General features: G+C 35.9%; 1 protein-coding gene across 1 annotated transcript; it reads left to right on the top strand.

Annotated features, from left to right (window-relative positions):
* The first annotated feature begins 16,644 nt into the window (after positions 1-16,644).
* Positions 16,645-46,756, top strand: LOC149529442 (Ribosomal protein L7Ae/L30e/S12e/Gadd45 family protein). The gene is made up of 4 exons (XM_089809954.1): positions 16,645-16,879; positions 16,958-17,027; positions 45,993-46,098; positions 46,204-46,756. Exons 1-4 carry the CDS (start codon positions 16,768-16,770, stop codon positions 46,363-46,365), a joined length of 450 nt encoding a protein of 149 aa, XP_089666080.1. The 5' UTR covers positions 16,645-16,767; the 3' UTR covers positions 46,366-46,756.
* The last annotated feature ends 25,333 nt before the right edge of the window (positions 46,757-72,089 follow it).

The raw sequence follows: 72,089 nt of genomic DNA, 5'->3' as shown, positions 1-72,089 counted from the left end.
AGTGGTTCTGGTAAAAGGACTTTAGAACATTCACTTGGAATGTCACCTCGTTAAATGATTTACAAATGGCTATTAGGCCAATCTAAATCCATAGGATTTTTAGATCTAATACAATTGCTAGAGATTATTAGAAAAATCTTGACTTGATTACAACATAGAACTTATCTTGCAAATTTCAGATCACTTCTCAGCTCATATCCTTGCCTAGCCTTCTATCTCTACAACTCTTAATTGCTTGCCTTTTCTTTCAAGCTTTGTCTTTTTGAGTCTCCATACTCAATGTACCAGTGCAATCATCTCTTCATGACCACTCTTAGAAGCAGAGCCTCTATGCTCTTCCTTCTCCTAGATGTCTTCTTCTCGACACCCTTTTAATCACTTCACAGACTTTTGGCACTTCTGTAGCAACAAGATCAATAGCTCTATGCTTCTTGGTCTATGACTTCTTAAATAGAAGTCTTGGAGTTCCTTTTCCCGTTCGATTCTTCCAATTTTCAATTTCAATTCGCATGGATTAGGTAGGATACATTGTACCTATTCCATATTCTATTTTCTCTAGAAACTTCTTGAATAATCCTTTAGAATTCACCCAAAAATGGTTCATATAAGATTCTGTGCCAACAACTCGTCATCCTTATCTTCCAACTTGTTCACAAAATTCAATGCAACCACTATGTCGGCTCAAATTTGGCGAATCTTCATCATTTGAAATAATGTAGCAGCTCGACACTATTGAAATACTAGTGCTTGGTACATACTGTGTTACTCAGCATTAACTATGTTTTTCCTGATGCTTGGCACCTGAAGATTACTTGGCACATACTAAAAAAATTCTTGATGCTCGACACCTAATCTTTTAGTTGCCACTTGAAGATCACTTGGCATCAACTAAGAATTTTGTTACTCAGCTTCAACTGACTTGCTCAACACACTGATGATCAAAGTTAAAGCTTTGCAGTCAACCTTGTTATAACTTCTTCCTCCAATTTATCTAAGTGTGACCAACATTTATATCTTTGAGTTTGTCATCAATACATTACTTAACCACTATCTTAACTGATTCTTGCACTTCATTACAATATCATATCTCAACCTTTCCCTTAGGTGCTCTTATTACATCTTGTTGATCAAATCATCTTCATCAGTCAACTAAGTGATAGTGCATGAATCTTTTAAGCGAATATCATCCCTACATATAACAGGTTTGACATCAATGGCAAAACAATGATTGAAAACAATCTTTTACAACAATCTCCCTCTTTGATCTTCAACAACAATGAGCTTTTCAATTAGATTTCCAACACTCACAACAATTGCAAAAGGATCATCACCATCAAAGAGAAGATGCAAATCATCAAGGTTGTCTCCCAAATCTGTAGTGTGTGACTCCATGAACAAACCTACAATGTCTGCCAAGAAGTCATCAACTGAAGCTGGAGCTGGAATACAATGTGTACCCTACTGTAGTGGACCTATCACTATGGTAATATATGCATGTGGACTATACTGATGCCATGATCTTTCATGCATTTTCATCCTAGGTTTTGTAAGCTTAAGGGCATTCCCCTAAGTTGTGCTTAAGGGGGGTGTTGGTGTAAATATGTATTTATACCAACAATAGGTTTATGAGATATGATATTTTATAAAATATACTTTAACTAGTACTCCATCCTTATCGTCGTTCTTTGTTGAGGGCATTGTGTTGAACACTATATATTCCCTGAACTGGTCTGAAAAGGGGATTAATGCAAGAAATTATTTCAAGGCTTTGCAATAGTTTCCCTATAGGGGGTTTCAATTCCACCTTCTAGGTTGATATGTAAACTAGGATTTACAAGTTTTATAACTTTAATCCAAATACAAATGTAATCCTTAATCCAGGCAGTAATTGTGTGGTATGCACTTTAAAGCATTTAAATTATAAGAAGATTAAAGCTTAAACACTTAATTTAATAATGTGTTAAGTGTATGTAAAAGATAATGATAATAAAAGAAACTTAAATGGGTGAGAGAATAAGAAAGAGAACATAGAGACACAAACAATTTGATACGAAGTTCATCAAGGCAGGACTATGTCTCTTTGTCTACTTCTCAAATGGGGGGGCCTCTTTATTTATTCTATCGAGCAAAACATTTTGTTATAGAATCCAAGCATTGAGCCTTCACAATCTCTTTCTTCTTTTACAATTGTTGGTGTAAAATAACACCTTGCAAAATCTCTCACAAAAAATTCTCTCCAAGAAATTTTCACAAAAATTTCTCCTCCAAGACTAATTTCTTCCAAGGTCTAATTTTCTTTACAAGAGATAAATAACCCCCTTTTATACAAGCTTATTTTCCTATTACAGTGATAACCATAATATTTTACGAATCTCCCATTTTTACATTACAATCCCTTTGTTACAATAAAATCTTACAAATTAATATACTTTCCAAAGAATGAATGATCTATAACTTGATCATAAATTGCTTCTCAGAATTTATCTAAAATAATTTTAATACTATTTGGCTCTTCTTGGAAATAGCCTTAATATTTTAAGGATTTGCATCCTTAATTATAGTAAAGATATATTTCAAGAGATCTTGCTACTTTACAGGGGTTTATTCATAAGCATTTAAACTAGGGATGGAAACAACATATTTTTTTAAAATAAAATTTGTGGAGATTTGTTAGAAAATATAAACCCACAAAAATAGGGGCCCTTTAAAACAGTAGGCTCCTTTTCTTGAGGTCAAAGTATTTCTGTAATATCTTCCACATTTTATCTCAGATTTTGATGAAATGAACACTGTTGGAAAGCTCTCAAAAAACTCTTTACAATGAAACCAATATTGATCCTATTCAATGACATTTTTAAAAACCTTTTTTTGAGCCCTCTGATTTGCCAATTTCACCAAACCTTTAACTGAGATAACTTATGCATATGAGATCCTTTTGAACCCGTTCAAGTTACGTCAATTCCAATTTTCTAAGCTCTTTGGAATGATGTTGAATTTGAAAGATTTTGAACTGTAATTTTTTTAGGCCTTCTAGATCCACTTGGATCATTCCTCCCAGCTATGAAGTTGTTGGACCTCCAAAAGTCTATATTTGCATACAATAGAAGTGAGGGCACGCTTGCCTCACTTATCCAACATCACTTGTGCACCCTGTTGGGATTCATAATACTTGACTCATCACAAACATCATAAGAAATGAAATAGCATTACTGACACAATTTACCATACATGCACCACTATCCATCATTACATACAACACCCACATAGTACCAACTAGTAGAAATAGAAGCAACAACACTAAATAAACTGATGTAATGGAAAAAGTATTAACTATCTGGATCTTCTACATAGGAAGACCATTAGAAAATGAATCATTCAAATCCTTTTTTATCATCACTAGTTAAAAACTTGATTTTGCTTGCACCTGATCCTCACTAGTTGTTCCAGACATGAGAGTCAATTTATTGCTTGCATTTCCAATCATTTTTAAATGCCCCATATTTACAATTAATCCTTCATTCTTCATATAATGAGCCTTTATAATGTATTCAATTCCATCCTTAAACAAATGATACTAGAAGATAGTTTTTTTCTTCATATAAGTATGAGCTACCCAACACAATCCCATAGATGTCTAGTGGCACCACATCAAAGTCAACCTCATCTATCTATTTGGATGTTATTGCAAATCTTAACTTACATTGCCTTGTTATTCACAATCTGTTATCATTGCACACCCAACCTAAAGGATAAGGTCTCTTATGTGGCTTAGTTTCCAATCCCAATCGTTTAAAAACTTCCTTTGAAATTAAATTAACTTGGGATCTACTATCTATCAATGTGTCAATTTGAGTGTTCTTATAAATTACCCTTGTATGAAAAAGTTCACACCTTTTACTATCTTTAGAAACATCATGACTTTTGGAAGTAGAATATGAAACATCAGTGGTAGAATCAACAAAATTTTTACCCTTCAGACCTACAACTGATATTTTGTTTCATCGTTAGAATCTAATCCAAGATCCTAAACAATAGCTGTAGTCTTTTTTTTTCCTTTGTGATCCTTCTTGAACCACTTTGGTTTCAACTCAAGATGTAGTTTCCAGCACTTTGCATCTACATGCCCTTTCTTCTGACAATGTGAACAAGTAGGCTATTCACCTTCCTCTTTCCTCACAGTGGTTGCTTTATTGCCCTTCTTGTATCCTTTGAGAGGAATAAATTCCTTCTTTGAACTGAAACTTGTGTTTCCTCCACTTGCTTCAATATGGGTTGCTTGAGCATGTATTTCATCAAAGTTAGAAGGACTAAACATCAATCTTGTATGTTTCAAATAAGACTGCATTCCACCTATATACTTTAACAAAGTATCTTGCGTATAAAGAGGAATTCCAAGAGTTAAAGCCTTCTTCCTAAACATTTGTGTGTACTCTTGCATAGACTGCCCTTTACTTTGTTTCAAATTTTTCCCAACTATAAGGACTTGTCGCTTATGACCCAAAGGATAAAATTGTTTCTTCAAAGCAGAAGTAAATTCATACCAAGATGAAATGATTTTATCGTGTGTAGCAAGATCATCTTGTATCTTACTCTCCTACTAGACTGATGCAGTACTTCCCATTCAGAGAGTAGCTAGCTAGATTCTAGAAGAATCGTCCAAAATATTTTGAACTCTATAGTACACTTCAATCTGCTTAAGCCAGTTATCTAGTTTTTCTTCACCCAATTTGCCACTATATACATGCAAATAAAACTTCATGTCAAGTTTTAAGAAAGTTGTCTTCACATGTTTCTTTTTAGAAGAAGTAAACAACTTAGAAGAAGAAGAGCATGAAGAATATGAAGAAGATGGTGATGGAGACCCACAAGGGTCAAGACCACCTCCTACTCCTTTACCTTTGTTATTTTTTGATGAAGATTTAGCTTCTTCTTTCTTTGTAACCTTGTCTGTCTTTCTCAACTATCGTTCGTGCCTATCTTGAAGAAGAATGTCCACCAGAGCTTTCAATTCCATAAAAGCTCTCTAGAAGGCATCCACATCAAACTTGGAAAGATTTTGTTTAGATGCCATGACTCGTGAAAAAAGTTCTTTTTCCCAATCTCTAGATTGAACTTTGCAAGTTCACCTTCTCCTTGTTTTAACTTCAACCTGGTTAACATTCACCAGCTACAATTTCTCTGCAAAATAGGATATGATACCAAATTTGATCTGTAAACTAGGATTTACAAGTTTTATAACTTTAATCCAAATACACATTTAATCCTTAATCCATATAGTAATTGTGTCGTATGTACTTTAAACCGTTGAAATTATAAGAAGATTAAAGCTTAAACACTTAATTTAATAATATGTTAAATGTACATAAAAGAGAATAATAATAAAATAAACTTGAATGGATGAGAGAATAAGAAAGAGAATATAGAGACATAAACAATTTGATACAGAGTTCGTCTGGGCAGGACTACATCTCCAGGTCTGCTTCTCAACTGGGGGACCACTTTATTAATTCTACCAAGTGAAACACTTTGTTACAAAATCCAAACTTTGAGCCTTCACAATCTCTTTCTTCTTTTACAATTATTGGTGTAAAATAACACCTTGCAAATTCTCTCACAAAAAATTCTCTCCAAGATTTTTTCACAATAATTTATCCTCCAAGCCTAATTTCTTCCAAGGTCTAATTGCCTTTACAAGAGATAAATAGCCCCCTTTTATACAAGCTTATTTGCCTATTATAGTGAAAACCATAATATTTTACGAATCTCCCATTTTTACATAACAATCCTTACGTTACAATAAAATCTTACAAATTAAAATATACTTTCCAAAGAATGAATGATCTATAATTTGATCATAAATTCCTTCTTAGAATTTATCTAAAATAATTTTAATATTATTTGGCTCTCCTTGGAAATAACCTTAATATTTTAAGAATTTGCATCCTTAAGTATAGCAAAGATATATTTCAAGAGATCTTGCTATTTTATAGAGGTTTATTCATAAGCCATTTTATGAGAAAATATAAACCCACAAAAATAGGGGCCCATGAAAATAGTGGGCTCCTTTTTTTGAGGTCGAAGTATTTTTGTAATATCTTCCACATTTTATCTTAGATTTTGATGAAATGAACATTGTTGGAAAACTCTTAAAAAGCTCTTCATAATGAGATCAATATTGACACTATTCGGTGACTTTATTTATTTTTACTTTTTACTGAGCCCTTTGATTCACCGATTTCACCAAACCTTTAACTGAGCATAACTTTTGCATATGAGATTCTTTTGACCTTGTTCAAGTTACATTAGTTCCATTTGTCTAAGCTCTTTGGAATGATGTTGAATTCAAGAGATTTTGAGACTATACATTTTTTAGGCCTTCTAGATCCACCTAGATCATAGGTAAATGATACAATGCAAAATATAATTTAAACAAAAAATAAATGGGGTAAAATAGATATAAATTGTCTTCTTCAAGAATGAAATGGCTCCACTCTGCAAGGGGATAGACATTTTGAAAATAAAATTTGAAAAATAGTATAGTCAAATAGTTTTAACATAAATGATTGTCTACTCTTGTTTTCACTTAACACAAGAAAGTCTTACAAATGTAAAAAATGTATTTACAAAATAATGTGAGTGCCTAAGTAATCCATAAAAATGAATATACAAAAATGGGTATTCTTGGTGTTAGTGAAAATATTTCTACAGGGAGAGCTTAATAAAAGTAAAGTGCAATAACAAGGTGATACAAAGTTATTACAACTTGAAACTTCATAGTTTTATATAAATTATATTGAATAAAATTATATTAAAATTATTTTACATTTTCTCTTTTCAATTTATAATTCCATTTATTTATTAAAATTACAATTACAATTTATAGTAGGTTTTTTAAATCTCAAATTTTGTATTATAATTATATAAAATAAATTGCGATTCTGATTATATTATTGTACATTAAGTAGTTTTACACTAGAAAAAATAATACATTAACTAAAATTAAAAGTTAAAATTAAAATTATAACTCATTGATCAATTAGACAAGAGCATTACACTTATTCTAAAATACTCAAAACCTAAAATACTTCAAACTACAGATATAAAAACCTCATTTCTAATATGAACTTCTTACCCTTATTTTATCTTTGCAATTGGTGAGGAAGAGGGGATGTGCTTTGCTAGGGTTTGTACGACATTCCTCTTAAACTTTTTGTTTCCGCCACCTATCATACCACATGACATTTACTATGGGAATTAGCATTAGGTTATAATGGCCTCAACCTTCTTTAGCCCAATAGTTGATGCTAGTGTTGGAGCTATTACTGTTAGCACCACTGGCTCCTCTGAGAAAACGATCGTGCAAGTTTGTTACCAAGGTGTTCCTTGAGGTAACTCCTCTCCTGATATTGTTCTTAATGCTAACAATTTTGATTTTGCATGTGCATGGCTTGAGCAACAAATTCTAATAGGCTATTTTGTTGGTCGTACTCTTTCTAAAAGCATGCTTAGAGAGTGGGTTTCCAAGATTTGGACAACACAGGGTGCCGCCTTGAGGGTGTTCAAATCCTTACCCAGGGTTTTTTTCTATTTCATTTTTGTAACCCTAGTCAAGCTGAACATGTGTTTTCTCATGGCCCCTGGTTTGTTAGGTCTTCCCTTTTAGTTTTCCACAAATGGTCATGAGACTTTGTTATCTCTGATGATCACAAGCTTAAGTGTTAGTTTGGGTTGAGTTTCATGGGCTCACAATACCATGATGGTCATTCTTGCAACCTATTGCACAAACTAGGTGATATGCCTTGAGCTAGACAAGTTTTACAATGTTTACCCCTAGTGTAGGGTCTGTGTTGAGGTCGACTCTTCTAGGGACCTCAAGGAAACTATGGAGATTCAGATCGGTAGTACCAGCTTCACCTAGAAGGTGCTTTACCTAAATCTTTTGAACACTTGCTATCATTACCAATTTGTCAAAGACAAGATTAGGGATTGTCCCCTACTAGAGTGTAACTATTAGCCATCCCTAGAGGCTAAGCCTGCTACAACCACGAAAAAAGATGAGTGGACCACAATCGTCAAAAAGGGAAAAGGTAATGATGTTGCCAAAGAAGGTGTTTCGTTGCATGATATTGGATAACCCATCTCTAGTATGGAACTGATAATCTCTTCAATTCCTCTACTCATGCCTCCACCTCCTTCAAACCCTAGTTCTCAGGGCATAGTAGGTCCTGATGATACCAAACCTCAATCCACTTGGGTCTGAGCACTACAAGAGACCTCAATGAATTCTTCATAGTCCCTTTGCCGATCTCACAACCTAGAAGGCTGAACTAAGCTTTCTGATAGTGGGGAGAAACAAAGGGTCATGCCCATCAAAGATCCCATGTTTGATTATTCCCCTGCGCTCTTGTATAACAAGTTCTCCTCTCTTAGAGATGAGGATGACATGCAAGCTAGTTCACGATGAATTTTATCTCATGGAATGTACAGGGGCTAACATACCTCCCTCAAAAATATTATTGTAAGAATTTGCCTTAAGGTAGAATTCAACCAAGACCAAGGAACTCAAACACAAGCATAATAGGAGACCAAAGAGAGAGTGTGATTAGAATGACGACATATTCATTCAATATGCCATGTGAAATTACACTAGGAGTGCCTATATAGAAAGGCCTTTGGAAAGCTTCTAGAATTCATATAAGTCAACAACATGATAAGTCATACAACCAGGCACATGTCCACCAAATATGGGTTATCCTCCATTAAGCATAGGAGTAAGTGCGATGATGAGAGGATAAGCCTACAAAGGTGTAGCATGCAAAATAATGTTGTAGACAACATGCGCTAAAATGGGAGTGCAAATAACTGTGTTGTCTACATGACAACTCAGTGAATGATGCAAACTTCAATGTTGTAGACACCATGTGTTGAATTAGAGTTGTATGCTTCTGTATTGTCAACATGACAACTCATGAGAGTATGCAAACTCCTAAGTGTCTCACCTAAATAAATAATAAAATAATGCATTAACCTAAGTAAACTTAAGTAAAGTGTAAATAGTAAATACTTATTTACACCAATGACCCCCCTTAAGTGAAACTTAGGGGAATGCACTTAAGCTCACAAAATCTAAGATGAAATGCATGGTGGATCCTGGCTACTAGGCCATGTGAGGTACCCATGTACATAATGAAATGCAATCTCTCATAAAGTGGAAAAAAAGGGAAAACCTCATGGGAAAAACCCTCCCCCAAAAAGAGAGATGAAAAAATGAGATGCATGGATGGATGGAGTAATCAAGATCCCCCGATTATGACATACATCAAGTATATACAATAGAGAAATGTGAGAAGAACATTATCCCAAAAGATGAGAAGGTCCCCCCCCCCCCCCCCATGAGAGAGAAGAAGAAGAGAGACAAGATAGTTCCCCCCCCAAATGAAGAGTGTCGATTAGTGATAGCTGCTCTGATGTAGATGTTGATCTAGGACTGTTGAATAGTGTTCCTCCCCTTTGGAAGAAACAATACCATAGGTACAAATGAGATGCTTCCACTGTGTGTGGAAAGAATCTTGATGATTGATGATATCTTTGAAACCTGCTCAACTGTCCCTGTCAAGGATGAATGTAGAGTGTATCCCAAAGAATGTATTGTCTCCTCAACTGATAAAGAGACCTCTTGTAATTGTTGTACATAAGTATCCACAATCATATCAACTTGTGAAGATTGATCATGTAGAGAATGGACATGAGGGTTAGAGCGAGCCCTCACAACAACTAAAGAAGGATCTACTCCATCAAAGAGAAGATGTATATCATCAATGATGTCTCCTAAATCTGCTATCTATGACTCCACAAACAAACTTGAAGTATTTACTATGTACTCATCCTTTGATGCTGGAGCTGGAAGAAAAGGTGTACCTTGTTGTGTTGGACATATCACTATGGCTATACAGGCATGTGGAATGTGCTAATGTCATGACCTCTCATTGCAACTGTCGATAGAACCCCACGTATCTAAATCTATCGAAGCACTATCACTGTGTCACTATCAATTTCCACAATGTATGAAGTAGTCTCCTCAACAAAGAGAAGATGAATGGTATCGATGATGTCTCCCACATCTTCAATGTATGACTCCACAAACAGACTTGCAATATCTAGAAGGAAGTCGTCCCATGAAGTTGAAGTAGGAAGACATAGCGTTTCCTACTACACTAAAACATGAGCATCTATGGTTGGAGCTGGATCAATAGAAGCAACAGGAGCATCAAGAGGTGGGATCTCATATGGAGTGGAAGGAACCATAATAGAAGTGACTGGAGATAGAATGTCCTCAGGAAATGGAGGGACTCATGGATCTCCATATGCTTCCTAAAGAGCCATCCAAACATCATGAGGAAAACTTGCCATAAGAAGAGGAGTAAAAGATTCCTTACTCATGCTATTATACATAAAGCAAAGAAGAAGATGAAGATATTCAAATGCAAACAGTATCTTCGAGTATAGAAAAGGAAACACTTCCTTATGTTCTCTTAGACGAGCAATGACTAAGGCACTCCATTTCTAATAGTTCCTCGGTGTCAACTTCTATCTTAAACTAGACTGACATATGTGACAAGACTCCATGAGATCAATAAATATATGCACCCCCCAAAAGACAAAAATAATCAATCAACCCCCCCACCCCCAAATGTATGATTTGGCACATAGTGCGATAACCACATGCCAATTTAGGGCCTATTAATGAAAGCAATATTTCTATCCATAAAACCTATAATCTGATTGCAGATCTAGAAGGTAGACAAAAAAAATGCACTTTCAAATAAAATGAAACCTGATTGTGTGTCTAGATGAGCCCATACCAAGCATTTGAAGTGGCAAAAATTGAGATTTTCAATTTGTGAACAAATTCAAGAATAGAGATGTCAAACTTCTTATACCAATGTGTAGATCATAAAATTCTACCCCAAAACAAAAATAATTGCTTGCAAAAAGGAGTCTGTATCAAGGAGATATCACTGATTGAAAATTGTTGCTATTGTAATTTTTCCTGAATCGCTGTTGTCACACCTTCAAAAATAAAAGGCTCTAGATTTTGCCTTAGATGTTTGATTTGAATGAAACAAAACCTAATTTGGGGTTTTTTTGACCTTCGATATGTGATACAAATATTTGATTTGCACCAGCAAGCTTCAATCTTCACCTACAAAAATCTCTCCTACTGGCCTAATGGCCAATTTTTTTTCAGAAAATAATGCAAATCTAAAATTTTATTGTAGAGATGCAGATGAAAAAAAATTTAGATCTAAAAATTAGATGTATAGATTTGAAATGACCATACCAATTTTGCAAATTAGGCCTTTGGGTTGCTAGTTTGCAAAAAAAATGTTGCCTCAATTTTAACTATGGCCCAACATATGCAAATTTATAGTCAAATTTCATTGAATTGACATACCGGACGCAATTGTGAGGTTTGCTTTGGCTCTGGATGCTCCCAATATCTATGGATTCTCCAAATCTGGGTCAAGGAGTTGAAGCAAGAATGGTCTCGAACAACTATGTGAAGAGAATCTCCCTTAGCTCTAATACCGTGTAAGAATTTGCCTTATGGCAGAATTCACCCAAGACCAAGGAACTCAAACACAAGCACAACAGTAGACCAAAAAGAGAGTATGATAAGAATGACGATATATTCATTCAATATGCCATGTGAAATTACACTAGGAGTGCCTATATATAAAGGCCTCTGGAAAGCTTCTAGAATGCATAGAAGTCAGCAACACGATAAGTCATACAACCAGGCACATGTCCACTAGATATGGGTTATCCTCCATTAAGCACAGGAGTAAGTACGATGATGAGAGGATAAGCCTATAAAGATATAGCATGCAAAATAATGTTGTAGACAACATGTGCTAAAATGAGAGTGTGAATAATTGTGTTGTCTATATGACAACTCAGTGAATGATGCAAACTCCAGTGTTGTAGACACCATGTGCTGAATTAGAGTTGTGTACTTCTGTGTTGTCAACATGATAACTCATGAAAGTGCACAAACTCCTAAGTGTCTCACCTAAATAAATAATAAAATAATGCAATATAGTAAAATGATGCATTAACCTAAGTAAACTTAAGTAAAGTGTAAAAAATAAATATTTATTTACACCAACAATCATGTTTGTGATACTGGATGTAGGCTTGGTAACCCGGATCTCCTTTGCCTTCAAGAAGTCAAAATTGTTGGGTTTGTTCTCAACTCAACCTATGGTGTAATTTGGCCGGAGAGTGCCATGTTTTCTTCCTAGCATGAAGCTGGTCAAGGTGATGTAGTTATTCTTCTCTCACCTTGTTTACTTTCTTTAGTTATTTCACATGGTTTAGATCCCATGTAGATAATTGTCTAGATTTTGTTGTCTTTTCAAAATCATTCCTTTGGTATTGTTAATATTTATGCTCCCAATGATGCAGTGGATCGTTCACACCTATGGCATTAGATGAGCGATCATCTGTCACCTGCCACCTAGGTCTTTTGTGAGGACTTCAATATTGTTGAGTTGTCTATTGACAAGGAAGGGCTTTTGCCTTTTCGATGATAAGCTGGCAAAAGAGAAGCTCGGTTCTACATGCTATCCACTATGAGTTTGGTGGGGTTTGGTATACTTGTCCAACTTTTGAGTTGGTACTAATAGGGTTTTTAAGAGGCTTGGCCATGTTATGCTTACAACTCTGTCTTTCTTTTCTTTCTCTGAAGAGAGAGATTTACTTGTCACTCCCTTGATGGATGTGATATTTTTAGATCACTCTCCCATCTTCTTTTCCATCATCTGGCACACAACTTTGCCTTGTACATGCAAAACACAATTCTATCTTAACACTTCTCAGTTTTCTTGTGCACCCACCCTCTGTTCATATCATATGCATTTGGAATATTGAGCCTCAACCCCACACTCATGTTGGGTGGATTCAACGATGGAATGATGTCATCACTCACACAACGAGATTTCTTTGCATTTACAATAGACAGTTGACTGAGTACCGCTGAAGATCTTGTGAGGCCACTACTAAAGATCTCCATATGACCTTTGAAGCCCTTGTCATAAATACCTTTGATATGGATTTGCAAACCTGACTTGCCCACCTCCATCGCCAAAAGCAAGTTGCAAATAACTATGTTGTTTGGGGAGGTTAGATCAAGGCTCATCTCCATTGGTTGGAGGTTGGTTATCAAGTTTCCAAAGAATTTTTTCAAGCTCTTTGAGCTCATCATTTTGTTGTTGGCATAAAGAGAATCAAGGAAGGAAAATAGAGTTTGCGTGAGCTTCTTGATATTATCTAAGCTTTTGTGTGCCATTATGAGAAAGTTTTCATTGCGTAGGGTACTTCTACTGAGAGAGAACAAGCCTAACCGTCTTGTATTTCTATTACTCCTAACAAACTTGCTCCAAAGCAATATTCCTTTTGTGAGTAGAAGCTTATGCTTGTTGATCTTAAAGAGGTGATTTTTTCCATGGCAAATGATAAATCCCTAGATGTAATGGCTTCCCATGTGAATTTTATAAATTATTTTGGGAAGACATTGGTCTTGATTTGCATAAAGTCTATCTTGAAGCTTTACTTTCATAGTCCTTAGGGAGCATAATTAAGAAAGGAAATATCAAATTCATACCTAAAGTTGGTGACCTAGAGGATATCTGCAATTGGAGGCCCATCACACTTTTGAATGTCTCTTATAAGATCATCACCAAGGTGCTCTCCCTCAAGATTTGACATCTCTTGGCATAGATTGTGTGCCCTGAACAAACTAGATTTATTAAATCTAGGTATATTCTGGATAACATCATCTTAGTCTTGGAGGGTATGGAGTGGGCTTGTCAATCCAAATAATAGGCCTTGTTCCTTGAGATTGATTTTGCCAAAGCTTATGACCGAATTGAATGGTCCTTCATTCTAGCCATGTTGCAAGCTTTGGGGTTTAGTCATGTTTTCTTATAGTCAGTGCAAATGCTCTTTGGGGATGCCTTTGCATGCATCACCATTAATGGTGGACAATTTGAGGCCTTTGGGTTCTTCAAATATATTCGCCAAGGGTGCCCTCTTGCACCCTTTCTATATGTTCTGGTTGCGAAAGGGTTTGGCTGCTTGCTTGCCAATATCGTTTTGGCGGGTCATGCACATGACATTGCTCTTCCTAATTCTTCTGACTAGTCAGTCAATGACCACTTTGTGGATGATTCCTTCATCACCCTTATCGAGGATGAGGAAAATACTGCCAACACCTTGCAATTTCCGGACACCTTCTGCTTAGCCTCTGGCTCAACCATTTAATGGCACAGGAATCTCTGCTGCTGATAGTCCTTCCTGCTTGGCCCATCATGGTTCGCTTGCTACCAATGGAAATGGGTGCAACATGGTCATTTTTTTTGCTTTCTTGACATCCCCTTTACCTTTCAAGCGTCCCTTGTAGAGATTTGGAATTCAATCTTGAGAGGAAATGAGAATACTAGATCACTCAACCACTCTCCTTAGCTGGCGAATTTCAAATTTGCGCTAAGGTGCTAGTTGCTACGCATGTGTAGTCTTCCTCTTGTTGAGCTCCTTTGAAGGCCCGTTATCTCAAGCTTGAGCACCTGTTGCATGATTTTCTTTGGGCTTCATACACTCCTCACTATGGCTTCCATAGGGTGGCTTGGGATTTTTGCTATTTGCCTAGAGATTTTGGTTGGTTAGGGATTCTTTCTACTCAAAAGTAAGGTGTTGCTTTCCGTGCCAAGTGGATCATTTGGGCTCTCATTGGCAATGAGCCCTAGTAAATTCTTTTGCCACATTGTATTTCTTTAGGCTTCCTAATTAATCGACTTGCCTAGAAAGGGATTGGCTTTCAAACCCTTCTGGTCACCTTTGAAGTTGTGTGAATCCAAGGTACCTTTTTGGTTAAGAGCATTTGGAAAGCTTGGGAAGCCATCAATTCTTGGCTCTGTTGGGTTGGAGATGGGTTCAGAGATGGGCTCTCCATGAACCAACATAATCTGTGGTGGTCTCCCTTCTTTGCCATTCAAGGGGTGCCCTTGGCTAAAGGGCAAGGAGCTAGTGCTCTGCATTTTTCAAACATGGTGTCAGGACCCCCAAGGACTTATTTTCTCGAGTCACCATGAACCTTTGCTCCTGGGAGGACATGCAGGTGTAGTTATGACTTTCCTGTCTAGATCGCGAGACATTTGATCTTCTAGTTTATGTTGCACCTCCCCATATGATGCACAAGCTTGGTATTTAATCATCTAGACTTGGGTGGAAGGATTAGAAGTGGTATCTTGCCACTCCTATGACCAACTACAAACCCAAATTGGGTTATTGATCATTGGTTCCCTACCTGCCTATAGTTGACATGCTCAACCAAAGCTGGCATTTGTAATCCTCTCAAAAGACTTGGAGTCTTAGGTTTACCATTGTTGGGAAAGCAATCACTAAGTCGAAGATTGCACACTTTGCTTGGTGCATCCTCTTTTAGGGGTTGCCTTTGAGCCCTCGGTTTAGGCATTTGGGTGTCCCTGACCCCAGATGTCCCTTTTGCAGGCAACCAGTAAGCTTTCTACATATTTTCAGGCTCAACAGATGTGCCCAACAATACTAGCACTTGATTCATGACTTCTTTGAGCCTTTCTGCCTAGAAGCCTTTTCTCAGTATATGGTTGTTTTGGGGGATTTGCCTAGGCTCCCCTTTAAATATTTTTAGATTTGACATGCTTTAAGAATGGAGATTTTGTTCACTCTCTCGAAAGATCAAAATGTTGTCTTGATTTCTCATAGCTTTCTTGATATAAATGTCTCTATGCACACTAAAGCTTGTATATATAACAATGTAATAATGCAGATTCAAGTACAAACTGACAAAGTGGAACTCGAGGTGGCCCACCTCCAAAAGCTTCTTGCCATTGGGGGAATACTCCTTGTACAGTGGCCAGGGTGCCACTTGATACCATCTTCGGAGATTGTATGCCGCCTCGTGGTCACTGGAGGAGCCACAACTCTTCTGCTCGACGCTCACACATCCCTAGGTCGCATTCTCTGCGTTGCTCTCCTAGTGGCAGTTTTGGTGGTCACCGTCGCTCGGCCTCGCCTCCTTGGAGGTAGGGTTTTGGTTGATCCCTCATGGTTCCTCCCATTCCTCTTGATTTTGCATGACCTTCCTCCAGTAGGGATCCGAAGTGGTCCTTCCCTCAGCTGGACTTGGTGATTTCCCCTCCCAGGCCGAAGGGAGATAAAGATAACACTTCTACTGATGTTGTGATGGGTGGGCTCCTCATTAGCCACCCACTAACCCTACTGTGGGGTTTTCATCTTCAAGATCCTTCTTCCTCGACTAACACTGTTCTTGCAGCTTGAGGGCTTTTTTCATATGCTCTATTTTGTTTAGCAACTTGTTTTCCAGCCTAAGAACTTTAGATTTTTTTTTTTGATGAGTAGCCATGTTTTCAGGGTCTGATTGTTTGAACTTCTGCGAGGTGATCTAGTATCCCAAACCCTTTTTCTCGTGACTATGTAACTTTATTATTATTATTTTAATAGGAAAGGACTATTTATTAAAAAATAAAATAAAAATAAAATTACACCTCTTGCCATATTAAGTATAAAATAATCCACGAAAATTTGCGAGGTACATCCAACACGACAGGAATATTGGTGTAAACAAAATGTAACCCTAATGGATATTCAGTAAGGTGACAAGGCCTCAGTAAAGCAGTCCGCGGCAGCTTTGCTTTGTCTGAAGAGATGGCGAGCGACGGAGAGAAGGAGAAGAAGAAGATAGTAATGGTGGCGCCCATTGCGCGTCCTCTTGCGGGGAAGAAGCTCTGTAAAAAGACATTTAAGCTCGTTCGCCGAGGTATTTCTATTTTTGTTTTCTTTCCCTCTCTTGCATTGCCTATGCATTTTTCTGTTATTTATGAATAACTGTTTGCAGCTTCGGAAGCGAAGTGCTTGTTGCGTGGTGTCAAAGAAGTGGTGAAAGCGATCAAGCGCGGGAAAAAAGGGTCATCATCTGTTCCTTCAAAATCCCATTTGTATAAATAATTTGCGTCTGCGCATTTGCAAAGTAGTTATTCATTTTTCACCTTTTTAAAGAGAAATACTTATTAACAATAATAATTGTAGTCAAGACTTTAGTTAGCTTGCACATCATCTACCAGTCTCTTAATAGCTTGTTCTGCCTTTTCACTAGGATTGATTCTTTCCTTTTCATTATTTGTCTTGATTGAAATCATGGTTACCATATTAGGCACATTGAAGGATTATATAAGAAAATAAAAACCCTTACCTTTTCCCTCAAGTGGATATATCTAAGAAATGTCATCTTGGAAATGATTCTAAAGATAAAACTTTTAATATTTGCTCTTTCCTCACACTTCTCTTGAGGCTTTGATAAATTTTTGCCCTGTTTTTTTTGTAACCGAATGCTTCTTCTGTGGCCTTGAGAATCTTTGATTATCTATCTTTTAAATATTGGGCGTTGTAGTTAGGATTTAGGATCCTTCAGTAATGACCATGCTTTTGGAAAGCGCTACATATAAAAGGAATGCTCTGTTCATCTGTTTGCTGAATCCATTCAAACTTGGTTGCATTTAAGGTAACTTTTCGGTTTGATTGATTCAACTCAAACTCTATTCTAGTTCATGCATAGTTTGTTGCTTCTTTTCCCAAAGCTTCATTGGAAGAATTATATTTTCTTATAAAATATGCTAATTGTTGAAATACATATTTTTTCCCTTAAATTGGTCAAAGTGTATTAAAATGAATTCACAATGGGGCTTTGATTTTAGTCCTTCCACAGGTTTGAAATCAATATGTCAACGTCAAAGTACACTCAAACACAAGGTAAATACTTTGCTGACTTGCTGCAACTCACAAGTTTTCTATTGCATTGCATTGAGAAAATGCAACTTGTGGATTGTGGCAAGTTGGGCCTAGTACTTGATGAATTGCATAGGTTTGAAATCAATATGTCAACGTCAAAGTACACTCAAACACAAGGTAAATACTTTGCTGACTTGCTGCAACTCACAAGTTTTCTATGCATTGGATTGAGAAAATGCAACTTGTGGATTGTGGCAAGTTGGGCCTAGTACTTGATGAATTTTTTTGGTATTCAATTGAATTTTACATTGAGGCTTGTGATTTCTTGATGCTTACTATCTTGGCAATGGGACATTATAGAACTTGTATGGTATTCATTCTTTTCTCTCATTTTTTGACATTTTATGGTCTTATTTCACTCAACAAGAGATGTTTGACATCCATGTGACAAAACCATATCAAGAGAAAGGATTGAAAGAATTAAGATTTGGGTAGAGATAGGGGTGACATGCTGTTCGAGGAAAGAAAATATAATGATAAGTTCATGAAAGATGGTGTTGCCTCCAGCCCTTGCAAGTAGCATCACGCCATCATCCCATTAGGGCTGTTGTGTCTAGATCCTCGCGGGGGGTATAACTCTCAAACTTGATGAGGGAATCACTCCTAGACCCTTACAAGGGGTGTTTCCCCCAAAATCTTGCTTGTTTCACTGCCCTAACATTGTTCCCAATTTTAAGCCCTTGTAAACTATCTCATTTATTGCCTTGACATTTAATATCTAAATTATGATTTTTTTGATTGGAGTAGGCTTATGTGTTCTCTACAAGCATTAGTTTTTTCATTTAATTATGTTTTTTTGGTTTAGTTTTGTTGGGTTTTTGCCACCTTTTGAGTTTGATTCAAAATTTTGGGTTGTAAACCTATGCCAAGTTTGATTTCTAAAAATGGCTTCAAGAACAACCTTGTATTTGTAAAGAATAGGATCACCTATTTACTTCAATTTATGTGTTGAAGCCTATGGGAGATTTGAATTGGTACATGGAATGGAAAGAGGTGCAACATAGAGGACAAGGGGAGTGCTACATGTCGGGATAAATTCAAAAATATCGAACAATGCTAGGAGGGATAATTATACAATAGGTGATCTTTGAATTTTTGGGATAACTCTTTTGACATTTAAGGTTGTAAAAATTGTAATGTGCACAAGGACACAAGTTGCAAATTTGTGATACTTGGTGTTGTATTCTATAAATTAGTAGGTTTGTTGTGGGCATCTTTCTATTGAAGTGACAAGGTTGGAAATATGATGTAATCAATCTACCACTTTGGTGAACATGCCTTTGGAAAGTTATTGATGGATGCCAAAAATCTCTAATAATCCATGAGGATTTGGAAAGCAACAAGTGTGCCATATGGAGAGGAAAAAATACGTTATGATCTTGTAATGGGGAGAGATTTTGAATATAATGTATTCCTTGTTCTCTAGTTCTAATAAGTATATCTAGAAAATACAACTATCTTAAAGAATTGGTGATTTTTATCAATCCAAAGTTGGTGGGAGCAAACTTTGAGTTGGGTCAGAGGGAGCTTAGGGGTTGCAAGGGAGTTGGAATTGTTGAATTAGAGATATCAATTTCAGTATCATTGGTGTTTTGAAGATAATTACTCACAATCCATGTGGATTAGAGGTAGGCTCTATAAATCTCAATGCAAATACTTACGTTTATCTACCTAGGATACATCAAGAGCATTTGTAGAAAAGTTGTATGAGAATGACTTGCAATATGGACACAGTGAGGTGGAGACTCTAGCATACCAAGAAGACTAAACTTGTGATTTGCCAACACCATAGAGGATCTAAGAACAAGACAATGATATTTGAGATGTCGAGCTGGGAGTTGCTTATTTGTCTTTACTGACTCTTATCTATTAGAGTCACTACATGGAAAGTCATCAAATTAATGGGAGGAGCTATGCTAGGTTTTGCAAAGATAATGGCTTGCGGGATTATTCTCTTATCATAAACATATTTAGATAGCATCACAATCATCTCTCTCCCTATCTAATTTCGATCCACAACCCAAAGTAATGGGACCCAAATTTCACAACCATCCAAGAGACAAATATTATCAATGAGTGGAATAGGTTGATCTTTGTTTAAATGTAATGTTAGAATTGGTACATGAAATTGAAAGAGGTATAGTATTTAGAGGACAAGGGAGTGCACGGCACATGTCAAGAAATTAGAAAAAACATATAAAAATCATTGTATAAAGGGAAAGCCATGTTTAATCGGTGATCCTTGAAGTTTTGATATGACTCTCTTGACATATAAGGCTGTAAAAAGTTGATGGGCATAAGGCCACAAAGTCACTAGTTTGTGATGCTTGGTATACTATTGTAAGAATTAGAAATTGGCTAGGGGGACTCTTCCTATTGAAGTGGGAAGGTTGGAAATATGAAGTGGTCAATCTAGTAAGACCCACTTAAGTGATTGTGCCTTTAGAAAATCATTGATGATTGTCAAAAATCTCTCATATGCCTTGAGGTCTTGGAAAGGAACAAATCTGTTATTGAAGAAGCAAAGAATGTGTTACGATCTTGCAGTGGAGAATTTGAATATAAATATTCCTTGGTCTCTAGTTCTTGGGACTATAGTTGAAAGATTCAACTCTCTTAAGGAATAATATGTATTTGTCTCAATCCAATGCTAATGGGAGCAAACTTTGAGTTGCACAAGAGGGACCATGGGCTGCAAGGTAGTTGGAATTTGGTATGTTCAAAGGAAAAATGAGTATGTCTTTGAATTGAAGTTATGAATCTAAGTAGTGTTGGTGTTTTGAAGAATGCGACTCTCCTAAGTGTATTCCAAGTGGGTTGGGGGCTGGCAATGTAAATCTTAATACAATAATGTTTATCTCTGCTCAAGAGAGATTGAGAACATTCATAGAAAAGCTCCATGCCAATGGCTTGTAATATCACAATCAATGTGCAACTCAAGGCGAAGACTTGCATACCAACAAGACTAAAATTTGTGATCTGTTGATACCATTGAGGATGTAAGATATGGATGCTTAGATGATCACCATGAGAGTTGGGCATCAATCTCTGAGTATCATAGTCACCACATGGAATTGAATTTAAAAGAATTGCTTTTCAAGGGTTCTAATGAGACATATCCCTTAGTCTCAACTTGATAATGAGAGTTGTGCTAGACCAGGAGCTAGAAAAGAGTAAATATATGAAGATAGAACATTAACCTTATCATCTTTGTAACTCAGATTCAGCTCATTCACTTGATTTTGGAAATGTTGAATGTTCCCTTTTTTTGGTCCTCTAGGAAACAACTTGGAAACATGTCACCTGCTGGCCCTCCATTCTTGTCTTCAAAATGCTGTGGAACATTTTAAAGACCAACACAAGTCAATGTTTTTCTAAGTTCTTAAGTAGAAAGAAATCCAAGTGGCTTTGGCATTAAATAAATGGTTCTAAGCTAGCACTAAGGTGAATCTCTAATTCATGCATGCATCAAAGTGTTGGACTTATTTTCTTGTGTTTGATAAGATATTTTCTGATTTCACCATTAATGTCATTAAAAGTTCTATAATATATTAACACAAAAACCACAAAATATAGTAATATATTTTGAAAATTTCACACACACACACACACACACACAGAGACACTGCTGTCCCCTATTTGGACCTTCTAGGAAATGTTTGGGAAACATGTCCTTCATCACCAAAACATTGTGGAATGGAGGTTGAATGTCAAAACTTGTATTCTTTAGAGTGAATTGAATTGCAGTTGATACATATCAAGTTGTCTCTAAAGACATGTAATGTAGCCTTTCCCAAGTGAAGTAACTCAATCACCCATCATTTATTTCTTGTAATCACTCATCGTTTATTTCTTGTGGGTCTTGGGAATTTCGCATTAGGATGTTCCTGGAGTATAATAATTAGTAAAAAGGATCAGAGTGTCATAAAGGTTGGGGGGGGGGGGGGGGGTGGGGGACTTAGGTGCTATTATAAAATGTGATTATAATAGAGTGTGAAATAAAGTGAAACTAAAAAGTAAGAAGATTTCTTGTAATGAAGTTGATTTCATGTATTCCTCTCAAATCTTTTTCAAGGGACATGGAGGAAATTTGCAGCGTCTATCTAATAAATTCTATGCAAGGAGGAGCTATATTGATCAACCATTTTATTTTCTGGTTTATACATCTTGATGGAGTATTTAACTTTGTTTCAGTTTACCCATAGATGAACTGGAATTGAAGGATGAATTGGAATTGGAAGATGAAAAGCCACAGTTTCTTGGTTGATTTCCCACAGAAATCAACATTGTACAGATCTGATCAATCTTCAGTTGAGTCCAATCCTTCAATTCCACAACCTGCTAGAACCGTAATAACATCATCTTGACTGGTCACAGCCACAGAACTTGGACTGGATGAATTAAACTTGATTATGGCCCATATTGAACAATCACATATCAGATTGCAGCATAAGAGTTTATTGAATATCATGGCATGCTTAGTGCATTCTGACCTAGACGATTGATTATCTGGTCTTTCATTTAATAGAAAGTAGAATATTACACATTGCTACTGATATATATCTTACATACTGATGCAGCCTCCTGGAGGCTGGAGGTGGAAGTTGCTATGGATGGTTGCCGGAGGCGGATGGGTGCCCTGTGGTTAGGCATCTAGAAGCATCTGGGTGCCTTTGAGTGGCACCAACAGGGCACCCAGCAGCATCCACAGGCATCTTCAACTGAAATTCTTCATTCTTATCCTCTGATATAACTAAAGTCCTTCATTCTTGCCCTACACTCTTCAACAGTATTACTGAACACATCTTCTAGAGGTAGTCTTGTTCATTCTGATTATCTTGATTAGAAGTATTTCAGTTTTGTCCTAGAAGCAGCATGAGGATATCTACTTCCTTTTAATTGTACAAAAGAGCTCTCGTCTCATTAGATGAAGATGCCTTGAGTGTTCTTTTAAGGCATTGTTTCAACATAGCACTCTTCTTGATGATATCCGTGCTGTTTACTCTAGTATGTCATTCACTTCCATTGCATTTGCAATTCAAACTGAGTTAAATGTGCTGAAATGTTTAAATCGTATCAAGGTTTATATCAGAGGAATCCAAACCTCAGCGGTAGGATTGTAGATACCTAATTTGTGAAGACAATATGCTGCATTTAAAGGAAATGTCACTAGCTTCCTTCCAAACCTGACAGTAGTCTACTGTCATATTATTTATAAGATTAGATAATCAACTGATTACTTATGTTGTGTAGATGGCTGCTGCTGTTCACTTGATATCAATTGCTTGCCTGATCTGTCTGAGATTTTTCATATAATAATTATCTGATGTTTGGATTATCTGATTAATATTTTCCTGACAAAGTTGAAGTGCAATAAATGCCTAGATTTTGTTCACATCCTGGACATAATTGATGTTTAAATTTACCTTGAAAATGATGTCGAATGCATATATTCTACAGTGTAGATGCCTATTTGTGAACAAACAATGTAGATTATCTTTTGATCTTGAGAATACAACACTGAAATTACTTATCTCATTTCTTTGCATATTGATATACATATTACATAGTATAACTGTCATACACACACACACACATGCATCCAAATTCACCCCCCACAAAAAAATTCCTCATCCCACAGCCGCTCCGGAATCCACATCCAAATTGCTATATATATATATAGCAATTTGTAATATTCTGCTTTCTATTAAATGAAAGACCATATATATATATATGTATGTATATATGTCATTGGCAACATGTAATATTCTACTTTTTATTAAATGAGAAATCAGATAATATATATCAGTAGCAATGTGTGATATTCCACTTTCTATTAAATGAAAGACCAGATAATCAATCAGCTGGTCAGAATGCAGTATTCATCACACCGATTCTTGGAACAATATGTAAACTGACGTTTATTTGATCTGACCACATATCTCATGCTTGATCTCGTGCTTATTCTCAGTCCTCACATGGTCTGCCTGTCTTCATCCAACATGGCTTAATACCTTGTCATTCTTCTCAAGTTTTATGAAGGTTAAGTATTTGCATTGGTGTCGCTCAATAAATGTTAGTTAAATTCCAAATGGTTTCTTGTAATTGTTACTTTTTTGATGAATTGCTGTGTTTAACTAAATAATTAGCGCTTTCTAAAATTAAAACCGCTGTATTTTTATATTTTGATTGTTGTTCGTCAAGCCGCTTGTTTGTCATCACCCAGCTGTTGTTATTAATAGTGTTTTCTGATCATTCTTTCTAAGATAATGGTGTTCCTTCAGAGTGGGGCATGACAAAATGGCATTGTAAATTTTCATCAAAGTTTTATTCAGAGGTATTAGACACTTTAATGTGGGGGCTTTGTTTGGACTAGTCATGGAAGAAGTTTCCAGATTTTTAGAGGTTGTGTGGAAAAAATACAGCTCTATTGCATGCAGATTTATCTAGTATTTTGTAGTTAATTGTGATGTTTGAAGTGTTAGAGCTGTGTGTCATGTCCCCTCGTTAGCTCCTTCTGGCAGTGATATGCGAGTTAGCCTATCAGGGAGTCTCCTAGGCTGGCAAGAATGTTTAGAGGCTCACCCAGGGTTACAATGTTCGGATTTGAAGTTTCTGACAGTGAGGGCATGATTCAGAGGAGTTCATATAGGAGGAGACCCCTACTTTCTAGGAGGTGGAGGTATCATCCATCATTGAGGTTATAGGAGACCGTCCCCTGGTTTCAATTTCGGGAGATTCAGAGGTCTTCCTACTTTTTAGGGTTATCCCTAGATTTGAGGGATGAGATTGTCGATTATTTCATGATATTCGACATCAATTACAGGGGGTGGCAAGTTTAGTTTCACCTTCTGATGGTGATCTGGCTATTAGTTGGCTCTTGGGGAAATATTTAAAATTTAAATATTTCCCTAAGTTAGTAATTAAATATTTAAATAAGGCTAATTAATTAGCCACTAGGTTGAAATAAGGAGACTTTTGGCTCCAGTTGGTCAGTTGTGTTGGGGTGTGATAGCCCGTTGGAAAGTGCCAGACCTCTACTATTTGATTTTCAGCTACAAGAGCTTTGGTGACACTTGATGCTTTTACCATGATTGAAATAATGTTTTTTCCTCTATGTTGGGCGCCAATAATAGAAATAAACATTATAACCCAAAGTTTCCACTTAAGTCATATTAGGTCATTTTTAGGGTTCGAATGCCTGGTAGGGAGTTATAAGTAGAAGCAAAGGAAGGAAGGATTATCCTTTTACATCATTCATCTATCATTTTGGGCACTTGGCTTTGGTAGAGCATTCCTCCAACTAGGATGCCAACCCTAGGTTGAGAGAATAAACTGTTTGGGACGTAACCTTCAAGCAGCTGTGATTCAGCAGGTCTTCAGTACTATTTTCAGGCAGAAAGCAAGCAGTTTCAGCAATGGCAACCCTTCTTATCTGATCTTCAGCAGCAGCCACCATCTCAGATCTGATCTTCAGCATTGGGCCGCCTTTTTTGCACACCTGACTGTTGGAATAAGAACAGATCTGCTGCAGACCTGTAGTTGGCTGCCTATCCATATTTGGCGTTGACTGTAGCTAAGGTACTGGGTTGCTTTTATTTCTGTAACAATCATTATTGGGTTTGTTGGGGTATTCCCAGCTTTCAAGTGCTGTGATTTTAGATTATTTCTATGCTGTTTAAATATTGTTGTTACTAGTAGATACTGCAACACATCTATTTTGAAGAGAAACTATCAAAAATCAAACACCAAATTTCTGCACTTCTGTCTACTCTGTAAGAACACTTAAAAAATTGCAGGAGAATTCTATTTATTTAAATAAAGTTACAGCAGATCGGTGAATCGGTTTGCTAGGGATATTTTAGTGGTATCAGAGCCTGATCTTGCCAGCCTATGGGTTGATTGCAATCTAGGATTGAAACACTATGGCTGATGAACAGAGAAATGCCAGGCAGAACCAAGTAGAAGAACAGGAAAGAGCAATGACGCAAACACTCATCACAACACAGCCCTTGATAGTCCAAGCCCTCGAGAGATTACAGGATAACTTGGAAAGAATGGAGTTGGATAGGCACAGGGGTAGACAGGGACGCAGTAGATCTGTGTCAGTAGCAGGGAGTCAGCATAGCCACAGATCTCATGCTTCTGTAAGGAGCTCCCTTCATTCCCATAGGCGTGAACACCCCCATACACCTACTGGAGACAGACCCTTGCTTCCACAATTCTTACCAAGAGAGCGTAGAGCACAGGCAGATCCATCGGAGGTGGAATTTCAGGAATATGTTATGGAAGCTGCAGCTGAATGGAGGGCCTTACCTCTTGAGTTCCATGATGTTTTTCCTCTTCCCCAGTATTGTTCTTATCGCAAGGATACTACTAGGTTCAGAGTTGACAGGGGTTTTAGACCACAGCAAAATAATGATCTCAATAGAGATATTGGGAAAGTCTCATTGGTCACTTATGATGGTACGGGTAGTACTAGTGCACGAGCTTGGGTGCACAAATTGGATATTTACTTATCTTTACGTCCCATGCCAGAGAGGGAGGCTATACAGTTCGCTGTATTACACTTGAATGGGATTGCATATGATTGGTGGCATCATGGGTTGATCACCCAGGATCATGACTTGATTCACTCTTATACAGATTTTACTAAGCGGTTTATTACCTGGTTGACCGAAAAGACACAAAGCTCTACTACAAAGAATTGACCCATCTTAGACAGACAGGACAGGCTGAAACTTACATTAATGAATTCCAATGCATTGCTGTGATGGTACCTGATATGCCCCAGAAGCGGAGTGTGATGTTATTCATTGAGGGGTTGCAGGACAGACTTAAGGGATTGGTTCGAGCATTCCAACCAGCCACCCTTAAGGATGCCATTGATGTAACACTAAGACTGGACGGTATTCCTACTTATCAGTCTGATAAGAGATCATTCAGGGACGCAAAACCTCTACAGAAGGCCAACACCTCACAGAATAGGGAGGGACAATCATCTAGACCCCCTAGGATGGACCTAGAGACACGGAATGATTTGAGGAGGAAAAAGCTTTGCATTTCATGCAAAGAATCTTGAGAGCTTGGGCATCGTTGTATGGGTAAGGGCAAGGTTCATTTGATTGAAGTGACATATGAGTTTGTTGATGAGGAGATACCTGACACTGACACTGAGGACAGTCACGAGGAGACTCATCAGGAGCAATCTCAGTTGGAATTGGACATGCCAGAGAAGTGACTATGGCTACCTTATTTGGTTATCCCAGATTCCACGCCTTTCGACTGAAAGGCACATTATAGGGCCAACGAATCACAAGCTTGGTCGATACAGGAGCTACACATAACTTTATTGATCAGAAATTGGTTGAGAAATGTGGGTTACAATTTGAGATATTTGAGGGTTTTGGAGTAAAGGTTGTAGATGGTGCAATTTTGGGCTGCACTAGGAGAATCTCACAGCTTAGTATTTAGATGGGGGATTTCACTTTGACAGATGATTTCCATATTCTACCTTTGGAAGATTATGATGTTATTTTGGGTATGCAGTGGCTATAGGGAATCAGAAGGTATATTATTGATCACCAGTGCATGTAGTTAGAGTTTCTGTTTGAGGGGAAGAAGGTGATCCTGAGAGCAGCTTTAGACGGTGGACCTAAGGAGGTGACTTCTCGCAGGATGGAGTCTATTATTAGACATGATGATATGATTTGGGCTACATGTTGTTTTGTGAAGTCCAAAATACCTACTCCTCAGGATGGCAGAACATTTCATGTTGATATTTAGTCAATAATGGACTGACATGGGAGAGTTTTTGGTGACATACCTTCTGGTGTACCTCCAGATAGAGGGTTTGAGCACGGGATAGAAATGGAGGATGGAGCTAAAGCAATGATCACCACTCCATATCGTCACCCTAGGGCATACAAGGATGAGATTGAGAAGACCATTCATGAGTTGTTGGACATGGGCTTCATACGCCCCAACTCTAGCCCCTTTGCTTCTTCTGTGGTATTTGTCAAGAAGAAGGATGGGACCTTGCGGATGTGTATAGATTACAGGGCACTGAACAAAAAGACAATAAAAAACAGATACCCTATTCCACGCATTGATGAGTTGCTAGATGAGCTTCATGGAACTATCTACTTCTCTAAGATTGATTTTCGTTCAGTTATCATTAGATCCGTGTATGATCAGAGGATGTACACAAGACGGCTTTCCACTGCCATTATGGACATTACGAGTTCTTGGTGATGCCTTTTGGCTTTACCAATGCACCAACATCTTCAACAAGCAGTTGAGGGCATTGGTTCTAGTGTTCTTTGACGATATCTTGATTTACAGCCAGACTTGGAATGACCACATCAGGCATGTTGAGGAGGTACTTAGCATCATGGAGAACCAGTCTCTATTTGCTAAGTTGTCCAAATGTGAATTTGGACTTAGAGAGGTTTTGTACTTGGGCCATGTGATCAGTGCTGACGGAGTTAAAGTACATGAGGAAAGGATTCAGGCTATTCGTGATTGGCCCTACCCCCAAGAGCATTACTGAGTTACGTGGGTTTCTTGGTCTGTGTGCTTATTATAGGTGATTTGTGAGGGGATTTTCTCAGTTAGCAGTGCCATTGACCGATCTCACAAAGAAAGGAGCTTTCAGATGGACAGAGGAGGCATAGGGAGTCTTTGATAGACTCAAGGAGGTTATGAGTACCTGTCTAGTATTAGCACTTCTTGATTTCTCATAGCCTTTTGTGTTGGAATGTGATGCCTCAGGTGTGGGCATAGGAGCAGTATTGATGCAGAATAAACATCCCATTGCCTATGAGAGTAGGAACTGAGGGATAATGAGAGACTATACATATGACAAGGAAATGTTGGCTATCATGCATGCATTAGCCAAGTTCAGACAGTACATTGTTGGCAGCAAATTTGTGGTGAGGACAGACCACAACAGTCTGAAATACTTCCTTGATCAAACAAAACTCAATGATAGATAGCAAAAATGAGTAAGCAAAGTCCAAGCCTATGACTTTGACATAGAGTTCATTAAGGGGAAGAATAATGCAGTTGCTGATGCACTTTTCAAAAAACCACCTATCGCTGCCATATGTTCATTGAGCGAGATTTCAGCAAATTGGAAGGCTCAACTTTTAGTTGAGTACTCCAAAGATCAGCAGGCTTGTGAAATCATGGATGGGCTGATTTCAGATGATAGGTATAGTGTAGTAGATGAGATCATCTATTACAAGGGCAGAGTGTTCCTTATTTCGGGTTCTCAATTGAAGGAGCGAATTTTGCAGGGTTGCCATGACACCCCTAGGGCATCCAGGGTACAGTAAGACTTACAGGGCATTACGAGAGAGATTCTCTTGGAAAGGACTCAAGGATGACGTTTTACATCATGTTCGAGAATGTTTGACATGTTAGCAGAATAAGTTCGAACATACCTTCCTTGCTGGATTATTGTAGCCATTACCCATATTGGAAGAAGTGGACAGGGATCTCCATGGACTTCATTATAGGTCTTCCTCGAGTATAGGGGAAGGATTGTATATATGTGGTAGTTGACAGATTGACCAAATACGCCCATTTCTTTCCTATCACAGTTGACTTCACCGCATCTCAGATAGTAGAGTTGTTCTTTAGAGAGGTGTTTAGATTCCATGGCCTTCCCAAGACCATAGTGAGCGATAGAGATAGTAGGTTCATGAGTTCATTATGGCAAGAAATTTTCAGGCTTACTGGTACTGAGTTGACACCTAGTACCAGCTACCATCCACAAACAGACGGACAGACTGAGATTGTAAACAAATGGGTGGAGGGATATTTACGCAACTATGTCTCAGGAAAACAGAGAGCATGGTTGCGTTGGTTACACTTGGGCGAGTATTGTTACAATATTACCCATCATATGTCTATTTCTATGACACCATTCAGAGCCCTCTATGGTTATGATGCCTTATCATTTGTAGACTTGGCCATTGAGGATAGCAGAGTTCCTCTAGCACAGGATTGGGTTCAATAGAACCAAAACATTATGAAATCCCTTAGGGAGAACTTGCAACAGTCACAGAATCAGCAGAAGATCTATGCTGATTGGCACCGAGTGGAGAGGGTGTTCGAGGTGGATGATTTGGTCTTTCTACGATTGCAGCCCTACCGACAAGGCACCCTTAAAAGAGGTGGAGTTGAAAAGCTCAAGCCGCGTTTCTATGGACCCTACAGGATCCTCAGGCGTGTTGGGGAGGTCACATATGAGCTTGAATTATCTTCAGATAGCAGAGCTCATAATGTATTCCATGTATCTCGCCTGAAAAAGGCCCTAGGGTAGCAGGTTGTAGCATCCCTTGATCTACCTTTGTTGGATGAGGAAGGAAAACTAATTCTGATTCTTGATCAAATCTTGTAGGAAAAGGAATACCAACTGAAGAGAAGGGTGATCCGAGAGTACTTGATTCTTTGGAAAGGCCTCCCTATTGAGGATACCACATGGGAAAGTTAGTCCATTTTACAGCATCCAGGTTTGCAGTTGCTTGTGGGCAAGCACCTCCGAGAGGGGAGGACTGTCATGTCCCCTCTTTAGCTCCTTCTAGCAGTGATATGTGAGTTAGCCTATCAGGGAGTCTTGTAGGTTGACAAGAATGTTTAGAGGCTCACGCAGCGTTAGAGTGTTCGGATTTGAAGTTTCTCATAGTGAGGGCACGATTTAGAGGAGTTCCTTAATTATAGGAGGAGACCCCTACTTTCTAGGAGGTGGAGGTATCATCCATCATTGAGGTTATAGGAGACCGTCCCTTGGTTTCAATTTCGGGAGATTTGGAGGTCTTCCTACCTTTAAGGGTTATCCTTAGATTCGAGGGATGAGATTGTCGATTATTTCATGATATCTCGCATCAATCACAGGGGGTGGCAAGTTCAGTTTCACCTTTTGATGGTGATCTGGCTATTAGTTGGCTCTTGGGGAAATATTTAAATATATTTAAATATTTCCCTAAGTTAGTAATTAAATATTTAAATAAGGCTAATTTATTAGCCATTAGGTTGAAATAAGGAGATTTTTGGCTCTAGTTGGTCAGTTGTGTTGGGGTGTGATAGCTCGTTGGAAAGTGCCAGACCTCTACTATTTGATTTTCAGCTACAGGAGCTTCGGTGATACTTGATACTTTTACCATGATTGAAATAATGTTTTTTCCTCTATGTTGGACGCCAATAATGGAAATAAATATTATAACCCAAAGTTTCCACTTAAGTCATATTAGGTCATTTTTAGGGTTCAAATGCCTAGTAGGGAGTTATAAGGAGAAGCAAAGGAAGGAAAGATTATCTTTTTACATTATTCATCCATCATTTTGGGCGCTTGGCTTTGGTAGAGCATTCCTCCAACTAGGACGCCAACCCTAGGTTGAGAGAGTAAACTGTTTGGGACGTAACCCTCAAGCAGTTGTGATTCAGCAGGTCTTCAGTACTATTTTCAGGCAGAAAGCAAGCAGTTTCAGCAATGGCAACCCTTCTTATCTGATCTTTAGCAGCAGCCGCCATCTCAGATCTGATCTTCAGCATTGGGCTGCCTTTTCTGCGCACCTGGGTGTTGGAATAAGAACAGATTTGCTGCAGACCTGTAGCTGGCTGCCTATCCATATCTGGTGTTTACTGTAGCTAAGGTATTGGGTTGCTTTTATTTTTGTAACAATCATTATTGGGTTCGTTTGGGTAATCCCAGCTTTCAAGAGCTGTGGTTTTGGATTATTATTATGCTGTTTAAATATTGCTGCTACTAGTAGATATTGTAACACATCTATTTTGAAGAGAAAATATCAAAAATCAAACACCAAATTTCTGCACTTCTGTCTACTCTGTAAGAACACTTAAAAAATTGCAGGAGAATTCTATTTATTTAAATAAAATTACAGCAGATCGGTGAATCGGTCTGCTAGGGATATTTCATTGTGCCTATTTGGTAAGAGCATACCGTAGCATATCATAGAAAAAAGCTCAAGGAGTCTAAGAGTAGGAAGAATTGCACTCCTTGTAGGTGCTATATGCTATTCTTCATAAGACATGATTGAATTTTATTGAAGGTTTTTAACAGCAACTGAGTTTGTTCTAGATAAACTATCAAGCGATAAAATGCTTGAGAATATAAGAATAGTTTGCTTGTCATGCCAAATGACTTGTGGACTTTCATGTTTGTGATCAAGCTCAAGGCAAGATACAAATATTGTTTTGATGCTCTTATTTGAATGAGGGTTTTGTTAATATCTATGACTGATGAATGTTTGGTTTTGAGCATCTTTAGGGCGCTCTTGGAGGAGATTCAGACTTTAGAGTAGCTTATGGGACTTGTAAAAAGTCCACTATAAGGACAATAATTTCTATTTGGATTATGTGAATGATGGATTTATTTTTTAGTTGGAAACAATTGTGCATTGGTTGAGGTATCATTGATACACTCTTATATATACAAAGTGCATAAGATTTTGTAGGATATTTGTGAGTGAAAACCTTTGCAGTGTAAAGTTTAATAGATCTTTATTGGTGGAGACTAAAGTAATTATATTTTCAGTCTTGAGATTATATAATTCTGAAGATCTTTGAGATTTTGTGTGCTTAAAGATTTCTGTAAATTCAATATATATTGAATATATATTGAAGTAGTATTCTGATATAACCTGAGATCGATATACCAATGTTTTTGATATGATTTGCAGATAGAAAATAGAACTAGTATATATATGTTGAAACATAACCATGTGGGGGCATGACCCTACGTGGTCATGCCTCAACATATATATAATTGCACCTTTTCAGAATAATCACAACTCACCTGATACTAATCCGTGATGATAAAACAAGTCTGATAACCGATAACCAAGTGGTGTATATAATAATGAAGACACCCGATATTATCAATTGGTATGAAGCATAATAACATCCGATTAACAATTGGTGTGTAGTCGTAATGACACACGATGCTTATCGGTGGTGGAGTAAATTATCTCAGACGTAATTCATATCTTCAATATAGAAGATTGATACTTTGTATCATATGCAAGAATGACGAATCAAGATTCTCACATAACCAGTAATCTGCAATGTAAGCGTGACAATTTTGTATATATATATATATATTTGTCAACTACTAAGATTAAACAATAGATGTTTCAATACACTAAGAGCTAACATTCTTAACACTTCCTCTTTAGCAATGAGGGTTTTGAAACAAATATATATACACAAGTTTAAATACCACTCAACTGTGGCTAATCAATTATGGTATTCGGCAAAATCCAGCCCGAAGAACCATGATGGTTATCAATGTGTCCACCAAAATCCGACTTGAAGAACAATGATAACACTTTCCTTCAACACTCGTGGTGTTAGAAGGTCAGTCAACTATTGATAAGATTGTCACCTTACAATAGTGACCTTAAACACATATGAATCACAATGAATCATTGTGGAATCTAATTTCTTTCCAAATAATCCAAATAATAGCTTTCTCAACCACACTACTTCGCGAGCTCCCATGGAGGCTGCCATATATTCAGCTCCAGTGGAGCTCAAAGCAACTGTAGGTTGTTTTCTACTGAACCATGATATCATTGCTGACCTAAGACTGAAACAACATCCTGTTGTACTCTTGTGGTTTATGGAACAACTAGCCCAATCAGAATTAGTATAACCTTCAAGTTTGATTTCAACATTTTTGTACTTTAATCCAAGACCAATAGTGCCACGTAGGTATCTCAAGATATGCTTTGCAGCCGTTAAATGAATCTTCTTTGGTTCACACATTAAGTGACTTAAGACATTTGTGGCATAGCAAATATCAGGCCTAGTATTTACCAAATACATGAGTCATCCAATGATTCGTCTATAGAGAGTAGGATCAGTAAATTTTGAACAATGACTTCCTCCTTTAGTTTGTGTAGAATAGTTTCCGTTGGAGTTGCAAGGGTTTTGCTGTCCATCATTCCAAATCTAGTCAAGATGTCCTGAGTGTATTTTCCTTGATTTAGAAAGATATGATCTTTCTTTTGACATACTTCTAGACCCAAAAAATAGTGTAGTAGGCCTAGATCCTTCATTTCAAATTCAGCTACAAGATCTTGTTTGCATCTTTCAATTTGGTGATCATTTCTTGTTATCAATAGATCATCAACATATAAAACAAGTATTAACATATCATCATCATTAGAGATTTTGAAAAATATGTTAGGATTAGCTTCGTTCTTTGAGTATCCTAATTTTGTGAGGTAGCTATCTATCCTTTCATACCAAGCTTGAGATGCATGTTTGAGGCCATAAAGAGCTTTCATGAGTTTACACACAGATTCTTATCTTTTATAACAAAACCTTTAGGTTGTTCAATATATACTTCTTCATTAGTGACCCCATTTAGGGATGCAGCCTTGACATCCATTTTATGTATCTTCCATCATTTGAGTGTTGTAAATTGTTCTTACCGAAGTGTATCGAGAAATAGGGGCATAATTTTCTTCATAATCAATACTTGCCTTCTAAGAAAAACCTCTAGCAACAAACCTCGCTTTATGTTTTCCAATACTGCCTTTGATGCATATTTGATTTTGTATAATCACTTTGAAGAAACAACTGATTTGTCTTTTGGTCTAGGTACAATATACCAAACATCATTTTGTAGTATGGAATGGATTGATATTCTTTAACCATAATATCTTTCCAAGCTTGACAAGTTAGGGCTTCTTCAACTGTTAATGGTTCAAATTTAGTAAGCTTAGTTACTAATGCAGTGTAACAAGATTTGTTTATGGTTTTCTTGGTTTCCCTGGAAATTTCATCTGGCCCAACGTTATTTTCTTCAATCATTTTTCTTGCCCACAATGGCCTTTTCTTAATATTCGAGATGTCTCTATCTTCTGTAACTGGTAATAGTTCATTTTCTTTTGATATGTTCTCCCTCTGAATTTCAGTTTGTAGATTTTCATCCAAGTTTGTAGTGCGCTCATCTTCTATACTTGTTGATAGTTTTAATGCATTGTTTTCCTCAAATATGACATCTTTGCTTACCTCAATTGATCTTTGTCTAGGTACACAGACTCGTCACTCTATAACCTTTAGAGTTTTCATTGCACCGACAAATATCCCTTTTCTAATTTAGTTCTTTTTTCTTTAGGTATGTGAATATAAACAGGGCAACCAACAATTCTAAGATGACTTAAGTCAGGTTAGTTCTTGAAAAAACTTCTTTGAGTGTTACGTTTTCTAGTATTCAGTGTGGGCATTTGTTTTGAATGTATACAACAGTATTGGTGTCCTCCGCCCTAAAAGAGAAGTGTAGGTTTTGATCATGAAGCATGGCTTTTGCTGCTTCAACAATGGCTTTATTTTTTCTTTCTCCTACTCCATTCTTTTGAGGATTATAAGGTATTATATACTCTCTTAATCCCAACAGAAATTTTCAGAATTATATTCTCCCCCATTGTTTGATCTTAGGGTTTTAATTCTTTTTGACGTTTAATTTTCCACAATTCCTTTGAATTCTTTAAATTTTGATAGAATCTCATTTGATTATTTGACCTTTAAAAAACAGATCCAAGTTTTCCTAGAGAAATCATCAATGAATATTATGTAGTAAGAGTAACCTCCTAGAGAAAGTGTTGGCATAGGTTCACATAAGCCAGAATGAACTAGTTCTAGAACTGATTTAGGCTTTTGTTCACTAGAAGGAAAAGGTCTTTTAATGTTCTTTCCTAGAGCACATCCTTTATTGGTGCCTATATGTTTTGAATTTAGGCTAGGTGTTCCAGTGGTGATTTTCTCAACATTTGGAAGTGAACTAAATCCAATATGTTTGAGTCTTCTATACCATACTTCATTAGAATTTGTTACTTTGTGGTTAATAGCTTGCTTTTGAATGTTGCATAGTTTATATAGGGTCTCAGCTTTAGTCCCTATGGTGATAGCATTTTTTAGATTAGTGTTTTATAGCCAGTGCAAAACTTTGTCTTCATTGAAGGTTACTTGAAACCTTTCATTTGCTTGTCGAGAAATTGATACTAGATTTCTTTTTATGCCTGGTACAAAGAGAACATTGTTCAATTTTAATGTGACCCCAGGCCTTAGTTGTATAGAACAGGTCCCAATTCTTTTAACTGGATAGGTGGCGTTGTCTCCAATTGTGACTCCTTCAGTGAGATGATTTCCAAAAGTTTCAAACATATCTCTGAATCTTATTATATGTTGGAAGCACCACTATCTATTATCCACACATTTTCATTTGATTTCATCTCACTTAATAAGGCAAGTAGAATAATATATTTTCATCCTTCTTTGTTTTAGCTAAAGAAGCTATAAGATTTTTTTCCCTTTCTGAACATTTTTTGAAGGTATTTGCGAATTTCTCACACTTAAAACATTTAACTTTGGAGAAGTCATTTCTTCTGTAATTATTATTCTCTTTCCTTTTGCCATATTTCTTTCCTTCAAATTTCCTTTATTTCCCTTTGTTGTTAGAGATTGAGAAGAGAGCTTTATTTTCTCCCTTCTGATTTGAGATTTTTTACTTTAGAGATCCGTCTTGATTCCTCTGATGTGCAATCGTTTTTTAGTTAATCAAAAGCTGGTATTGAAGGCCTATTGACGACTTGGATGAATGCTTTCCAAGATATGGGTAACCCTTTAAGTGCTATTATCTATAGTTCTTGATCTTCTACTTTGCTTCCAATAGAAGATAGATGATTTTTAATTTCAGAAATCTTTCCAAAGTAGGATAAGATTGTTTCTCCTTTACTCATTTTTGTATTCATTAGTTGATTTTTTTAATGTAATCAATCTACTTGAGTTGTTGATTTCAAATGTATCCTTAATCGTCTTGAATACTTCAAATGCCTTTTTGAGGTTTGAGATGGATGGAAAAATATGATCTTTTACTGAATCCACTGATTTTTTTGGCTTTATTATTTCGTCTTTTCCAAGTGGCTTTTTGTGCCTTATCTTCAGGTATTGAAATGTGTGATACAATAAAGGATTTTAGCTCTAATTCTTCAAGAGTTGTAATAATCCAAATTTTCCAAGAAAAGAAATTTGCTGCTCCTTCAAGTCTGTCCTCTACTAACATTATTCGACATATTGTCACTTCTAATTCAAGATTTAAATTTGAGAGTCTCTCTACCAATTTGGCTCTGATACCATGTAAAGTTTAATAGATCTTTATTGGCGGAGACTAAGTAATTATATTTTCATTCTTGAGATGATTTAATTTTGAAGATCTTTGAGATTTTATGTGTGCTTAAAGATTTTTGTAAATCCAATATATATTCAATATATATTGAAGTAGTATTCGGATATAGCCTGAGATCGATATGCCAATGTGATTGATATGATCTGCAGACAGAAAATAGAACAAATATATATATATATGTTGAAAGATAGCCATGTAGGGGCATGACCCTGTGTGGTCATGCCTATATATATATATATATATATATACATATGTTGAAAGATAGCCATGTAGGGGCATGACCCTGTGTGGTCATGCCTATATATATATATATATATATATATATATATATACATATGTTGAAAGATAGCCATGTAGGGGCATGACCCTGTGTGGTCATGTCTCAACATATGTATAATTGCACCTTGTCAGAATAATCACAACTCACTTGATACTAATCGGTGATGATTAGACAAGTTTGATAACTGATAACCAAGCAGTGTATATAATAATGAAGGCACCTGATATTATCAATTGGTATGAAGCATAATAACACCCGATTAACAATTGGTGTAGTCATAGTGACACCTTGAGAGTCTCTCTACCAATTTGGCTCTGATACCATGTAAAGTTTAATAGATCTTTATTGGCGGAGACTAAGTAATTATATTTTCATTCTTGAGATTATTTAATTTTGAAGATCTTTGAGATTTTATGTGTGCTTAAAGATTTTTGTAAATCCAATATATATTCAATATATATTGAAGTAGTATTCGGATATAGCTTGAGATCGATATGCCAATGTGATTGATATGATCTGCAGACAGAAAATAGAACAAATATATATATATATATATATATATATATATATATATGTTGAAAGATAGCCATGTAGGGGCATGACCCTGTGTGGTCATGCCTATATATATATATATGTATATATATATATATGTATATACATATAGATATGTATATACATATAGATATGTATATATATGTATATACATATGTATATACATATATATATATATATATATATATATATATATATACATATATATATATATATATATAGGCATGACCACACAGGGTCATGCCCCTACATGGCTATCTTTCAACATATATATATATATATATATATATATATATATATATATATATATATATATATATATATATATATATATGTTGAAAGATAGCCATGTAGGGGCATGACCCTGTGTGGTCATGCCTCAACATATGTATAATTGCACCTTGTCAGAATAATCACAACTCACTTGATACTAATCGGTGATGATTAGACAAGTCTGATAACTGATAACCAAGCGGTGTATATAATAATGAAGGCACTTGATATTATCAATTGGTATGAAGCATAATAACACCCGATTAACAATTGGTGTAGTCATAGTGACACCTGATGCTTATCGACGGTGGAGTAAATTATCTTAGACGTAATTCATATCTTCAATATAGAAGATTGATACATTGTATCATATGCAAGAGTGATGAATCAAGATTCTCACATAACCAGTGATCTGCAATGTTAGTGTATGACAGTTTTGTGTATATATATATATATATATTTGTCAACTACTAATATTAAACAATAGATGTTTCAATACACTAAGGGTCCGTTTGGTTCTTGGAAGATGACAGGAATTGGCTTTTTCAAAATTTGGATTTGAAATTTTTGCGTTTGTTTCAAAATTGGGCAAATGAAATTAGCATACCGGACTTCCAATTTTGCCTCAAAACCAGGTTTTCCAACTTCTTACTAGCAAGTAGGAATTGAAAATCAAAACCTGGTTATGTTTTTTAAGGAGTGTAAACTCAATAGATTGGACTACGTTTTGAAATTTGCCTTCAACTCCAAGCCTACACAAAAATATGTCTTCACATGCATCTTTTGAGTGAAACAAACGGTTCAAGTAAAATCCCAATAATTGGAATGAAGATTTGCAAAAGCTTGATTTGGCTAAACCAAGGTTTGTAGAAATCCTGATTTTTTAAATTCCATGAACCAAATGGACCCTAAGAGCTAACATTCTTAACATGCAGCAACTAGAAAAGCATTTCTGTTGGGCCTCAAATGGCTTAATATGTTGAAAATGTGGATAAGTGCATTTGCCAAGTTGTGGACGGTAGGCAACAAGGTTTGGGAAGTATCATTTCTTACCTATCTTGCATAAGCCTGAGCAATCTACCAGCATTGATTTTGTACTTCATATGAATGCAAATGGGAAATCTAGTCGTAGGGAAATAAAATGCATAGCTCAAATATATGTAAGTTGTTAAACGATATGTAAGTTGATGTAAATCAATGAAATAAATCAACTATAGATAACTTCATAACAGTCAAGATATATGTGCTGAGCAAGCAAATATATCAACGTAAAGTACCATAGACTAATTGAACATGTGCTAAAATAGGAGTGAGATTATTAGGGTTTCATTTTTTTAAATCAATAGAATATGGATTTTGAGCAATATGGTTCTGAATTGAGATTCAAAATTGTCTTAGAGAGTAGAGATGAATGACATCTGAGAGATTGAGAGTTTGGGAGAGTATCATAATCCTATCCCAATTTATATGTGCTGAGCAAGCAAATATATCAACGTAAAGTACCATAGAATAAAACATTTGCTAAAATAGGAGTGAGATTATTAGGGTTTCATTTTTTTAAATCAATAGAATGTGGATTTTGAGCAATATGGTTTTGAATTGAGATTCAAAATTGTCTTAGAGAGAGTAGAGATGAATGACATCTGAGAGATTGAGTGTTTGGGAGAGTATCATAATCCTATCCCAATTTCAACAATTCTGTCTCCAGCTGAGTTTGAAACGACAATCATTTCAACCTTTGCCAGCTTAAATAAGCGCAATTGGTCCTGATTTGCTTGTTGTAGCCAACTGATGTTTGTGATCTGAATTGTCACATTGGATCTGAATTCCTTTGAGTCAACAGAGGAATTCCCTAAGTTCAAAGAGTAGTTAGAAAATAGTCTATGCGCCCTAATGGATCCCACTATTCCTGTCTCACAAGTTTGATGAATTTTTGACGAGAATCCATTGAACTAAGATGATGATGTGTAGCAGATGGATGCAGGAAACCTATGTAAGTTGTTGAAAGTTCAGAAGTTTGCCTACCAAGTGCAATGACAACCATCTGAACCTTTGCTAGCTATTGATTTGTGTCATCAAGACTGATGGAATGTTGCCATGTGTACTAGAAAGGGTCCCTACAGATCCCCTGGGGGCTCTGAAAAACTAAGGACCATTGATGTAAAAATCACCTAGGCTTGAAAAATTTTAATCGGGAAAAATCGGCAAAAAATCGGGAACTCAAAAACCACTAAATTTTAATAAAAAAATGCGATTTTTTTACATAATTCAATGTTTTTTTGCATCTAATGACTTAATTACTAACAATACATAAGAAACAATCATGTTTAGATATATATCAATGCAAAAAGAGTTATTAATCGGTAAATTACTAACAAGTAAGTAGTGACAAGTTGTAAATTACTAACAACTAACAAGTTCACAACACATGGGAAGTTGTATTCTCATAAATAAAGTGTCAAATGTAAAGATCTCAAATAAGCGCATCAACATGACTACAAATAAGTACAAATGTCAAATGTAGGACTACATCTTCCTCTTCCTAGTCGCTTTACTAACAAGTGCGGGAGAGGGTAAAGCTCTAGAACTAGAACCCCGCAAGGTCTGTGCCTGTGTCTGTGTCTGTGCCAATGTAGGAGATGGTGTAGTTATAGAACTAGATGTCGGTAGCTCCACATTCTCTGCGCACAAGATGTCAAGGTCCTCTGCAGTAAGCTCAATGTCATCATCCTCATCATCGCCCTCCTCAATGTCATCCAAATCGATGTCAAATCCAGTTCCACCCCCTTCCTCCTTCGCAGCCTTCTCCGTGGCCTCCCTCTCCAAATTGGAGATGTCCTCCTGTGTAAATAAGGGAGCTTGCTTTTGTGCCGTCCAATCATAATAAGGATCTATCTCATCCAAATCGATTGGCCCAGGAGGATCTTGTGGTGCCCTTTTCATGTGCAATTTAAGATTATATTGCACATAGACCATGTCATTCATCCTCTTTTGGGACAACCTGTTTCTCTTTTTTGTGTGGATGGCCTCAAACAAACTCCAGTTGCGCTCACAATGTGATGTGTTGTAAGTCTGTGATAGGATTCTAAGAGCAAATTTTGCAAGATTTGGAGTGCTTGCACCCCAAGTGGTCCACCAAGCCACTGCATCACAAAAATTGTACAAGTTAGAAAATACTAATAGACAACAAAAAGTGAAACATAAATGTTAATTTAGCATTTGAGATTTAGAAGTTTGCAAATGTGGGTTTGTGTAAGCCTTGCTCTCTGACAGAGAGGAGCGGAGAACACCTTGCCCCGTGCTGAAGTGAAGATCTCCTGCTCAACAATGATTTTATCTCTTGTTTCCTCATTGGTTACCATCTTTTGGACGCACTCACTTAGGCCTCTGATGACCTCTCCATCAGGATCTGCATATTTACCATCAACCCTAAAACCAAAAACCAAAAACAAATAAGTCTTGCAATTTTAGTACACACCTAACACCCTACGAAAGCAAAATGAACTCAAGTCTTCGTTAACTTAAATTTGAGTAAGAATGAGCTTACGATATACCTAAAACGTGGGTTGAGGAAATATCTTGCTGCATGAATGGGTTGGTGGAGCTGATTATTCCACCACTATCAATGATCTGCCAAATGGGTTCATATTTGATGCTTTCCCCTTTGTAGTAATTTTTGACAGATTCTTTGGCCTTGTCCATGGCCTCATATAGTTCACCCATTGGCGTTTGGTCTCCATCAACCAAACGCAGAACTCTAACTAAAGGCTCAGACACCTGCAATATAAATTTGAAATTAGTTGACAAGTTACAAAATTATTATTTACTTGAGTTAGTTTAAGTATGTTATAAAGTTGTAAAGTGTAAACTAAAAATTAAAGTATTATAGTGACCTTTACGATTTCATCGGTCTTATCTGCAAAATATTTATCAAACACAATCCGCACAACATTCTCTCCTTCACTCTTCTTTGAAAATGTGGAATCAAGCCATTTTTTGGAAACAAACATTTGCTTCAAAGAAACCAAATTATCGAGAATGCTTTGCAATGTCAAGAAAATCGTTGCAAACCGTGTGACGGCAGGCCTGACAATTTCTTTGCCATAAGTGTGCTCTCTCATCAAGCTAAGGACCCATGGGTGATTGTATATGTATTTTGTCACCCGCCTTGCATCCTCCACAATTGGAGTGACCCACTCAAGTTTGCCCATGCCCTCCAAAAGAAGGTCAAGGACATGTGCTGCACATGGGGTCCAAGAGAGAGTGGGGTGCCTCTGCTGTAGGAGTTTTCCTGCCAATTGTAAAAGCAAATACTAATTAGTTTCCAACTTTTCAAAAATATCAAACTATTAAAATTTCTTCTTGTGAAATTCACAATGCACATGCAACATAAAATTACGGTTTACCTGCTGATACATATGCAGCAGCATTGTCTGCGATGATTTGCACCACATTTTCAATGCCAATCTCTAAGACCATGTTCTCCAACATCAATGCCAATGTTTGAGCATTTTTTACCTTGCTGGAGGCATCGATTGATTTTAGGAACACCACATTATCATTACAGCAGGCCAAAAAATTAATTATGGTCCTGCTCTTCCCATTTGTCCACCTGTCAAAAAGAATGGTGCAACCAAATATTGTCCATTCTTGTTTTTGTTCCTCAACAAATGCTTTGGCCTTCTCAACAGCAGTTCCAATAAGCCTACAAAAACAAAATTTAGTTATGTCTTAGATTCTTAGTAATTTTAAATTGATTTAGACTTTAGTAATCAACATTCTAATTTCTAGATAAATTAATTAAAGTTTAGAACTAAGTAAAAAGTTAAAAATTAAAAGGAAATCGAGTGTAATAAAATTATTTGCTTACCTGCCACCCAACACAAAATGAGAAGGGGACTTGTACCCCTTTCCTGCAACTGTCAACCCTGTGGCCAAAGCCTCTCAATAGGGATTGTCAACAACACTAATAGGAAGGTTGTTGAAAAACCAGAAATCTACTAGTGCATTGTCCACCTGGTCATGGACCTCTTTATTCCATCTAGTGGCCTCTAATGAAGGTTGTGCACTAGGTGTGTGCCTCGGCACAAAATAGCTCCCTATCCTAGAAGCACCTGCTGATCCTGATGGTGCGGAAGTGCTAGGAGGTGTAGAAGTGGGAGTGGGAGTGGGAGTGGAACTCGTGAAAGAAAAACCACCTTGTTTGCGGACACGCGGCCCATGATAAGAGCCAGCCATGCTCTCAATGGCTGCCTCCTCCTCCTGAACATCAACGAAACTGCCCTAGGTCTCTGCTATGGCCGCCCTGACATGCAATTTATTCCGCTCTCTTTGCAATTTTTTTTGCTCTCTAGCTGCGAGCAAGGCATTTGCAAACCTTTTTATTTCTTTTGTTGTACTCTCAAAAGGATTCGTATCATGTTTTGAGATCCCTGCGATGTGATATTTGAACCGGTAAATGCCCCTGGATATTACTTTTTCACATCGAATGCAAATCACTTTGGTTGGTTCATCGGGTGCTTCATAGGCATATTTCCATGCTTGATCTCTCGCATTCTTTGGCGTGGTGCCAATGTAGCTTGAAGGGCATGGAGTCAATGGCCAATGGCCATTTGTCTGCCATTTAAAACTGCTGCGGGCTGCCTTACGCATACAAATAAAAAAAAAAACTATAAATAAATTATAACAAGATCAAAGTTAACAGTTAAACAAAGAATTCAAGCAACATTCCAATAACAGTGCCAATAAATTGAAATCCAAATAACATTCAAACAAACTAGCTGCTAGGGTTTCAAATTTTACAAAAAAGCGCAAATTTCTAACATAAATTCGATCTGGAATGGAAAAAAATGCAAATGAATGCATTTAATCTTGCTTACATTCACCAAATGCATTCCTAACTAATTAGGAATATATTTTTATCCATTTACATGCAAGAAAAAAGAATACAATCCCTTGCAAAAATAAAAAAACAAAGATTCAAATCACTTACCTAGTAACGAAGAAATCGAATCAAAAAGCCTCCAAATGCACTCGATTCCGCCTCTTGCTTGCCAAGAACTCCTCCTCTATCCTCTCCTCTCCAAAATGCCCAAAGCAATTTAAAAACCAAATGAAAAAAATATGTTTTTTCGTCACTTTATGTGACTGCCGGGCGCGGGCGATTTTTTTCCAAGAAATTGCGATTTTTAGGTGATTAATTGCCTATTAATCTGCGATTTTTTTGAAAAAATCTGCAAAAAAAATCGAGATTTTTGGGGCAACTAAATCACCGGCCCCAAAAAATTATGATTTTTTCTAGTCTCGCCGATTAATCGGCGATACTCACATCTATGCTAAGGACTACCAGTAATCCTCTGTGATAGCATAAACCATTGATTTGTGTAGAGCTGAAGCACTGTGATATCATCATGTGTTAAACAGGCTAACTGGAGCATTAATTTCCATTGTCTGCAGTTATCATTAGAATCCATTTAGTGATGAGTCTTATGTATTGGCAAGGTGACAATCAACATCCCTCTGTAAGCCTAATTTGTTTGATAACACAAGCTAAGCATAGCAAACAATATGACTTGGAATAATAAACTAGTATCTGAAGTAATATGCTTTTAAAAGGAAAAATTGGTCAGATTTTAATGTTTCATGGGATAATAGTAGTGCTCGTAAACCTTACAAATAGCACCAAGAGATTAGTCATTAGATTGACTGTCTGTTCTTGAGAAGTGTATAGTGGTGGAAAGAAATATCATTAATGTCAGCCACTTGCTGTATGATGAACCTCATTATGCTCGGTGTGAGCATGATAAATTGGGTCTTCATTAACTTTAAGACTACTTAATTGTCATATAAAACTGAGAGTCAATGTAATTTGAAGTAGCTGCAAATCACTCAAAACTTGGTGTATTCATACAGCTTCACAACTGGCACTGGCAACTGCTTTTTACTCTGCTTCGGTGGAAAATAATTCTAATGTGTGCTGAAGCTTTCAAATATTGGCCCTTTTGAGCGTTATTTTAAAATGTACTTTGGTTCAAATCTAGTTAACAAATCAACAGAGATTACAATGTGTATTTTTACAGAACAATGATTGTAATTTTTTGAGTATTGAAGTCATAGATTTTGAGAGAATTGGTTGGCATACACTTCAATGAGTTATGCTTGTATTTATTATTGAAATGGAAAATTACAATGTTGCTGTAACTTACTTATAAGCTATGTTAGGCCTAACTAATGTGGTGTTATTTTATTAATATGCCTGTGCGTGCAAACTATGGTGTAATATTATGTCTTAACATTGTTTTCTGAAGAAGATTCGGTTGTTTTTTGTATTCTCAATTGATAAATATAGCATATTTACGCTATTTCTTTTGTTTATTGATGCTTGTACCATTGACAAATGCCTTCCTTTTCCTGTTAAAAATCAATATAGAACTATGAAAATTTATTAAAGTTATTGTAGGTACTTCAGCAATGACCGATCAAATCTAATTATGTCTGTATGCTTGCTTCCCTGCTTATTTAAACTAGTGTGGGTGCATGATGCATTCTTGTAGAAGGAATTTTTGTTAGTAGCCATATTTTGTGTTTTTGGCACCCGTCTCTCCCAGTCCTGCTAAACACCCTTTCTTTATGGATTAATGCATTGCCATCTGTATTTCATGACACAAATTGCCACTTGAAGGTATGTTATGGAGTGAAAGTAACTTCTTGTTGTTGTTTTCCTTTACGTTGTTCCAACTTTAGAATTGGTTCTCGCAGATTGTGCATTATTGCTGGAAACATCTCACCAATTGATGTAATTACTCATGTGCCCATTTTATGTGAAGAAGCAGACGTTCCATATATTTATGTACCATCAAAAGAGGTATTTCGGATGAGGAGAACATGGGATCTTGAATATTTCAGCACTTCTGTAATTAGTTTCTCTTTAACTCTTTCAAACAATTATTTCTTCTGTTTTCTTCTACAGGATCTTGCAGGTGCAGGGGCCACTAAGAGGCCAACATGTTGCGTCTTGGTTCTTACAAGCCCTATGAAAGGGTCTATCAGCGAGGAGGACCAAAAGAAATTGAAAGATGATTATAAGGAAGTAGTCAAGGAAGTGCAAGAATTGATGTCATCAACTTTCTAGCACGGTCTAGTTGCTGTACCAGATTTTGTACATCTTCATCAGATTTCCTTTTGAACTTCAATCGATGATAAATTAATAGTCACATTTAGTATTGGATTTTGTAAATGTTTATTTTTTATATCAAGATGCAACTGTTTACATAGTTATGTTGGCTTTGCACTTTTCACTTATTGCCTGGGGGGATTGCTTACATCAAATTTTATTTAAAAGACGTTATTAGCGAGGAGGTCCCCCTAAAATTGAAGGATGAATATAAGGAAGTAGTTAACTGCAAGAACTGATATTATTTTTCTAATGTGATTTGTTACATGTAGAAAGTACAGGTATTTACATTCCTATTCAATTTGTTTTGAATTATAGGTTGCTAATAAAATGAGTAGTTAAATGAGCATATGATTTGTTCAATGCCATTGAATCTTGTGCATTATTTTACATATTAAGTAATAGTTGTCCATCACACATTTGATACACCTTTGCCCTATTGGGAATGCTTAGATTAAACATTAATTTTCAATGAACTTATTAGAAAAGTCTTTTTGACTTAATTTTTAATTCATACCTGTTTTTTCACTTTCAAGTATACGGTATATCAACAAAACCCAGACTTGACTTTTATCTAATTTTCAAGCACAAACGCTCCCAAGTCAATGCTCTTTGTACTGGTCTATTAATTGTATGATTACTCATTTGATTAAGAGCTCAATTGAGGTTTGAGCATCTGCCAATTTTGTTAACAAAGAATGGTTTTTAAATTTTTAAATTTACGATACTTATTTTCTTATTTTCTTACCTCTAGGATTACAAGTTTAGGAATTCTTCCGTATCAAGAAGATCAACAGTTTCCAGGTGAGAGACCAAGATCTGTTTTGAACTCAATTCATGCCAAATAGACATTGCAATCTCGGTCTATCAAATTTCGTTATTCTTGAATAAACAGTAGCTTCCTTATGTTGGACTAAAAACATGGTTGGCGTTCTTTGGTTGTTGCATATCAAGGTGTGTTATTGTTGATACCCAATTTCTTAACTTCGCTTCATACTATGTCTACACATTGAATCCGGCAACCTATATTAACAGTTACAGTGAAGACTAGTTTAATGGTTTCCTGGTGTCTTTGGTGGAGTTGAATACTGTAAAATTGCAGAAAATGGCTTATTCATTTTATAAATTTTCAGTAGTTGAATTTACATGATCCAATAAAAGTAAATATCACGTGATTTTAAAACAGGATGAGAGTACACGAGCCAAATATCTGTATTGACAGGTCTGTTTTTCAGGCATGCAATTCTGTTAAAAAATGAAATTCTTAGAATTGAAATGGATGTTGAAGGGTGTCAATTTATGCTACCAATTCTGGTATGGATCTGGCAAATATTCAGTGTTCTATGGGAGTGAACAATAATTGGAATTTGAGAGGTAATTGGAGCCTTTCCCCTAGCTTTTGTCCTATTCAATTGATTTGGGTTAATATATTCCTGATCTCGTTTGAAGAACATCCGTAACCTCCATATGAATGCGTTTGTCAAAACAATTAGGATGGGAACAAGCACTTGATCAAAAGCTCCTTCTCGTTTGTAATGGCTTGGGAATACTAGCGATACTTGAAGGCTGATCTAGCAAATGGAAGAAAGATGATTCTTGCTAGGCCTAATTGACCCTCTCGTAGGGCCAGAGTTAAATAATTAGTTGGCTTTGACATTAATTCAGCAACTCTCATTTCTTTGTAATGATATGCATGCTTCACAATAAAGTATGCCATGCCTCTGCCTAAGCATTATGATTAGCTTGCCTCTGTCAGTAGAAAGTCATCTTTATCTTATTCACAAGAAGTCACAATTTTCTAATCAGTAAAATGCAACGCTTCAATATACATATTAAAGGCTGCGATCCCAAGCCTAAATTAGTGATTAATATACTTAATGAGCAGCATTTATTGCTAGAGTGGAAAACGATTGATGTGTATGGAACATTGATTAAATTTATGGGCAGTGATTATGTTATAAAACAGTGGTTAAGTAAAACCAGCGGTCATGCTTATACAGGCAGCACTCATGAAATGTAGTGCTTGTGCTAAGATTTTCACAAGTGCTCGAGCCCAAGCCTAAAATAGTGATTAATATATTAATGAGCAGCATTTATTGCTAGAGGGAAAACAATTGATGTGTATGGAACATCGATAAAATTTATGGGCAGTGACTATGTTATAAAACAGTGAGTTAGTAAAAGCAGTGGTCATGTTTATTAAGGCAGCACTCATGAAAGGTAGCGTTTGTGCTAAGATTTTCATAAGCTTTTGTGTCAAAGATTTATTAAAGAACAAGTTTATGAAAGAGCAACTCTTATGTTTTTCAGTTCAACGGCAGGAGACTATAGTTTTCAGTTAGCCATTCCAGTATTAATTTGCTTGTAGAAAATATATTAAGGAAAATATGAATAGAAGATTGGAAGCATTTTATAGATGGTCCATACAGCTGGCATACTGTTGTACATTGACGTGTCTACTGCATGCATACTTCTATTATCAGGAAACTTTCCGAGATGACAGATGTCACACGTGTCTATGTTCAATAGAGATCTTGCTGTCATTGAACACGGCAAAGTCACAAATGGTGGAAAACACACCAAACTATTGATAAATAGCAAATTGTTTCCAGATATGATACCTCTGATAGAGCAACAACCCATTGATGAAGAAGGATTGTTATTAAGTTTTAATGTATTTCAGAAGAAACCCTACAATCTTTTTAAATATATACTGCAGATTCAATGTCAACATTTTACTGCCTGAAGCCCTGCCATCTGCTATAGAATTCCATTTCATTTTATGGTTTGTAATATACCATTCTACACGGGATTTGGCTATAATGTTAATATGTGAACTGTTTATATAATTTCTTATGAGATTTCTTAAACAAATGGTTTTTCAGATTTTTTATTTGTCAGCTTTTGCCCATAGATTTCCTTAAATTTCTTGTTAGAACTTATCATGGCCCAAATTTTCCTCATTTACAACGTAGTCAAGTAAAATAGAAAAGACCAAAAATGTTCCATTTTCAACTAATTTGTATTAATTTATTAATTTTGTACTGAGCAAATTCATGCACAAACTGCAGAGGATAATGTTTGTGGGATTAGAAGTAATTTTTTTGTCACTTTCTATTTCAAAACACCGAGTCTCCGATGAAAGTTTATATTAATTTTTCTTGTCTGATTTGTGATTTTTTCTTTTTGTTTGTATTATATGCTTCTGGCCATACGACTCAACGACAGCGGTGGAAACCAAAAGGACAAGCTGGCTATGGAGTAGCATCCCTAACACAAACGTAATCCACTGAAAACTTAAGTAAAAGCGTTTATTTTCCATTAATGCATCCTATATCTTAAATGTTATTTGCTGAAACATTAGTAAAGGGATGTGGGTTGCTGGATTTCGTTGATTTGTTTATCGACATGTATTTTCAGGCATGTGCGTTTTTTAAGTGTGCAATTTATTTCTCAGTTATTTTGTTTCTGTCATGGATTGGCATATGTGCGCTAAATTGGTGTGAACCACATTTTGTAAACAATTTAAGACATCAATATTTCTTCATTTTAACTTTATGAATGATAGTGGCAGTATCCAAAAGAATTTCATTCATAGGTGTTCCAAAGTTTGCAACTTTCCTTCTGTGGGCACTATGCTTTGGTTGTAAAGGGGCATTCTTTTTTTGGATGATGCTCTTCCGTTTCAAAGACTGCGTATATTTCCCCTGGAATTCAATGGTTTTCCATGGTTTATTTTGATAGATTAATATCTAAGATTTTTTTTCAGTGGCCAATGAAGGTTATCTTTAAGCAAGAATTCTTTGAGAAGTAATTGGAAGGGGAAAGAAAATGCTTCTTTAATAAAAAATATTTCTTACCCTTGTAAATTGTTTTCTCCCACCTTTCTCATACAAATCGCCACCTACGTAGAGCAATGCTCTAATATGGATGACATGAGCCAACTGTGCCCTCCGTGATTGGTCTGGTCGTTGTGTTTCAAATATTGCCTGATATAAAATAAATTCATTTTTTCATCAAGATTGTTTGTGCAGTTAAGTTAAAAGCAAATGAGGAGGTGTGGGTAATATACAAGTTTTGGAAGTGCACGTTTAATACAGTTGGCAGCTTAATTAAATGGCAAGTGTGTAAGCGGAGGAGTTAAGAGCCGTCTTTTTATTAATTTCAATTTTTTTTTTCAATTTTTTTTGTCTTTATATATCAAATATCACCATTCATATCATTTACCCCGATCATAATTACTTTGGGTTTTCACGGTTTACCCCTAACCAATGCGGTTTTAAAGTGGTTTTAAGCTTATCACAAACTCTACAAGCATAACACAAGTGGTTTGAAGATTATCATAAACTTTGTACTAGAATCACTTTTAAAATCAAACACTCGCAGGTTCTAATGACCACAAATCATCATTATGGGGAAACTACCACTCTAGGGTTTTATCCTTCTGAACTTGCATTAAAATTGATTGAGTCCATATCAAAAAGATATCCATCTTACCGAGATACATGGGTACCCATCCCTTGCATTTGTCAATTCTATAGGACTTCTTTTTAGATACATGGTTCATCAATACATCAAACCAGAAATCTTTGGGGACGTCGGGTACAACTGATAATGCACCGGTTACAACAAATCAGGTACAATTCATAGTTGAGTTTTGTCATTTAACAAAGGTGATATCCACTAAAAGGTTAATCCAAAATACATAGCCCATTAACAATCATCTCTAAATCAATCTTCATCACTTGGTTGTGGGATATCAATCTAATAATCTTCTATTGCATGAAAATCAATTTTCATCACTTGGTTGTGGGATATCAATCTAATAATCTTCTATTGCATGACCACATATTGCATGACCACATCTTGATAACAACATACCTTCACATTGAAACAGATGAATTCTCTTGCCACCAACCAAAACATTTTCAAGCTGAACCAAAACATTTATCTCAAATAACTCTTTACACCATGGCAAAAATTTCATACACCATCTCATCTTTTTAATGTTTTTTTTAAACCTAAAGAAAACAATGTCTATAGCTGTAGACACATACACAATTCATTCACAACCTTTGTAAAACTATTAAAGACATGGTTGACAAACTCATTTAGAACTCACATTTTCCACAATGATTTAATAATGAATGACATCTCCCAAATAACTTCAGCCTTAACTTTGAGCTCCATATTGCACTCTTTTGAAATCTTCTTAACACCAATCTGAGCTCATATGGATACATAGATGACCTTGTAGCACTTGACAATACGCTAACGACAACAATATTTTCCTGCACAATGCCCATCTTTAGCACCAACAGTTATTTGACATTTCTTTACCTTCCCCAATTTGCGATCATGCTCACATTCTTTTTGCAGCAACATTCTTGACATTAAACAATTAATTTATTCTTTAGCCAAATGCACCATCAACAAACTACCATTCAAATGCTGTTAATCATTTTTCACAACAACTGGATCAAACACTCTCACAAGAAGTGTGTATGTACTCTCTGGCACTCCCGCTTGGACAGAGGTGCTCTACAAACTACTAATCGCTGACTGACAACTTTACACAATGCTTTTCTTTTGCCTTTGTTTTGAGTATCATTTTCAGCAATCACAACGCACTACATACATGGCAACTTCAACTTATTTTACATCGAACACTCAACACTCAATCTCTCTTGACATTTCCTCCTTCAAACTGCCCACTCTTCACCGATCTGGGTTTATCCACATCGCCATAATAAGTTTATCAATCAGAAAACACACTTATCTTGAATGATATCGTTCACCACTCCCATCCATGCCCCAAATATCTTGCACAGTCTCTCAACATCGGGCTGTGATACCAAGTTAAAAAAAACAGTCAATAGATAGAGAAGAAATCAGAGGAGAGAGCCAAATATGGGCTCTGCTGAGCAGAGGCCCAATCCATTGTATTTATAATCAAATAAGTTTTAAATGTCATTTGCACTGCAGGTAGCTGCAATATCTGCAATATTAACAGTGAACATTTGAAATAGTGCACGCTGTGTGAAAAGCATGGGTAAAACTGGTGGTTGGGTCGGTGTTGGATGGTCTCTCCCGACATTGTGTGGGATAATTAATTTTTTTTTTAACAATTTCCACCCATCTTCAAGCTGAGAAATCGGTTATCAGAGATAGGCCTTTCTTCCATACAATTTTGATGCCGTGAACCCATGCGGTAGGGGCTTCCAGACCTAGAAGGATGCCTCTGTGAGGAAAAGTGTTGTTTTAGAGATGCACTAGATGTATTTTCATTATTAAGCCCTCTGTGGTATAACCTCTTCTGTTTTATCCTGACCTTGATCCTGGTCACCAATTGCCATCAGTAAATTTTCTTCTTTGGAATTGTATCTTGTTACCCATTCATTAAAAACAATATCACTAGGCCAATTAAATTCAATAATACGTTTTTCCTTTACAACAATATCCTTCCATTTCACCCTCAACTGTTTTATTTGAAGAATGAAGGAATTAAAAAATACCTTTTCTCTCATAATCTCCTCCATAGTTGTTGTGAACAAAAAATTATCTTGAATATTAATTATGTCATTCATCCTAACATTGAGGATAACACACAATTCTGCTTCCCATTCTTCATGATTTTTTTATGTTATTTCATCTGTTATGATCAAAGGAAAAAGGTCAAAACCTTTATTCTCATATTTGGAAAGACAAAACATTACCCTTCTCCGTAGTAACTCCTTGTTAATATCAAATTCCAACAAAATTTCCACTTGATTATATGTTTTTTTAATTAGCAACTCATCTTGTGATCCATCTTTGGCATTTCATAAATCTCACTTAACTCTTGTTCTTTCTTGACCCATTTATCTAAGATTTGTCTTAACACATTTTCATTCTTATTAAAAGAGTTCTTGATATTCATGAGCTTAGAAATACAATAATGGAGAGGCCTAGTGTCAACAACATATGCTAGATGTAGTATTGTGTCTCACACTCTCTCCTCATACCTTTGCACCACCTCTATTTGTAAAGCTCCAAATTTGACCTTTTCATCCTGAATTTCTTCATAGAATTGTTCATCAAAATGCAAAGGAGTCTAAGGAAGCTCAATTAGGGGACCAGTAGGAGGTGGTGGAGTTGGTGATGATGTAATAATTCTTTGAGAAGATTCTCCCACCCCCACTTGTCTCCACTAGTGCCTTTCATACATGGCCACTGTATTCACTAATTCAAAGTTATTTCTTCTTTCTGCATCATAGGCTTGAAAGACCTCCTCATACCTGAGATTTAATTCATCAAATTTCCTTTTATTCTTTTCAGCAGTGGGAACTGCAAATTCTGTGGCCTCTTTGTTCATAAGGTGAACCCCAACATTTGAAGTCTCACCTACCCTTTATATAATTAGGCTTCCCAATTGATCAATATTAGAAGATTCATGTTGCCTAGATTTATCTTTTTTTTTCTTTTTCTTTTTTCTTTTGTGAAGACCATATGACTAATGGATAAAAGCACAAACCTGTGTCACCTTTTATCAAGAAAAATGATATCAAAACTTAAATTGTTCAACTTTAATGACATAAAAGTGGCATTTGTGTTTAGAATTTGAAGATGATGTAAACTAATGAAATGTGTAATTTAGTCTGTAATTTTTTAAAGAAAATTTGAGAAATTTTTAAATATTTTTTTAAAATTTTAAAGTCTGTTTTTTAAAAAAATGCCAAAAATATAGAGTTTTGTTCCCGCCAAACAAAAATATGCAAATGATTATATTTTTCTCTAATTTTTAATATATTATAGTTGACATGTATATCTAGTGGAAAAAAAAGAAATTTTGATTTTTTTAAAAATATTTTTTAAGTTATAATTGTTTAAATTCGAACTTATCAGAAATTGATATTTTTATTTCCCGCCAAACTTTTCCTATCAAATCTACAAAATTTTGAATACAAGTTATATATTCTTGAAGAGGACTCTCTCCTCTAGAGGTACATATAAAGTTTTAATTTTTTGAATATGATTTACTATTTTTTTTCCACTTTATGAAGTGACATCTTCATGAAAATATCTACTTGTAATATTTTAAAAGTATAACGTATTATAACTACTCAAAACACTATAAAATGAATATGACCATAATCTTGACTCCATGATCTACAAAAGGGTATTTAGAGTTTTTGAATACACTTTATTTTTTATGGAGAAATTAGCCTTAGAAGTGAGAGGTTTTAAAAAATTGTATTTTTTGCTTGTGTGGCTACAACATAGGATGCCACATAGAGAGTTTTGACCGAAAGAGTTTCGGTCAAAACCCATAATGACTTTTAATACCCACTTACGTGACTTCATATAAGAGAAACACTTTTATTTATTAATTTTAAAATAACAATTTTGACCAAAATTTTTACAACTGAAATTGTTTCGACCATAACCATTTTGTCACCTTCTGGCCACATTGATGTCACTTGGAACTACATGGGTTCAACCCTAACACTTTCGACTATAACACTTTCAGTTGTAATCCTCTAAGATATCCCAAATGGTGACATAGGTTTGTGCTTTTACCCTAATGCATCATGATCATCACTATATTTCACTCCTCTAGATGCTAACCTGGCCTCTTCTTCAGTTCTAAACCTGGTGTTTGTTTCTTTCCTAATTGCATAAAAAACTAGCCATTCACAATATCCAATTTAGAAAATCAATACTCCATCTTCCTTTATCACCATCCTTCCTTCCTCTAGAGTAATCTTGCCAGATTATTTCATCATTTCCTCTTTCATCTCATCCTTTATGACATATTAATCTATATTAGGATGTGTTGACTACCTTTTCCTACACCTAGCCTCAAGATTGGATATGCTTAATCTCCAAGAAAACTAAATAAAAGCTCTTCATTCAACAAAAATGTCATGTAGCAAAAATTTGTTCCAACCTTGCTCGATAATAAGATCTAACTTCTTCTTCTTAAAATCCTCTATAGTGAGGTCCATGGCTAGCATTAAGGCTCTTCTAGCATCCCCTCCTCTAACTCAGTTGTAGTAACAATGTTGTCACCTTGATTGCCCAATTGTACTAATTCGTCAACTATTCCTTGTTTAATTTCAAGTGCAATTGGGAGGGCAAATATATTTCTTTTCTCAATTAAAAACCTTCTTCTGATCTTTGTTTCTTTGAGGTAGACTCCATAGGTGGACTTTCTGATAAGGGTCTTTATATGCTAGGGTAGGGGGAGCATTTTTTTCATGGGGCTATGAGGGTTTACCCTCTACTCCTTTACCTCTCCTAGCCATATCCTCATTTGTTCTCACCATAGTATAACCATCCCTCTTCTGAAGAGTGTATTGTCCAGGATTCACATCAGGGGCAAGTGTAAGCCTCTGCATTCCTTCTCTTGCTTTATCAAGATATGTGTTAATTAATGTGACTCTCTTATCTTTTAAAACTTCAATGATTTTAATTAAATATGTCATTAACTTATGCAACTTGTCACTTCATATGTTCACATCCTTCAAAGGATCATAGTCATTATAAAAAACATTTATACAAACTAGGGCCTTCTTGTCAACCCTCCACTTTTCTTTCTTAACCTCTTGCTTTTGCAAGGAAAATTCATTCTTGATTATGTCCCCAAGGTAGTAGAAATGGTGTGTAGGCTTCTTAGCCTTAGTTCTTTTCTAAAAAAATTCATATAACCTTTATGAGTTTGAAAGATTGGCATGAATTACAACCATCTTGTAGGGATCTAACACTTTATTTAAATGTATACATCCTTTCTTTGTGATTGCAAATTGGTGTGTAATAGTGAAGGAAGGAAAATTTGTACCTTTCAATCTATTTGCTAGCTCTTTCTCCTCCAATTTTCCATAGAACTTCTGTAACACCAACCTTTAGAGGAACCTAATAAGGTAACACATGGGGAATCCCTTGAAAAACATATACTCTAAAAACCATAGAAACTAAGTAAGAGATAATGTCTTGCAAATTATGGACCACCTTCAAATCTATAACAAACTCCTTTGGTCTAATCAACTTGAATAATGCTTTGGGAATTCTAGGGTTATTAGGGAATAGTAATGCTTTCATGTTATAGGCAAAATATCTATCATCCCTACCCCATGACATATATGTACTCCATTGTTGGACATGCAACATGTCTCAATTCTGTTCCCTTATCAATTTCATTTCTTTCTCAAAATAAGAAGCTCCCTTAAACATGCACATGTACATCAACATGGAATACCATCCAAAAGGTTTTTCAAAATTTACTCTCTCAATTCCAATCAAACCATTATTGATTTCTTTACCAGTGTAAGAAGCAAACTCAAATATTAGATCAACAACATGATAAAGAATATGGACCATCATGTACACAAAATGCATAGGCATATAATCTTGTTCATATTTGCTAAAAACTTTACAAAAAGACATACCACTAATGCATGGGAGTTCAAAATAAGTCTTCAACAAAGGTTCAAGAGTGGAGGGTGCAACCAAAGATACGTTCCCAACAACTACAAAATATTCCTTCAAAGGACCATTTCTTAGATAAATCCTTTGAGCTTGATATAACTCTTGTAACTTCTAAAAAATTGATGGCATCATGAAAATCAGAAGGTTGATCTAGCATGAAGACCTCAAAAATTTCCTCTACTGCGATCTTAAAAAGGCCAACTCCACCATGATTTTGCACAAATCGAAGCACTGGATCATATCTTTTTGCAAATAGGGTTAAAAGGTCTGAATCCATAAAAACCTCTAGTACAACCAATTTCCCTAAATCAAAAGTCCAAACATTAGCACGTGTGACACCTAGGTTTCTATAAGAAAACCAATGTTTAAATAATTTCCACACACTCATTATTTTTTTTTGTCCTCCCACGCCCAATTTCCCTTTTCATATAAACCTTCTACAATCTAGAGATGTGGTGAATTTGGAACTAGTTTCTTACCTTTTGCATATTCATTTGCGGACCTAACTAGTTTCTAAAAGATCATACATTCTTGTCTTGGTAATTTATCTTTCCTGTAAAATCCCTTATTGGCGACATTTTTCTAGGGTTTACTATAGTACTTCTCCCACAGGTAATTAACCACAACTATTCTTTTGAAAGTAATTCTTGTAACCTAGGTGAAAACACTTACTTATTTTCTGCTTACACTGTCTGCAATGTCCTACATGAAAACCATATTTTTATGTAACTCATTTGGCGCTATGTGCTTCTTTTCTTTTGTGCTCATACTTGATTCGATCACAATTTCTTAAGACACATTTCAATGATACCAACACAGGTTAATCTTGTTTAAATTCATTCAAATTTTGAATTAATTTCCATCAATTTTGCAGGAAACAAGTCAAAAAAGTCATGAATCAATTTTTTGAACCAAGACTGTAGATTGGAAGTCTACAAAAATGTGGATCAACGACTCAGGTTTAATCTATGAATGCTGAGTCAACTTTCCTATGATGACATTTCTACTCCACCCTGACATCGCTGGCAATCCCTTGACCTTTGAATCATCTTGGGCACCCGTCAACATGTTGCAATGTGTAAACATCCTCAATATTTCCATAATGACAAGTTGACATCTATTAGATCTGATTATATCAGACGCTTAGTAATAAACACCTCATATATCTTGCGTGGCTTTCATAGCTGCCCTGTATGCAACATGTTTTGGTTCCTTATTCACCGCAAGCCTCTCCTTTCACTCGTTACCATTAGGCCCCACTCAAAACACATGTCACAAGGTCACATTGTCATTTTGAGTAAGCAACATGAAATTTTCCATGACAACCAGATGATCACCGTAGATCTCCCATGATCCTATGATCCAGAAATAAACATAACACTTTGTTTGAAAAATCATATGAGACATGTGTCTCACAGTCATTTGTTGCATTGAGTAAATGTTGTGCATGTTTTGATAGCCACCAAGTGACAACCGTCAAATCATCCTCGATCTAACGGCTTGGAGAAACTATTTTTTAAACTATCTCTAGAGAGGCTGGCTCACATTTGTACATGTGGCTTTACATTATTTCCCCTTCACATCTTCAATGTGTTAGCTAACCACATGTCTGAACATGGACACATGTCTCACAATCTCTTTATCGCAATGGTTAAGAACCTTGCCACTTTTAATCACAACTAAGTGACATCCACTGGATCAAATGAGATTGGACATTCTAGATTCATCCCCCTACATGATTCTCGTGGCCCATCTTACTGTCTTAGATTTTGACATGTGGTGGTCATTGAAACACAGATAAAACTGATCTGCTTTATCCCTTGTTTGGTCCCACCTTGGACACATGTCAGCATGTCACTACGTCACATTGGTCAACTTTCTAGTACCTTTTGGTAGCGACTTACGACTACTATTAGATCTTCTAGATATGACCAAATATGACCATAGGTGTAGGAACCTTTAAGGACATGTGTCTTTCGGCCGCATTATTATGATGGATAATCAGTATGCACCTTTTCATAGTGACAAAATGATAATCATTGGATCTCCTCTAATTTGACAATTAGGAAAAAGATATACGGTGGGTTTGTTCATTTTTTGAGGCATAATTCGACAAATGGCATAAATCTATGTGACCAAAGAAATCAAATAAAATTGTTAGAAAATACAAATGGACCTTGGTGATGCATTTTATAGGATTCATAACATATTTATGTGACCTAATTTTGAAAAGATATTTTACCTAGGAAAAGACACAATATCCCATATGAAAAAGAAATCCTACGCTACCTTAGAAAATACAATTTAGGAAAATGTTAGGGATTTAAAACAAAAAAGGTTATTTTGCTAGATAAAATAAAGTTCCCCTTCCTACGACAAAGTGACCCCATTTTTAAGTCATAAAAAGGTAAAGTGAAAATATAACAAAGACAAGGGTTTCTAACATAAGGGTTATTCTCAACACTCAGAAGAATTTGTGTGGGGCTATACTAAACTAACTAGTCACATCTAATTACAAACATAATTTTATCATTTTTTCCAAAAAAATTGATGCATTCTTAAAAAAGGCTAACAATGGCTTTGTTTGGGGATGATGGACAATTTATGTCTATGCAAAAATTTAGAATTTATGGGAGAAGAAGACAACAAACGTGACAACTATAGAGATGACTAAACAAACCTGTATAATAGGGCAAAGCCTATTTTCAAGGAAAAGTAACTATACGGAGGATTTACAAATGTGTAGTCCTAACTACTATTCATGGAACAACAATACCTCTTAGTAGAAATAACTTTTTTAGAATTGTCCATGAACTAGTAGTTCAAGAATATTTTTCAGAGAGCTCTCTGATAAGATATGAATCTTCACCCCATTTGTTGTGGATCACATAGGGTCCTAACCAGATAGGATCAAATTTTCCATGTTTACCCTTATCTCCCATTCTAGCATTCCACATCAACACTAAATCATCTACCTAAAACTCCCTTCTTGTGGATTTCTTGTCAAAAAGATGCTTCATTTTCAATTGCAATTTAGCATTCCTATTTGATGGTTTCCTTCTGTTCTCATCCAATCCAATAAGTTCATCCAACCTTTCTTGCATATCATGAACTATATCATCATCATATTTTTAAAATAAACTTGTACATTGCAATCAAATTATTTTGAGTCAATCTTGCATGGATCCCATAAACTAAATCAAAAGGGGCTAGTCTAATAGATTTCTTAACTATTACTCTGTAAGCCCATACTCCCAATGGTAATTTAGAATCCCATACTTTCTAGTTCTCATCCAAGATTCTTTTGATAATCTTTAGAATTTTTTTGTCACTTGATTCTACTTGCTAATTTCCTTGAGGATGGTATGGAGATGAAACAAATCTGGTTATTCCATACTTAGAAAAAAATTGTATATATTCATAAGATCTAAAGCACATAGCATTATTTGTTACAACATGTTTTGGACATCCAAACCTGGTAATGATGTTGTTCAAGAGGATATCATTTACCACCTTGCTAGTGGATCTCCTAGTATGAATGACTTCTACCCACTTTGTAAAATAATCAAATAATGAGTAGGATCCAAGAATGTCCACCACTAGATTTCTTTGGTATCTTACCTGTAAAATCAATACCCCATTGCTGAAATGATGCCTATACTTCAACTAGGTTTGTAGATAATTTCAATCTGCCTACAAACCTTTGACAATGGTCACATTTTCTTAGCAACCTATGAGCATCTATAAACATAGTAGGCAATAAAAATACATATCTCATTACCTTGTGAGTTGTAGTTTTGGCCATGTAACGATAACCACATATACCACTATGCATTTCATCTAATATCCTGATTGAATCACCTTGATCTATACATTTCAGCAACACACCTTCTGTGTTTCTCCACCATAATTTTCCATCAACAATAATGTACTTAATAAACTGAGGTTTAATGCTTTCTTTTCATTGTCACTCATTGTAGGAGAAGCACACACGTACTACAAGTAATGGATAACATCTTTCTACCAATCATAAGAATCCATATCATAGATATATGGCCTATGGTCATCATCCACCAAATTTATTTGATTTAAATCTAAATTTGATTGGGTAATCAATTCTACCAAGCCTTTCCCCTTAACAAGTTTAGTGATCTAAATATCAATATTAAATTCTTGGATTCTATTTATCCACCTACATCTTCTACCTAACACCTCTTGCTAAGAGAAAATATCCTTGACAACAACACTAGGGATAAAGGAAATTACTATTTCTTCCATTAGATAAAACCTATAAGCCCTAACTGCTTTCCCTAAAGCATATGCTTGTTCTCACTTATATCATATTTTAGCTTTGCTACCTCAAGGGATTTACTAAAAAAACTCTATATGTTGTTAAAAAACTTCTTCATTTTTTTGAAGTAAAACTATCACCATTGTATGAAATGAAGCAAAAGAAAAATGTGCATAGGTCTACCATAATTAGGTGTTCTTAATATAGGTGCATTTATGATTGCTTCCTTAATGTCTTGGAATGCAACTAAGGGCTCTCCATCCCACCTAATCTCTACTCCTTTCTTGAGCATTTTGGATATGGGTCTACTAATCTTTACAAAATTGGTTACAAAATTGGATGAGTCTACTAACCTCTACTCCTTTCTTGAGAATTTTGGATATGGATCTACTAATCTTTGTAAAATTGGTTACAGATCTTCTTAAAAATATTTACCTATCCAAAGAAATGTTGGATCCCTTTCACATTTTTAGCTCTAGGAACTTTATCTATGGCAACAACACTTTCTAGATCTACTAATCTTTCCTCCTTTCTTGAGCATTTTAAATATGGGTCTACTAATCTTTGCAAAATTGGTTACAAATCTTCTTAAAAAAATTACTTGTCCAAAGAAATGTTTGATCCCTTTCACATTTTTAGCTCTAGGAACTTTATCTATGGCAACAACCCTTCCTAGATCTATTCTAACCCCTTCCTTGGATACAATATGACCTAGAAGCTTACCTTTAGTTACTCCAAAAGAAATTTTTTTTGGGTTAAGAGACATTCCATACTTTAAGGGTTTTACATAGATCTTTCCAAGATGTTTAAAATGGTCTTCTTCTCTTTTAGAATATGTAGTAAGTTATCTTGGTATAATACCATGATTTTTTCTATAAAATCTGCAAAAGCTACATCTATAACACTTTGGAAGGTGGCTCCAACATTAGTGAGACCAAAAGAAATTCTCACATATACATAGGTTCCCCATGGTGTGGTAAAATCAATCTTGTACTATTCATCTTCATCAACTAGTACCTGATTATAACTAGAGAAACCATCCATCATGGACATTAGTTCAGAACCTATCACCCTTTGCAACATAGCTTCCATTTTTGGTAGTACATAATTATTCTTCAAGGATGAAATGCTTAGATTTTTGAAATCCACACATAGTTTGATATCCCTATTCTTCTTTCTGATAGGTACCAAATTTGAGACCCATGTGGAATGTATGATTGGTTTTATAATTCCCCCATCCCTGTGTTTCAATAGTTCTTCTTGCATTTTAGGGGCTAGAGTAAGATTTATTGGTCTCTACTTTTGTCTAAATGGCTTAGCATCTTTCTTACGAGGGATAACATGTTTGAGTAAGTCTTTTCTATAAGCTTTCAAGTCATCATATGACCATGCAAAGGCATGTTTTTATTTCCTCAACAACTCAATAAAAGACCTCCTTATAGTAGGAGACAACTTTTTACCTATGTACACTTTCTTAGGAGCTTCATTAGTACCCAAGTTTATCTCCTCTAGCTCCTTTGATTTTTATCTTTAACATCTTTTACCCTCTCTTGATTATTAAAAAGTATTTCATGAACAACAAGACCTTTAGGAACTTTGTTAGTCTTAAGCTGTATGACCTCATTTCCAAAAAAATAATCCTTTGTGTAAGCACTATAGTCTAATTCCTATCAGTGATATTTATCTTTGAAATTAAGGAATTTCAAAATATCTAAATCGTCTTCAAATACCTTCCAACTCTCTATATTAGTAGGATTTGAAGGTCTAGTTTGCACTTCAATTTTAGATACCCTGCAAAAAAATATCATCAGGTTTAATGCAGGCCACATTAGCTAATAAATATACCATTTTATTGTTGTTTTTGTCCATCCAAATTATTCTAAAAGCATCAAAGGCTTCAATTTCTTCCCACACATCATTTCTATACTGTTTTAGCCTTTTATTTTTTGATACATATGCCTCTCTAATCTGTGATACTACCAACTCAAAGTCACAAATTACATACAAACACTTTATGCCATGTTTTGAAGCTAATCTCAAACCTAACAAGAGTGCTTCGTATTCTACAATATTATTTGTGCATGCAAAATCTAAAGTAAAAGAGTATCTAAAAGTTTCCTTCTCTGGTGGGATAAGTACTACTCTAGCACCAATTCCTTAGAGTTTTCACAATCAAAATACATAGTCCAAAGATCTCCTCTTTCTATGAAATTTTTAACCTTTTGTACTATTGTTACAGGTACCTTTTCCTTTTCCAAAACAATCACCTCTTCTTTGAAATCATTTATATTAGTGTCCAAGAAATAGGTTTTATCATTATCCAAAATTTTCTTCAATCATATGGGTATAACTCTAGATTCTCTATTTTATCTTAATAGCTTTATCACCAATTTGGAATGTAGCAAAAGATAAATCAAAGTGAAAATTTCCACCCATAGAATCAGTCCATTTCCTATACAACAAAATACCATATTGAGGTAGGATATCCACTACTAATACTCTTATAATCAAGTCATTATCAGGGTATGCAACTAGTTTGTAAGCGAGTGCACTAATAGTTGTTATGACGAGTACCTCTCTAGAATCTAATGCAAAAAACTTCCCTTGCTTGGTATCTACCTAAAAACAAAGTGATTCCATTATCTTGAAGGCCATAACAATATTTGAAGCACCATAATCTATCATATAATTCTTTACAATTTTACCATTTATGATCAAACTTAAAAAAGAAGGGGTCAATGTTCTCAATATAAGCTATTGCAAGACTATTGAGGTACGTAGGGAGAATCTAAGACATTACTCTTTTAACCTTCTTTACATTGGTTGGGTTTTGTACCTTTTCCTCTAAAGGCTTCTTATTTTCAGCAATACTGTCCTTCCCAACACATCCTAACCATGCTAGGGATTTATCTTTAAGTTCCTTTATTGTAAACATTTTAGAAAAATGAAGTTTTACAATAATTTGTGGTAACATGTGTATGCAGTGAAATCCTAGTATGTAAAGAATATTAAAATGAATCTAACATTCAAAATTAAAAAAATATAACAAACTTTGCAAGAGGACGAAGGAGACAAAGAAGAGGATGCAAACGAAGTATGGTAAGCTCCCCTAAGTGTAACCTTGATATTTTGATGTGTCCAAATGATGGTGGATGTGTGCTCAGAATGATTTCAAGCTTCAAGTGATGGATTATGTTCAATTATGAGGGTGAGTGAAGGCTTTAACAATGGGGGCATGGAGGGATTTTTCCATTATAGATGGTATTTAGATAATTTGTGAGCTTTTAAAATAGAATTATAAGTTTACATGGGAAGTGGATATGTTGTGAAAAGAGATGGGTCCAATTTATAGGCTAAGGGGTAGTGAGATGGATGACTAGGATGAAAGGATGGAAAAAGGATGAGGGAGGGCTAGGATGTAGGGAAGGGGAAGCACATGGATTATGCTTCTTTAAATCCATAGCCTTGTGACAAGTGTAACAAGGGCATTGGATGGGGGAAGAGGGTCAAAATGAAGGGTGAAAGGGAGTTATGAGGGAAGAGTGTGGAAGAGGGATGTAAGAGGCCTTAAAGAGCCATTAAGGTATGTAAGAGACTTAAAGTACTTTAAATAGGAATATAAGAAGGATGGGATGTTGATTTGACTTTGGTTTGAGTTAGAAAGTCTTAACCCTTGTTTAATGTTGTGCATATGTTTAGGAGGGGGATTAGGCTTAACTTAGGAGGGGATTAGGATGAAAGTGGCTTAGCATTAATGAGATAGGGTAATTAGTTGCCTAAGTGAGGTTAGCATGGATGAATGGGTTGGATTTGGATAATGATAGGGATTAGGAATGGTTAGGAGTTGGGAATTGATTTATTAAATGATAAATTTTAAATAAAAGGGAATGTGGGATTAAATTAAATAGGTATAGTGCAATAATTTAATTTATTAGGAGAATAAGAATTTAAATGATAATTAGAATTTAGGTTGTTATTTAATTTTATCAATTGGACTATATTTAATTAAATAAATAAACTAACTAGGGGATATGATAAATTGATTAAATATTAAATATTTAATCAATAATGTCCTTGAAGATGACTAAATAAGATTACTTAGTGATGTAATTAAATTTAGGTGTCTGCATTTTCTCCCTCTTTGACATAGTGTTGGGACAACACTATTTCCAAGAAGTTTGGATGTAAATGACACAAAGAAGATTTTTAAGGCAACAAAGTTGCTCTAGTCTCAAATAGAAAGAGAGACTGGACTATGTGATGCCCCCTCGAGAAGGTGACATGGAGAGAGGATGATGCTCGATGACTTCTTGAAAAGCTACAACAAGCCGAGGTGAGCAGGAGGACGCAGAGGGACTAAAAGAAGATTAAAAATGATAATAAAATTACAAAAAAAACAATGGATAAAGAAAAAGTGGGTGCTAGAGGGGTCAAAGAGGGAAGTAGGCCACAATAGGGGGCCTATAAGAGGGTCTATGAGGGATAGAAAGGAGTAACTATTCTCATATTTACAATGATATATTGCCATTTGTGAGCTCTGAGTTAGATGGCCTGATGGTGGTGTGGGGACATTCAAAGCATTGAGCAGACATGGTATGATGCATGCAAGAATGATAGACACTAGACCATTCGATAGGCACTAAAACTTTGCTCTTTGGATTTTGTATTTTAGTTTTACAACATTCCCAAAAAAAAAAAGTGTGTTCTTGAAATCATAGGTCCAGTGAGATCACTATAGGAATTAGTGGGATTGCGATCCTACAAAAAGGTCAAGGGTAAAGGGTAAAAAGGGGGATTTTAAGATATTTTTCATGGGAAAGAGAATTTGGCTTACAGTTTATGTGGGATAGTGGGTTTGATGCGAGAAAGCATTATCATTAGTAGGAATGTAGTCTCATAGGTGAAGGGTAGGTTAGGGGAAAGTCAAAGTGGGAATGAGGGTAAGTTTGACTAGGGGAAATGTGAGATGCATTCTTATGGTAATCTAGAGTTGTAGGAATGAAGGGATAGGATGGGTCATGGAATGCAAACTTGCTTGCGGGAATGCGGTCATAGGGTTAGGTTTGATAGGTAAAGGGAGTTTATGAAATATGGGAAGAAGGGGTTAGTGGAAAGTAGAACTAACATGGGTTTGGTTCCTTGGATGTAGTTGTCACTAGATACATTAGTGTCATGAGAGTGTCACAAGAGCGATGCATTGTGGTAGTGCATGCTAGAGAGAAGTTGACACTAGCTGATTGGACAAGGATTGATGCTATTGAGCTGGGGTATTTGGCTAGATTGCCACATACTTGGACATACATTGCTATGGTGACAACGTTGTACGAGTGCTAACACAAAGAGATAGGGACGTTGCATTTGTTGACATGTGAGATGAATGTTACTTTGGAGGATGAGTACAATATCTTTCGGCTGCCAGTGTAGGGCACACTGGTGATGATAGTGAGAGGAGTCATAGGAGAGAGGGTGGTGTGGTGACTAGTGGGGCCTAGGGTCTAGTTTTAGATCTAGAGGGGTTAGTTTACACTAGACGAGCATTTGGATTAGGTGGCTATAGATTGACAAATATATTTCTATGTGTGTAGACTAGTGTCCAGGTATATTTCTCCAAATACTAGTGGTGGGAGCAACATTGGCGTTGATTCCTATGATCATCTAGATCATAGATGAGGGAGTTCCAATTACATGAGGCTCACTAATGCTTGCAGAGCTATATAGATACTTGTACTAAATAGTATATTAGGGTGCAAGGTGCCATCAAGGGAGGAGTGTGGGCTTTTTGACCTTGTTGCAATTAATGTCCTAAGAGCATATTTCTACTTTTAGATCAATTAGTTAGAGGGATAAGCAACTTGAGGAGCCTATAATGTATAGTTGGGGAGATCCTGTAACATACAAACATACAGAGGAGGTAGACTACTAGTGAGTCTAGATAGACAAGATTAGGGCTATGATAGGGAGGCCATATATAGGTCTCAGGCTATGGGTAGAGGAGAGACAACAACTGATGTACACAATATCTCTATGTTTTGTGTTTGGGCGATGGGACTACATTGCCAAGAAGTATCAACCAAATAGGGTGTTGAAATAGATTGGATGGCCATAGGATGTGCTAGAAGATGCAGTTTGGTATCAGAGAATTATTAGGAAGACTGTGACTCTATTTGGGCTACCATTGTGGAGAGAGGGACTTTTTCAGGCACGATAGGACATGATACCCTAGGATTGGGCCTAGTTTGGTGAGCTAAAAAATGCTAGGTCCACATAGGGCTATAGGGATTATTTTTAGTGCCTGAGGCTAGTGGGGAGGGCACAAGTTACCAGGTAGGGGAGATTGCTAGAGAGGTGAGGAGAGGGAGGTATGAGGCAAGGGGATTGAGACAGTGAGCATAGGTTATGGTGCAGGGGAAGGCATTACATAGGAGGAGATAGAGGGAGGGAGAGGAGGAGGAGAGGGGGTAGGAGGGGAGGCAGGAGGTAAAGAGACCACAACAAGAGGGAGGACAAGGGGATCGGGGGCCAGTTGGGAGAGGAGGAGGAGGTCTTCAACTCGAGGAGAGGATGGAGGGCTGACATGGATGTATGTCTCCCTACAACAAGCACATGATGCAATGATTCATCTCCTTTGGGATACACAATAGGATAGAGACCAACTCAAAGACGAGTGAGGTTAGTTTTGGAGGGAGTAGGATGCTACCTAGGGACAACTAGATAGAGCTAAGATTGAGCTAGGGGGACTATGGAGTCAAGGCAGTTGGAGGGGAGGTTGGAGACAATGGAGTTGGAGAGGGATAGACTCTAGGGTAGGGTGGATGTTTTGCAGGAGGAGAGAGATAGGATAGTAGTAGAGGTGGCAACCCTTAGGTTGCAGATGGTAGTGGAGGGAGATTTGGAGGAGCTAAGGTGACTGAGAGGGGAGGTGGAGGAGCTATGGGAGAGGGAAGGTTTTTATAGGGGTAGATACAATACAATCATGTTGACAGATCGGATTGATCATTATAGATGATTGACATGGTCGGGTACAACTAGCACACACACAATTATGCAGGGTTGTGGGGAGAGTGTGTAGAGCACTAGGGGATCCCAGAGGATTGGTAGGTCTTAGAGGATAGGGTATATTCATAAACCAAGGCAAAGCTAGAGAAAAGATAGAGGGACTTCAGGGAGGAGAGATAAAGGGGAGAGTTCAGGGACAAGAGGACTAAGGAGGAGGGGAGAGATAAAGGATGTGGCCACCACCACCACCAATGGCCCAGGGTACAGAAAGGGACCCTTATGATTCCCATGGAGAGGAGGCGATGGATGAGGATGTAGATGAGCAATGATATGTTGAAGTTATTTGATTGATAGGATATTTCTATTGTACAAACATGTATTGTTGCAGGCACAAATCTAGATGTATTGGTATTGATATATGTACTATATAGATGCTGTATTAGACTATGATGGACATTTTTGTATTCTTTTAGGGTTGGGTGATGCATTCATTATGCGTTGGAGGATATGATATATATATATATATATATATATATATATATATATATATATATATATATATATATATATATATATATAGGGTTGGGTGATGCATTCATTATGCGTTGGAGGATATGATATATATATACATGATGTACATTCTTTGGGGTGTGATATGTTTTTAATGAGTACTATGTCCATGTGATTTTATTGTATTGTATGCATTAATGTGATGCATGTGTATATATGTACAGATGGACTGACATGTGTTTTGCAAGATGTGATGCTTTATATGAGATGGATGATATGCATGATGTTATTGACATGTGTGATGTTGGTTATGAGATGCATGATGTTACTAATGTTTTTGATGCATGATGTGATGTTTTTTATGAGATATATGAGATGCATGATGTTACTGATATTTTTGATACAGGATGTGATGTTGTTAATTAGATAAAAAATGCAAAGAATGATAATGAAAAATGGATTGCAATAATGTAAAGGACTCCTAAAAAGTACTATAAATAATAAATGTAATGGACAATTAAAAATGAATCTAAATCGACTATGAGGATGCAAATGAGAACTTGAAAGAAATCTAAAAACTACAATGATGCAAAGGGATAAGTAAAATAAACTAAAAAAGACTATGATAATGCATATGAACCTAAAATGAACCTACAAATTATGATGAGGCAAAGGGATAACAAAAATGAACATTAAAAGACTATGATAATGCAAATGAACCTAAAATGAATCTAAAAAATTATGATGATGCAAATGATAACTAAAATGAACTTAAAAAGACTATGGTAATGCAAAATGATAATGAAAATGAATTTAAAAACTATGATAATGCAAAGGGATAACAAAAATGAATCTAAAAAATATGATAATGCAAAATGATAATGAAAGTGAATCTAAAAACTATGATGATGCAAATGATAACATAAATGGATCTAAAAAGACTATTAGAATGCAAAATGATCTAAAATAAATCTAAAAACTATGATAATGAAAATGATAACTAAACCTAAAAAAGACTATGATTATGAGGTAAATGATGAATGGATGTGACATGAATGCAAGTAAAGGAGAGGGAAATGAATGTGGGAGTAGGGGGATGGACCTGTAGCATATCGATGATCGACTATAAACTTGGATGGAAGTGGGGGGACAATGTGCATAACTTTAAATAGAGTTAGAGATTTGGTATTGAGTGAGTTTTGATGGGTGAGGTGATTGAATAGAAAGGAAGAGGTGGCTTTGGAAATTCGGACCTTTGAGGGTGGGTGAAACAAGGGTGGGAAAAAAAGAACTATGGATTGTTTAGGGATAAAAACCATAAGATAGGTAGGAGGGATGTGTATGGTAAAATAGGAGCTTGTAGGATTGGTAGGGTTGATATGGTAAGATGAGATGGAAAAGATTTGCTTTCATAAAAATGAAGGTAGTGGGGGGGGGATTTTGATTTGAAGCTTGAAGGTGGGGTACTTTGTGAAGAAGGACCACCATGTAGTTTTGGTACTTAGTTTGATATAGGAATATTGAGGATATGCCAAGGTTACCAAGAAAATCAAGGATTGTTCACCAATATTACATAAAACTGACTTGAAACAACCACACAAGGATTTCCCTAGCATCACACATGAATCTCGAAGGAATCCAAGTGGAAATGATACTAGGTAATCCACAAGCAAACAATATTTCCCAATTACATCATGCGATAAAAAATGATCATCCAACAGACTCATAAGAAGTAAAAGACCTAATGAAGACCTCGCATTCTAATTGCTCCATTCACAACACACCATAATATAAAATATCATGGTGACCTTGAGGATGGAACAAACAAATTGTTTGGAAAAGATAATTAAGAACCAAAAGGTAAAATATGACATTGAAAGAAAGAAAAAATCCATAAAAAAGAACCCTTTTCCAAAGAGATCATTAGGACTAGATACTGATGGGTCAAGATCGGACATGAGGAAGGATGCATCCTACAAAGACCTATTGGGAATATTTTGGACTATGATGAATTTTGAAAACATAATCGTTGTAGGAAAACTTTTTGATGACAAGTGATCTCCTTGGAGGGTTTGAAAAATGAACTTTTGAGGAGAAACCTGATCTACAACCATACACAAACTAACCTAAGAGAGAAAAAAAGATATGTCCAAGGGGACTAGAAAAGAAAGAATTGAGATTGGGATGTAGAACAAACTAACAAAGATATGTACAAGGACTACTCTACAAAAATCTCAAAGTGATGAGACATTTTAGTATGATAGGTGAGAAAATTTATTTACAATGGAACAAGCTCAAGACAAGGAGATAGTGTGAATTGATATGATATAGTACAATGTGAAAAATCTCAAGATGAAGAGATAGTGAGAAACAAGATATGGTACACCATTTTACAAGGGGTATGATACAAAGATATAATGCAAGAGATAAGATACATGGATAGGATACATGCAATAGGGTACATGGATATGATATATGTGGGAAGTGATATGATATAATACACTACTCTGATTTGACTTCCAATCTTAGGGATGGGGATAGCGATAGTCATAGTGTGTTGATGGGATCTTTGGAATATCTTAGGAAAATGGAGAGATGGATGATGAGATGTAGGGAGAGATGGTGGACAGATGTAGATCTTTAATAGATAATCAGAAGGCCAAGTACACATGGAACCTATTTGTTTGGGTTTTACCAAAATACCTATCCGAGGCACTTGAATTTCCAAGTTTTCACCTTTGGACGCTTATTTTTCTCTTTACTTTTTTTCTTTTTCTTTTTTGGAAAGTGATTGGTGTTAAAATTCAATAAGACCATTTGGATAAGATTCCCTCAGCACAAACCATGTGCAATTCACCATAGCCAAAATAAAAGATAGTTAACAAGAGAGAAACATATTGAACAAAGAGATCACATTAAATAATTTTAATGAGGCTACAATATCATAGAAATAATATATTAATATTAATAACTCACTGAACTAAAGAAAAGAAATAATACATTTCTAAGATAGGGAAAGGCAAAGTGGATATGATAGAGAGGATTAATTAACCAATTAAGGAAAGATCAGGAATTTATAGATAATTTTGAGTAGATTTATATAGTTCAAGATCAAGAGAAACAAAAGCACACATTGATATAGAAAGCTTTTAATTACATGACATCAAAATAAGAACTTATAGTTCTCATAGAAATCATGAAGTCCGAGTAGAGGGCATTCATATGAATGTTGAGTTTCTCTCTGTAGACACCTAAATTTGATTACACTATTTTAGTAATCCTATTTAGTTATCTAAAAAGGCATTATTAATTAAATTTCTATTTAATTAATCCTTTGTCATCCCCTAGTTGATTAATTTAATTAATCATCTATAGTCCTAATTGATAAATCAAATAATCTATTATTTATCAATTAAAT

This window comes from Cupressus sempervirens, chromosome 11 (genome assembly GCF_028749045.1).
Source record: "Cupressus sempervirens isolate cs-2001-9-10 chromosome 11, ASM2874904v1, whole genome shotgun sequence".
Lineage (NCBI taxonomy): Eukaryota > Viridiplantae > Streptophyta > Pinopsida > Cupressales > Cupressaceae > Cupressus > Cupressus sempervirens.
Note: the sequence above shows the minus strand (reverse complement) of the source record. Positions and strands in the feature narration are given on the sequence as shown.

Excerpts from the sequence above, each read along its gene's own strand:
- LOC149529442 (XM_089809954.1), top strand. The coding sequence starts at position 16,768 with ATGGCGAGCGACGGAGAGAAGGAGAAGAAGAAGATAGTAATGGTGGCG. Across the intron at positions 16,880-16,957 it reads ATTTAAGCTCGTTCGCCGAG|CTTCGGAAGCGAAGTGCTTG; the intron begins GTATTTCTATTT and ends AACTGTTTGCAG. Across the intron at positions 46,099-46,203 it reads TTTATGTACCATCAAAAGAG|GATCTTGCAGGTGCAGGGGC; the intron begins GTATTTCGGATG and ends TTTCTTCTACAG.